At 50.9% G+C, this 71,432-nt stretch overlaps 2 protein-coding genes across 2 annotated transcripts; both read right to left on the bottom strand.

The window, feature by feature from the left end:
• Positions 1-21,071: 21,071 nt before the first annotated feature.
• On the bottom strand, positions 21,072-22,522 carry Drd5 (dopamine receptor D5). Its single transcript, XM_015481961.2, has one exon. It carries the CDS (start codon positions 22,506-22,508, stop codon positions 21,072-21,074), a length of 1,437 nt encoding a protein of 478 aa, XP_015337447.1. The 5' UTR covers positions 22,509-22,522.
• A 13,237-nt stretch (positions 22,523-35,759) lies between these two features.
• Otop1 (otopetrin 1) lies at positions 35,760-58,493 on the bottom strand. The gene is made up of 7 exons (XM_015481728.2): positions 57,956-58,493; positions 45,977-46,113; positions 44,310-44,368; positions 41,867-41,997; positions 41,612-41,694; positions 38,885-39,466; positions 35,760-36,565 (listed from the first exon to the last, which is right to left on the bottom strand). Exons 1-7 carry the CDS (start codon positions 58,356-58,358, stop codon positions 36,395-36,397), a joined length of 1,566 nt encoding a protein of 521 aa, XP_015337214.1. The 5' UTR covers positions 58,359-58,493; the 3' UTR covers positions 35,760-36,394.
• Positions 58,494-71,432: the final 12,939 nt, after the last annotated feature.

The following is a 71,432-nucleotide window of genomic DNA, read 5'->3' as shown; positions in this document are numbered from 1 at the left end:
GCAGAACAACAAACACCCAAGACGTCTAGGGCAAATCCTCAGAAGCTGCAAATATGTTACCTCACGTGGCAAAGGGAACTTTGCCCTTAAGCAAAGGATCTTGAGTTGGGACGTTAGCATGGATCATCTGGACAAACCCAATGTCATCACAAGTCCTTATAAAGAGGGGTGCAGAAGGTCTAATTCAGAGAAGGTGATGTGAGCCAGAGGGGGAGAGAGAGATCTGCAGACCCTGGACTGCTGGCCTGGAGGGTGGAGGGAGGGTCATGAGAGGAGAACGGCAAGTGGCATCTACAGAATGGAAAGGGCAAGGGGCCAGTTCTTCCCTAGGACCTCAGGAGGACTGCAGTCAGCCAGTACCTCCCCAGAACTGTAAGATAATATGTGTCGTTCTAAACCACTAAGAGAGGGTGGTTTGTTAATTTTTATTTTTTAACCTTTTGTTTTGAAGTATTTTCATACCTATGGAAAACCCTTAAAAATAAGACAAAAAATCACCAGATTTCCCAATATTTTTACATTTTATTTTTTTCAATTTTTATTATAATATAATTGACAAAAATTTAGAGTGGTCGACCTGATGCTTTGATATAAGTACACATGTGAAAGGGCGACCGCAGTCCAGCACCTCAGCGTACCCGTTCCTCACACATTGGGCTTATTCTTTTCCCTTTGCCAGCGGTGGCCACACTTAAGGTCTAGCCTCGAGCCGACTCTAAGCTGCATCACTGTTAATTGCTGTGCCCAAGCTGCTCGTTAGAGCTCCAGAACTAACTCACCTCTTGTAACCAAAACATCACAGCTTCCAGCAACCAGCCCCTGCTAAGCCACTAGGTTTGTGGTGGCATCTGACAGCGGCCATAGGAAACCAAGACAGATGCCCCCAAGCAGTCGCCTCCGTGGTGGGTGGTGAGCAGGCGCCCTCAAGAAACCTCACTGGGTGTGAGAGGAAAACAGGGGGAAGGCTTCTTCTATCTTTCTTCTGAAGTGAATATCATTTGACTCATTTTACATGAGGCAAACCCCGTCCCTGCCCAGGCCAGCATTATAGAGATGGCATGTCTCAGCTCCTTCTCCCCACAGACATTTGGGGGGAACTTCTCTTCTTCCTCTCCTCAGAGTCCCGGGAGTGCTGACTTTGAATCCTGCACCTCTAACATCATTTAGTCTCTCAACAGCACATAGTAGGCACCAGAAAAAATTTGTTTATTTGGAGGAATGAATCAAAGGATAGGGGTATAGTCCACCCCTGCACATGATGTCGAGGGCCACACCCGAGGGTGTGGGCAGTGAGCTGGACGGGCCCTGAGGACTTCATGAGCAGAACTGCCCAACAGCCTGGGCTTCCCCTCCAGCCTGGGCTTCTGACAGTCACGACTTCTGTCTTAGCTGCTCTTCTCTGGGGTTCCTCTTACTCTTGAGGAAACCTAAGCTTGATTCCTACAGGTCATGACAGGAAAGAGCCCAAGGCAAACACAAGCATAATTCTTCAGATACTTGGCAAGGGACTCCCCAGGAGCACAGATGCCTCAGAGTGAGAGGTGATTGCAGAGTCCCTCAGCAGCAGCCTTGCAGGAGGCATGGAGCTGTCCGTGGTGCTGACCCAGGCTGCTTCCTGCCTAAGAACACTGACCTCTCCGAGTCTGAGACGATGCTTTCTTACTATTGCCTATGGTGCTGGGAGTGACCTGTGAGCCTATTGGTTCATCTGATCTAGTCCAAACCCTGTTCTTCCAGCTCCAAGATCAGCCAAGGTCAGCGCCCCCATCCCGACCCTCATCCCTACTCTGTTTCCCTACATGTGGGTACCACACTTACATGTTAACCCCTTCCACAGCCTGACACCTGCTGTCCTTGTGGTGGACGACTATAACATTAGTGGCCTGGCTGAGTCATCCTCCTGGTACTACCACCCATGGAAAATCCATGACCACATTGTCTCTAGACTTGGCCACACGTTTCTTTGTACATGGATACATCAAATAAAGGTGACCCCAGCAGAAAAGTATAATCAGTGTGCTCTAGAGACTTCCCTCTCAGATGTTAATGCCGCTGTGTGAGCCAACTCAACCCAGCTCCTTGAGGATGGCAGACCACAAGTGAGAGGCCCAGGATCTCCACGGTCCCAGCTGAACCCCGATCCAAGGGACCATCCAGTTGAATACGTCTGTATAAGAGATTCCATAGAAAGTAACAGAAGAACCACCCAATGGATTCCCAGAAATACAAGAAATGATAAATCACTGTTGCTTTAAGCCACTTACTTTTGGCATAGTTGAATAGCAATAGGTAGCTAAGAAAGACCCATTACTCATGATTTCTGATTATATTTTTCTCATTATTAAGTGAGTTCCTTAGCACTGTTCAAAGCCCAGATGCCCAAACAAGAGCAGAATTAACATTCTCTGGATTAATGGCTTCTTCATTAATCTCCCAAACATTTTGAGCACCTAATGTATGCCTAATAAGATGAAAAATAAATGAAACCAAATACAATCTTCAAGCAGTTGAGAAAATGCAAGCCAAGCCATTCACAACCATCCTGCATTTAACTTTCCCTCTGTGGAGACTGACTTGCTCCTTCTTTTCACTTGGATAACTTCTACTCATCCTCCATGACTATGCTGAGGAGCCCCTGCCTCCGGAACTCTCTAAACTCCTCCGCCCCTTGATTTCCTTTGTCCTCTGCCTGACTCTCAGATCCTTCAGTACATCAGGTTTATCTCAGGACCCCAGGTGCCTAGGACCTGGTAAGGCTCATTACATATTCACCAAACAAGCGAACACCATGACACTCGTATGGGCAGATTGTGGTGGGAACCCCTAGCGGGGAGTGAGCCTGGCCTGAGTGGTTAGATCAGGTGCCTCTGAATGGAACCTGAGCCACATCGCAGATGAGGACTAGGACTGAGTCACACTGAGAAGAAGGAAGGAGGAATTCAAGCCAACAGGCTGAGGACAGGGGAATGAACAGGCAGGTGGCCTATGCAGAAAAGGGCAGCCAATGGCTTAGCCAGACATGGTGACCATGAGGGTAAAGGTGGGAGACGAAGCTGGTCACTGGCTCATGGACATTGTGAAAACCAGGACTGCCAACACCACTTGCTAAACAATTCTGGGGCGAAATCTGCCCCACGTCTTCCATCCAGGGCTGAACATGAGTCTATGCCAAGGACACCTGATTCTGGTACTGCCACTTAGTTGAATAAGTGATGAGACTCTGGAAGGTCAGATCATTATAAACAGTCTTCCTCTCACTCTGCCTCCACTGAACATTCATTAGCTGGTTGTGAACCCCAGAGAACAGAGGTCACACTGAGTGACAGAAACGCAGCAGCTGCTCACATTTTAGGCATTTGCTGTAATTTACACGAAGATGTGGATGTAATTATCCTTATCAGAATAACTTCCCCTGGCAAATTTGTACATTAAGTCAAGTAGATTTCTTCTCATTAAGTCACAGCATTTGGGGACTACAGTTTGTCTCAGCCAAGAACTAGAGCTTAGAAGTAATAAAGGAAAAAAAAAAAGAACTTGGGTTCTCAGCAGGAAGTGTGGGTGGTGACAACAGAGGCAGTATTTCAGAAGTGCGTTAGAAGCCCAAACCTCCAGCAGCTCCGTGATGATGTGCCTCTTGAATTCAGAGAGTCCTAAAACTGCGGCACTCCTCAGCTCTTCCTGCCTCGACATTTGGCAAACTAAGAATGTCGCATCCATTAAGACCCAGAAGCAGACCAGGACATATGAAAGAAGACATCCCGAGATGGGAGCAGGTACTTCAGGAAGGGGCTGATGATGTCCTCCCAAGAGTGAGAATGAAAATCAGCGTTTGTCCTGGAACTGACTCTGGCTCTTGAGGGAGCACATACTCTCTGATCACAAATGGGCACAGGGGGTGAAAGGCATCATCGTGGCCAGCTTTGTAAACGATCTACCACGCCCAATGTCCAGGTGTGGATCTCACTAAGATTCCAATTGGTCCTACCAGGTCACATTTGTTTCCCTGAGTGACAGTGGCCTGGGAGGACAAGTGGCTCTTGTTGGCCAGCCCGGAAAGTACAGCCAGCGTGGTCCAGGGCACGCTCCAGTCTTCATAAATGATGACCAGGTGTGAAAGCCTGAGATGGAGCTCAGAATGTCAAAGGGCACTGCCCATTGGCCCCGTAAGGACGAGGATGCCCTGACCTGCAGACTCCACCTGACTGATTGCTCCTTGTTTTATAAATGAAAGAAGGACTCCCTGAGCCTGGTGTCAGAAGTCACCAACATTGACACCAATTAGCTCACGTCCCTTTTTCTCATTCCATGACCTTGACCCTTTGGCAGTGTTCTGATTATAATTTAGTTTCCAGCAAACTGGTCAAACCAATTTGAACTCTGATGTTTCCTAATAATTGTATTTTATAGAAAATTATCATGGCTGATATATATATATATATATATATATATATATATATATATATATATATATATATATATCTATCAGTCCCTTGTGAGACTAGAAGCTATGAGTCATCTCCCAGTTTGACTCTTTCTCTGGTAATAAGACAGAACCACCCAATCTTGAACTTCCAACCTCCAAAACATGAGCTAAATAAACCCCTTTCCTTTATAAGTTATACAGCCTCAAGCATTTTGCTATAGCAACAGAAAACAGACAAATACAGGTGGTCAGAGAAGAATAATACAACAACATGAAAGTGTTACCCATAGGCTGAAAGTATCCACCAAGAAAATAGAATGACTGAACAATATGACCTTGTCTTCATGCATAAGCCCAGCTGGGTAGACTGCTGATTCACACATCATGTGCATAAAGGACTTGATGGGTGCGGACAGGTCAGCATTCATACATCAAGACAAGTTAAAACCATTAACAGTAATAGCAGCACCTATAATTCATTGATACTCTGATAAGTGCCCCAAATGAATCATCTCTTACCCTGTGACAGTCCAGCCAGTCGGTATTAGTCGTACTATTTAAGCACTGAGGAAACCGGGATTCCCTGAGGATTGAGATAATTCATTCCTAGATAAGATGAAAGGCCAGAGCGCCATGAGCCCTGCGGACTGAGTTGAAAGGTTGTTAGGGATTTGCTCAGCTGTGCTTCACTTCTTCCTCCTCCATCTGGCCACTCTGTCCCCTTTTGCTGCCACAAGACATTCAAGAGGCTTGAGACCGGGCTTCCACTGGTCAGCAGAGCATTTCCGTTTGGATGGATGGACAACGGGCTACCACAGCCAGCACCACTCCCTCCAGCCCTCACTAATCAGGTGCTTCCCCGGCCACATCCCAGCACTAAGGGTCCCTCCAGTGAGCCTAGCAATGGGACAGCTGGGCTGGGGACAGCAATATGGAGACCAAGGACTTAGCTACACCCACAGTGCCACCACCTTAAGGCAGGACTATTTACTGGGGATTTCCCAGCAGAGGAGTGACAAATTTTAGATTCAACACTGAATACCCCTAAGCCCTGGGCTGATGTGCATGCCTCATGATCTCCAAAATATGAACAGGTTTTCCCACAGGGAAAATCAGAGTCCTCCTCAGCATGAAGCTCACACACCCATCTTTTCAATTGCATCACAGACCTCCCAAGAAAGACCAGTCGGCCCCCACACAAAGGGCCTTCATGTCCAGCGCTTCAGTGAAAACCCTGGCATCTGGTACGAGAAGGAACTGGTGCCTCCCAGGATGGGTCCAAGCTGATGCTGCATCTTTTGTGTGACTGGACAGCAGCGCTGACCCCAGTCCAACAGGACAAGGGGAGAGATCTCCTCCCAGAGTCACACGGTTCACCTCAGAGCATGCTGCAAAAGGAAGAGACCAAACCTCTCAGAGACTGGACCCTTTAGGCTTCCTGCTGCACGTGGAAGAGCTTTATCTGTGGGTGCAGGTGCTAGCGGAAGAATCGTGGTGGCACACGCCTATAATCCCAGCACCCCGGGAGGCTGAGGCAGGAAGATTCCAAGTTTGAAGCCAGCCTTAGCAAGGCCGTGAGTAACTTAGCGAGACCTTGTCTCAAAATAAAAAATAAAAAGGGCTGGGGGTGTGGCTCTGTGGTTAAGCACCCCTGAGTTCAATCCCCAGTAATAAATAAATAAATAAATAAATAAATAAATAAATAAATAAAACAAATAAATAAGGAGCCATACTTTTAATCTCAGGCTGTAGGAGGGGGTGTAAGAGACAGCACCTCCTCATAGACTGGACAGGACTCCCAATTAGGGAACGCTGGCGGCTGATAACCGCTCTGCCAAAGAGCATGCTCCAGCAGGAACTGCAGCGCCAAGCTCTGCCTCCTCAGCCTCCCTGCGCCCTCCGTTAACTCCAAAACCATGTGGGAGAACTCCGTGGGGGGCAGCACCGGGGATACAGGGCAAATCCAAGTGCCCCCTGTTAATGAACTCTGGTGATAAAGGCAGCCAGGGGAACCCATTCAGTGGGGGAGAGTGTTGGCAGAGAGCAGGGTGTGGGGCACCAGGGAGCTATGGTAGGGCCCCAAATCAGAGACTCAAGAAGTCTTCCTGAAGAAGGGGCCTCTCGCTGGAAGGAGCCATAGATGAATGAGGGGAAGGCCAGGAGCAAAGGCTCACAGGGAGCTGTGACAGGGGCTCTATGGCAGGGACCACTGTGGCCCATGAGGACACACCTGTGTGGACCACAGGATGTTTCTGTGGTGGGAAGATGGAGTAAGATTCTAGACTCAAGCACCAGGCAGGACCTTGAGTTCCCTTTGGAGGAATAAGGGCTTTGTGCTAAAGGCAAGCTGCTCCCTAGGATCCTGGCCACCAGAAGCCCTGGGCAAGGGTGGCTTGAGGGGGCTGGGGATAGAGCTCAGTTGGCAAAGTGCTTGCCTCGGATGCACAAGGCCCTGGGTTCAATCCCCAGCACCAAAAAAAAAAAAACGAGGGTTTGAGGGGGAAATGAGTCTAGGGAAACCTTCACACTATTCAGTCTCCTGGGGAGTATCAAGGCTGATTAGCATCCAGGAAGCAGGGAGGGGCCTCTGTGAAGATCCCCCAGATCTACAGACACCCCACGGGCCTTCCTGGGCTGTCCCTCAGAAGGCTGGGGAATCCCAGGACCTTGGGAGACTTGGGATGCTTTTGAAGCACAAGAACGGTGTGGCTGTAGTCGAAAGTTGTCCATCACAAAGGGAGTGGCCCTCTCGTGCCTCCTCTGGGTTTCCCCAGGCATGTTGCCAATCGCACATGCTATACATCAGGTGACGGGAGCTTCCACAGTGTCCCCCCTTCCTTACCAGCTGCAGCCATTGCTCAAGGCACAGTTCAGATGTCACGTCCTCCAGGAAGCTCTCCTGGACCACCAGGAGGTGGGATGGCCCCACTCTGGCCCCAGTGAGTTGCGACACCCCAGCCCCTGGTCCTGCTCCCTCTCTGAGCCCTCCTGCCGAGTCCCTTGGCTGACCACAGGCCGCATCTCCAGCCTTCCGCCTTTCTCACACCAAATGCTGTCCCCGGGCCACTGGTCTCTCAGGACTGGGTTTCCGTCATTCTCGTCTCATTTCTAGGTCTCTACCTACACACCTGAGTCCAGGGGGTCATCCCACGAGCAGCCCCCTGGCGTGGCCACACAGGTTTAGTTCTGGGCTCAGCCATTCTCTTGTTATGGAATCAAAAGGAAGTGACTTAACTCTCTGAGTCTCCTGTGTGTGGACTGGGAATAGGGAGACATGAGGTACGTGGAGAATTCAAGAATTCAACTAGTTCTTGCTGATCCCCAGGAGGGGTTACCTGTCCTGGGGGATACCTCTGTCCTTGTGATGTTCACTCTGTGGTGGGGATGCCCTTAGGGCCAAATCCCTAGTGCTCTAATCACTTCCTGGGAGCTCTTACCACGGGACACCGTGGTAGACTGTGTTGTTATCACACACCCACTGAGCCGAGTACTTCTCCACCCACCCCCATGTGCTTCGTCACGTGCTTTGCCTTGGCCCTTGACTTGTGAGGGCACAGAATGAGCACCACACCCAAGCAAGGTCAATGAATGTTCTCGTGCCATTTACAGGGCCTCTTGGGATCCTGTCCTCTGATGTGAGATGATAATCCTCAGATGGGCCCTGCTGCTGCCCTGTTTCCTCTGATGAGCACCAAGTGAAGCAGACATGCACCCAATCTCAGTCTAGGGCCAGGCTCATTGGGATCGAGCCAAGCCCAGAAGAGTCCCGCAGAGCCACAGATGACCTTGAATATGAGAAGTCAGTGTGTGTTGTCAGCCCTGGGAGTGTGGGAGTTTTTAATTATGCTTTATCACACAAACACACACACACACACACACACACACACACAAACTGCCACTCATTCAGGGCACAAAATGTCTATCCAAGGCAGTGGACATATTAAAATGAGGCCATCAGAGGGGCAGCATCCATGGATGTGGCTGATTGCAATTCCTGTCTCAGTTCTCATAGATGGATACGAATAACAAACGCCTCTGCCTTTAGCACTTTCCAATTCATAACCCAGCCACATTCCATTCATTATATCTAATCACAGCAGCCAGAAGCCTTAAATAAAATGGATAGATTGACATTTGGGGGCGAGGTAAAGAAACGACGCTCTGTACATAATAATTCTCACAGTGATTTGGTTATAAATAACCCATGAAGACAATGAGCTTCGTCTGGAAGGACCTAATGGCAGGGGGTGTTGGGAAATTTATGAGTAGGTCCCTCAGTGCTCCAGAATTGGTCTATTGGTCTCAGAGTGGCCTGTTCTTTCACACAGTGCCATCGTGTCGAATAGAGTATGTTGATTGTTTTCCCTGTGGCTGGAGCTAAGAGAAACAACAGGATCAAAATGGTGGGACTTACACTCAGATTTCAAAATGGCCTTAGGTAGGCTGCAGGGTCTGGAGAGAGGATAGAACAGTGGACCTAGGGAGGACCACTGGTCCTTGATGATACCTGTCATGAGTGGATGGTGGGATGCCTACCCTGAGCCAAACCTTCCAGGGTTCCTGGAAAAAAGGAAGATAACAAAGAGATTTGCCCAAAGTAAAATACCCAATAAGTAGCTAAACCAAAACTCCACCCCAGTCTTCTTTCCTTACGTCTAGCCCCGAAACTACCCCATCGGCCTGGATTAAAGAACTCTCAGCCACGGCAGAGTCATTTGTGAAACCATTACAAGTCATTTGTGAAACCATTTCAATATTGTGAAATATTGAAAGTGAGGCACTAAATGAAGGGACTGAGTTAGCAATTTAAGTGGCCACTCCAGGACCAATGGACCAACCCTGATATATTTGAGATTCACTCACAAATTTCTCATGGACCAATAAAAAGATAAATCCAACTAACTGTTTTAATCTGATTCATTACAAATATTGCTACAAATCACCAATAAGAAATAAAACTGGTTGGGCTGGGGATATAGCTCAGTTAGTAGAGTGCTTGCCTCACATGCACAAGGCCCTGGGTTCAATCCCCAGCACACACACAAAACATGAAAGAAAACTGGCAATCATATAAAATTAAATAGAAAATTGCTATAAAGAACTCTCTTCATGCACACACAAAATACAGTGGCAAAAGATGTCAATGAAATTTTATATGGAGGGGGAAAATGATCAGTACACCAGATCTTCATTGTGGAGTTAGTTTGAAGAGGAAAAATACAATTGATTCAGTAAGAATAAGTATAGGAAGATAAAAGCAGAAAATGAAAAGTAGCCCAGAGAATGGCTTGATTACACCAAAGAGAAAAAATAATCAATAATCTCTGCATTTAATTGACTCTGTGCCTTGTACCCCAGAAGGTAGTTGTTCGGGGAAATCTACCCACGTTGATATGCTCACAGTTCAAGTGTTCTTTCCAGACTCAGAATATCTTCACTGTCCAAACACCCCTCCGCCTGCTCAGATGCCGAGTTCCTCTCAAGGCCTAGTGTACCTGTCACCATAGCTACAGGTTGTTTCTGAGGCCCCATCTAGATGGGAATGCGCCCTCCTTGAGCTTCCTACTTCGTGTCACCTCTTGTGGCACCAAGGACTTTCAGCCTTGATTACAGTTAATAGAATCAAGCAATTGCCCCTCACGCTGGAGTCTACACAACCGACCGACCTCTGCAGTCCCAGGGCCAGAGAAGAACCCCAGCACCTGAGAGCTACTCGGGGAACTACTAGGGAACACCAGGTGGAGAGAAGAGCCAGCACTGGTCACTGCACAGCGGAGTGAATTTAAGTCCACGTACCTTCCCTAAACCGTTCTGCCTCTTTGCATGGGATAAACTCCCTGAGCCCTTGTCAGATGATTCCTGGACCACGAGAACAGGTGCGGCAGATGTTGTTGGAGAGTGAGTTTCCATATCAGAAGATGAAACTCTCACCCACAGGCATCTGGTCAGCCTCGTTCATCTGTTCCCCTTCATGTCTTGCACCTGAATGAACCAGGCCCCTCGTGTTCATTAGAACCACAGAACGAGCTTCTTGGAGAAAGACATTGCTGTGAGGGATGGAAATGGTCTGAGGAAATCTTCAGAATGACAATGTTAAAGTCAGAAAGATGTTCTCAATAACCTTGAATGATTGCTGACCCTCACACGGACTTGAGAAGAAATGGGGCTTGACGTCTCTAGCTAGGATATTTGATGACCCTTTCTTGGCCCCCAGGACTCAGGCCTGAGGTGGCGGGAGCCATACGGCCACAAAAGGCAGGGTTTAGTGGGGAGGGTGAGTGCTGATCCTTCTGCTGGGTCTGAATCCCAAATCCCCGGCACATACTGGGTGACCTTGGATCACACACTCACCAAATCTATTGATCGATTGTATCTCGTGCCAGATGCTGACATTACTGGATGGTATTACCTACCTCCTGGATTTGTTGGGAATATTAGAGGAGTTAATAGTTATAAAATGTTTAGTCAGAGCCTTTGCCTGTAGCCAGCCCCCTCCCATGACCCTCTGCTCAGTGTGCTCTTCAGTTCCCCCTGAGGTCTTGGGGGAGACACGGCATAAGAATCCCCTCGGTTCATGCAGGGAAACAAGACCTGGGGCTGGGGGCTTGACCTCAGACCCTCCCCTGCCACATCTGCTGAGGCTCCTCCCTCCCTGGGGTCTGTTGGAGGTTAAGGCTGCAGACCTCTGATTGCTTTACAAACATATTTTTCCTGAGGGCCCTTCAGCGTGGCCATCACAAAATGTTTATAGCTCTCAGGGAGAAAAATTTCTGACACATGCTAAGTCCAAAAGAATTCAAATGAAGCAAAATCAAGTCACCAGAGAGCTCTTAGCAGACTGAGAGGCTCAGACAGAGGAGCCACAGGGCCTGGAACTGAGATTGACCCGTGACTGACCAGCAGGGAAGCCCAGGATAGTGTCCAAGGAGCATCTTCCTTGAGGTTTTAGCTTTCTCTTCATGTGGTTGAGGAGCGAATTCCCTCACCATGCCATGCTGCAGGGACAATGCCAGGTCTGTCACAGTGTCATTGCGAGGACTGAGTAGGCTAATACGTGGGGACCTTGGGCAGAGTGCCTGGCTCAATTTCAGCAGTCAGTGAGTGCTGGCCGTTACCTGTGTTCCCCAACCCTGACCTCCACTCTGGTCCTCACCTCAGAAGCCCACCTGGGTGACCATGTGTTCCTTAAGCCTGAGACCAAAGCCAGCAGAGCGTCAGGCCCCTCTGCCCTCCACCCTCAGGCCACTGAGGGCTCCACATACAGTGACATTGGGTCCATGGAAGTGAGGCTGATGCTGACCTGTCTTTAATTCTAGGCTCTAACGCAGAAGCACACAGGGAACCATCAGTACCTTTTTGGAGTGTACGGGTTTTGTTTTTATATGTAAAATTTCCCCTGTGGGGTACTGTCCAGCTGGCTCGGCATGGGTTTGAACCCTCTCTTTGTCACTTGTTAGCTGTGTGACCTTGAGTGGAGCTTGACCTCTGAACTTCAGCACCCTTAGTTTTCCAATGCTCATGAACAGAACCATTCAGGGGGCTGCTTCAAAGGCCCAAGGAGATCACTCTGTACAGGCCTAGTATGGTCCCTGGTGTGGAGTAAACTCTAGTGAGGTTTTTTGGTCTTTTGGGTTTTTGTTTTTTGCATTAATAATGACATTGCACTGTAAGCATGATATTTTCCAATATTAGTAATGAGTGTCCCAAACTCAGAAACATTGAATCGTTTACTTAGAGTCACAGGCATGGGATCAAACATGAGCCCTCTGTTCCCCAGTCTGATGTTCGTTCCTTGTTGCCTGAAATGTGCAAATTATTTTACAGAGAAGAGGGGGACAGAAAATTGCTTCGATTCCTGACTTCACCTTAACAGCCTCCACCCTGCAGGAGAGCTCGCTGTAATAAAGGCCTGGTGTCTTGAGTTTGGTTTTGATCCATTTTTAAAATCCTCCTTCCCCTTTAGCTCTTCTTTGAAACTGGCTTCCTGCCACTTTGCACAGAAAGGCCTGCTCTCACTCTCTCTCTCTCTTTCTCTCAGTGCAAAAAACAAACAAAGCACAGGCCTTTGAAATGCTATTTTGGCCCCTTAAGAGCTAACATTTGTCAGTTGTAATTATCACTCTCCAGGCCTTCTCCAGTCGAGAATTAATCAGGGTCCTCAAATCCCTGCACATCTGTAGCTGATCCACAAACAACTGTCCCATCCATGTTCCACCTTCACAGGGGATAACTGTAGGAAAAGCATAAATGCCATCTACTTCTGCACTTGAAAGGAGCAATTCAGAATGAACTTCCTTTGCACTCATGATCTCCTTTGGAAATGCATCCCAAGAACCAGGGGCGCTCCCCCCACCAAGGCTGCACAGAGCCACAGAAAAAGCAGGGACCTGGGAGTCCAGAGGCCCATATTCAAGAACACACACCTCTGTCGGGCATTCAGGCAAAACTTTTAACCCCTCTGGCCTCCTTTGTGCATCCTGCAATGAAAGGCATGGAAAAGTGATCTCTTAAGTCTCTTTGGGAGTACACATGACTCCTAGAATATAAGTCCTCCCAACTGTGGGCCTGTGAGACTGAGGAGACCTGCTGGCTTCATGCACCCCGCACAACCTGGCGAGGCGGGCACCGACCGGGTAGCTGCCGTGTTCTTTGCCTTTTTTCTCCCTAGATTTTTAACAAGTATTTTGATTTTTTATTTCACCAATTCATTCATTCAACAAATATTTATTAGGTATTTACTATCTATTCCTCACTTTTTTTTTTTTTGCATTCCAATTTTACCAATAAGAAATCTGAGAATTTAGGCAAACTCTTAATGTCTGGGTTCACTGGACTGTCCCGTCTGAGTGAAAGGATCCCTGGGGCTCTCCATCCATAAGACATTCGAACCGCATTAGCAGTGAGCTTTGAGTGGGTTTGGCTATTTAGCTCATCAAGTGAAAGAGTGATTATTTGAAATCTTTAATGTGGCAGAGTGTCTAAGAATAATTCAAGCCAATAAGAGGTTTAGAGTGTTGCTAGACATGGTCATTTCTAATAAGACCCTCCCACTGAAGCCAAAGCCCAGCTCCAGACAGCATGTTGGGATCAAGGCAGGTAGATCTGAAACGCACCTGATGATACTAAGGACCAGCTGTGTTTCTCTTATGTGGCTACACATTGCAGCACATTTGAATTTGTGAAACACCAAAAGGTGTTTAAAAGGTTAAAGAGGCTTAGAGCATACTCCTCAGAAATTATAACTCAGCTGATCTGGAGGGAGTCTCAGACATCAGTATCTTAGCCCTCAGGTGGCCCCACGGGCATAGGGTTGGGGGCTACTGGTGGACCCAGAATGGCGGACACCTAGAAGTCATCATGGCACGCATGCCTCCAAAGCCCCCAACAGACATGACTGCTCAGTCAGTCCCCCGGCTCCCACCTGGACGGCAGCCTGTGAGTCTTCTCATCACTGGACCCCAGGCAAGCACTACAGTGAAGCCACATGGTCACACGAGCTGGACATCCCTGTTGTTTCCAACAGCCCACTTTGGGCGTGATTTTCCTACTTTAGGGCGTGCAAGGTAGGACGCCCCCATGCTGAGAAGACCTCACCTGGCAGAGACAAGTGAGGGCCCATGACCCGCGTGTTGTTAAAGGTCCATCCGAAGAGCACAGCAGGGCCAAGGGAGAGAGAACTTGCAGCCAGGTCTGGCAGTAGATGGCTTCAGAACCACAGGGTGCTCAGCCAGGAAAGGGCCTGAGGGCCTCAGGTGTGCAAGAGTCCACCCAGGTCTCTCCAAGGAGTTTCAACTGGGAAAGCTCTCTTCAAATCCCACGGCTGTCACTAGAAGAAGCAGGACCTGGCACAGAGGAGTACTGTACCCCCTGAGCCTCTGCCCCTCAACATTTTTAGAATGAGGACAATGGTGCTTCCTTAACCTAGTGTTTGTATGAGAAGCCAGACAAACACCACACGGAGTCTGTGGCCAGCAAATGTTGGCTACCATTCACCTTGATTCTGTCACTGTTGGAGTGCTGGCTGCAGTTCCCTGACAGCTTTGAGGGTCTGGATGCTCCTAGAGGGGCGTAGTAAATAGTGTTCTCAGTGTTTCTCCCTGGGCCCAGCATTGTGTCAATATCCTGCAGATGGGACCCATGTGTCACCAGGCCCATACCAGGAATGTTAAAATTGTGTCTCATTAACAGGGTTAAAGCAGAAGTCCAATGACCCTGGCCCCCGCTTGTGAGTGGATGTACTCAGGGTCCTTTCATGTCCTTCCCCCCAAACCAGCACGGAGACCTCGCAGGGCCCACACGGGCTTGAGACGGCTCTCTTCACTGGGCCCACATGTCAGTCATTTCCTCGTTATCAAGCTCACCACCTTCTCTGGTTTCCTGGGCAGCCGTTCTACCCTCCTCCTAGATCTTGGCCCTGTGCTCTTGTCCCCCAGAGCTCCCTAAAATGAAGCACAGAACACTACACAGAACCGAGAGGTCCTGACCTGTGCTCTCGGCTCTTGAGGGCACAGTCACAGAGCTGAGGGCTTTAGAGCTACCATGAAGACGACACTGACTCCTCACTGTTGAGCGCTTCTTCTTATACATTCCACATGCACCACATCACACAGCCCTGACAGCACACTACACGGTGAGCAACTTAACATTTAACTATGGGTGGGGAAAACCCAGGCAGGTAACAATCTCTTTGATTTCTAGGGCTCATGAACAGGAAGTCAGGAAGTCAGGGTTGAGCCAGGCAGATGGTTGTAGAACACGTCCCCGTGGGACTCGAATATGTCATTAGCTGGACATAGAAATACACACAGGGGCTTCTGGGTTTGTATGCACGCACATAGGAATCTTAGGAACCCGTGTGTGTATATACACATGCATCTATTTCTCAGCTGTCTTTTGAGCAGGTCTAGCGATGTCCCGGAAGCAATGAAAACCTCAGTACCCAAATCTTGCTTTCTAAATACCTTTCTCTACTAAAAAGAAATAGGGCTCCTCAGAGAAATGGCTGGCTACAGGACTTAGGCAGAGACTATCCAAGACGTGCCTCAAATACCTTGTGTCAAAAAGTAGAAAAATGCTCAAGAATATTAACACATGTCTAAAACACACAGGACATAATTTGAAAGGGTTCCCACTGGCCAATCTAGGACCTTGTGAACATCATGATAAATATAGAGAGTAAAGGATTATCACCTATTGGGAAAAACGAGGAATCCAATAATCTACATTGATAAAAACAAACACATAAATGTTCTTCTTCACAGGGGAAAACCAAGAATAAACTTAGAAAGATAATGGAATTTCTTTTAATAAACATCCCTTGGCAGCCACGATAGTAATTTATTTAGAAAAGGATCGTTAATAGGTGCTAAAGGGGATGGGTGAAAGTCTAAGGATGAATAAATAGGGTATCTGAAGCCGTGTATTTCTCCAAAGGATACATATTCATTACTCAGGGCATTGATCAGGGACACCACAGTCACGCCCTGAACAATGCTACTAATGGGCTAATTGACAGCACGGTTTCCTGTGATGACACTGGAGAGGGACTTTCTAGATTCCCAAGGGAGTTCCGCTCCACACGCATGTCAGAATCCAACCAGGACCAAACACCAGACACCGGAGCTTGAGGACACCCTACCGAGTGACTGGTGAGGTACTATTCACAGGTCAACGTCATGAAAGACAAAGAGGCAGCAACTGTTTCAGACTGAGGGGGGAAGGAAGCACGGTGACTTAACGTGCCCCTCAGGCTTGGCTTGTCCTGCTGTGGGGGGATTAGCAGGAGAGCTGCTGGAGGCCTGCAGGTTAGATAGGGAGTGCCCTGGTTCCAGACAACGTGCACCCAATGTCGCGGGGAAATAGGTGTCACATCCTAGATGATGAGGAAGAGAGAAGTAAGTGAGATATTCATGTTGGAGGACGCTGGGTCAACGAGTTCCTTATACTATTTTGCAACCTTTCTCCAAGTCTGAGGTTATATCCAAATAAATGTTTTGAATGAGGCAGCATGAAGCATCTCCCTGGCCAATTCTTTGATGCTTTTCCCATAGAGAGGTGAAGTCCAATCCGCTCCCCCTTGAACATGGTCTGGATGTGGTGACTCCCTTCTAAAGAGGGAGTGTGGCTGGGGAAGTCAGGTCATGAAAGGAGACCCAGGGTCCACCTGCTTCTCCTCAGCCACACGCACTCTGGAGCCCTGGGATATTGTGCAGGAAGTCCAGCCACCACGAAGCCACCAGGCTGGGAGACCTCCTCAAGGTGGAGATGACTGGGGAGCCTCTGCCATTCCTGGGAGAAAATGGTCCCCCCCCCCAAAAGCGGCCACATTTTGTCTCACCAGTTGGCCTCAGAACTTTTTCAAAATGACAGTTTGTTCCTGTCATCACATACACCAGGACTAGAGTCAGGCAAATAAGATGGAAAGGTGGTATATGTGACTGCATGGCCAATATGATTCTGCAACCTGTATACTCAGAAAAATGAGAAATTATATCCCGTCTGATTCAAATGTATGATATGTCAAGGTCATTGTACTGTCATGTGTAACTAATTAAAACAAAAAATAAAAATAAATAAATAAATAAAATAAAAATCTAAAAAAAAAAAAAGAAGAAGAAGGAAAAGTGGTGAGAAGGTGCAGGAATGACAGGCAGGCACACTCAGATTCAGTCTGGTATCTCTGGAGGGTGACCTTGGGGCATCCCTGGGGCCCTCCCTACCTCAACTGACTCAACCAACCAGCAGGCAGGCTGCATGGCCTCGCCCAGCATTTGAGCATCTGGGGATCCTGTAGAGGCCCCTCCCTGCTGGACCCCGGGCTCCACTCTGCTGCAGCTCATGGCACTTCCTTCCTGGGGAACCCTTAGCCCTGTACATCCTCCTGGTCCCAGATCAGCGCTGACCTAGACTGAGACTTGCTGAGCAAATCACTGAGTTACTGCCTCATTACAGCACCCAGCACTGGGGGACATAGGGGCCACACATGTAGAGAGAGAGAGAATTAGCACTCAGTGGGCACTGCCCTGTGTAGACACGGTTCCAAGCTGAGAAGGCGATGCTGGGCAGGATAGATAGCTTAGCTAGGAGGCAGCTCTAACTGGACCAGGGGCCTCGAAGTCCCCAAGGCACAGAGCTCTCTACAAGAAGAGGATGGGATGACACCAACATAACCTCTGCATTACCTGCGCCTCTGGTATCCATGTGCCCATTGCTCAGATATAGAAGCAGAAGCTCAGAGAGGTGCCCAAATCCAGACAACCAATAAATGGCAGAGCTCAAATTCCAACTTAGGGTGGGGAGCTGCAAAGCCAAGGTAGGGTGAGCTTGGGTGGGCACTGGGACCTGGAGTCCCTCAGCCTGGGCTGAAGCCCCTGCACCGTGACACTCTGTGCCTTTGGGTCTAGATGACTTGCTGTTGTAGGGGCTGTCTGTGCACCATGGGATGCTTACAGCATCTCTAGACTCTGCCCATGAGAAGGCAGGAGTACCCTCACCCAATTGGGACAACCAAAATGTCTCCAGGTATAACCAGATGTCACCATGGGAGAGGGGGCAAATTCCCAATTGCCCCCAATTGAGAAACACTGGCCTAGATGTAAACACTGGCTCCACCACTTCCCTATGACCTTGAACAAGCAACATAACCTTTCTGTGCCTCAGAGTCCCTGTCCGTAAAATGGAAAGATAATAAGAACATGTGAGGTTAATGTGAAGAGCAGATAAGAATCCAAGAAAGCACATGGCCCCTCCATGTCAGGCTTGCTCCACGGCTATTCTGCCCACTACCCTCAGCTGCCTTCCCTTCAAGCCTGGATCCGGTACACATGAAGGTCCGCTAGCACCCACGTAGGAATGAACCCATCAGCCAGTTAATGCAAGTGTGCAAACAGCCAGATGTTACAAAATGAGCACTAGAGCATCTGCTGATTAGGGAGGTCCTGGCAGCGTCTCTCACCATCCAAGGGCAGTTAGGATTTAAGAACCTAGGGCCCGGCTCCCTGGGCTCAGTCTAGCTCTGCCACTCATGAGCAGGGTGACCACAGGCCCATGATTAAGCATCCTCATCTGTAAAATGGGTAACAAAACTGCTGCATGGGGTCATGAGGGTCAAATAAATCAATGAATGTGTGGGGCCTGTGCAGAGTGAGTGTCCCTATTGCTGTCATTTGTGTTAACCCAGCACACTCCCCTCTTCACTGCCACTCTGGTCACCCTCCTCTTCTCGGGCTGTGCAAAACACAAGCCAGTTCCAGCCTTGGCACCGCATTCCTCTCCTGCCTTGCTCTGCCTCCCAGACACCGCCACTGCCCAACCCCGACTTTACCCCAACTTCCTTTACCATTCCCTCCGAGAGGCCTCCCTGGCCACCCTTCACACAAAAGCAGCTGACCACCCTGCTGGCTCCATCTCCTGGTGCCTGATGCTGCTCATGGTGGTCAGTAGAGCGCAGTACAACACGCCCAGGATCCAGCAGCTTGGATTCATTGGTGTGGCTTCCCACAAGTTCCCAGATGCAGAGAGATTGATGAGAGGCCTGTCCAGCATTCAAGGCAGTGCACGCATCCAGGAGATGTAAATAATTACAGGACGTGAGGATGATATTACAGAGGGAATTCCAACGTCCTCACGTGGTGCATTTTCCCCAACACAGAACTTACTTAAACAGGGGCCTAGAATGGCATTTGCCCTGAAAGATTCTGTTCATGACAATCTTTCCTTTAGAATAGAATGGCTGCATGTTAGACAATTCCAGATAGGTGTTTTTAAACTGTGTTCCCTGGAACTGCAGACTCCAGAGAAAGAGTGACAGAATTCTACCAAATGAGGATTCACAAAGTCAAAGATGCTGGGAAACAAGGCAGAATCCTCCCCCACTTGGGGACTCGTAATGCTTAGGAAATGCTCTAAGGCCCCCTGTAAAAAGGCACTGAATATGAGTTTACTGGGTTTATTTCACTACAGACCCTGCCCATGAACATTAGCATCATAAAGCGTGGTGATCTCATAGAGGCCTCCCTGGTACACAGAAAGTGAGGCCCAGAGAGCTTAGCAGACTCACTCAAGGTCACACAGTCATCTCCTAATCCTAAAGCAGCGTTCTATTCACTGGCCCTGATGTTTTGCTTAGCTATTTGTTCATAAAATGTCAAAAAAACAAACAGATTTCAGATTCCAGTATCAGTTTTATGAAATCAAATATGAAATGAATGTGCCAAATGGGATTTTGCTTTCCATCACACTGTTCCAGAAATAGTTATTCATTCAACAAATATTTATTAAGCATTATGCGCCAGGCACTGCACATTCTGCAGTGAACAAGACACGGTGACACAGAAGACCAACAACAAAATTATCCTTGAGGGGACCAGAACAGATCGAACTGCCCTTGACAAGGCTGCTTCAAAGCCAGGACTTGTGAGAAGCTACCCATTCCCATTCCATTTGCTCCCATCAGCAGTTTTTACATTTAGTCTAATGGCAATAACACGCCCTCCACTGCAGCGGGGCTGGAGTAAGAAGCCTTGGCTCTGCACATTGCAAGGGGAAGTGCAGAGATTGGTGTGAGTTGAGCTCTTTTACTGAGCAATTCAACCTGCAGATTTTCCAATTTCAAATTCATTCCAATGTCATCTCAGTTAAAATGCATCCTCTTATTTACTATCGTCTGCAAGTAAACGTGTCTGTTTAACAGTGGGATTTCTTTTTCAAAGTGTATTGACTCACACCACTCAAAGCCCTTCAGAAAACAGTGTACCAAAAGCCGCGTCTTTTTAAAACACACCCTAGATTACAGATGGAGGAAAATAGTGCTGTTATCCCGGATGACCCCTTCAGTGAACTGACAGCCACCATCTAGGAATCAGGAGAATTGTCTTATGTTCTTTTAAATAGAAAATGCCAAGTGAGAAAAAAAAATCAGAGCCCCAGGCTTAAGAAGTCCACATATCTAATGCCGTAGCTATGAAACCAGCCTTCAATACATACTTGGAACGTGTTCATCTAACAAAAAGAAATCGGAAGCTCTTCAAGGTCCCTTGTCCTGTGTGTTCATTTAAGGTCAAAATAAATACACGCTTCTACACCCAGCAAACATTTTTGGTGCTTTTTAAGGGTGTACTCAAATCCCAATTCTAGGGGGGGCATGCCATGGCATCTCCAGGGGCAGTCCTGAAAACCAGCCTTGCCAAGCAGCAGGATTCACCCCACCGTACACATGCCTTGTGTTTATCAGACACCAGAAGCACTGAGACCTCAGTAAAGACCCTGCAGGAGCATAGGATCAGAGAAGCAAGACGCAGACACCCCACTGCACCCCAGCATCACCACTCACACCCTGAACATGTGTTTAAAACTCAGCCAACCAAATAATCACTGAACAAGTTCTTTGTTTGAAAGGGGAAGGGAGAGTGTATCTTTAAAGGACCAGCTCCCCATTTTCTTCTAGGACCTCTGGTCCATCTGTGCTAGGCTGGATCTATTTGACCCAGATTATTCCCACTGCTTCTGCCAATGCTTTCAGATAAGAATCAATAGGGCAGAGCTTCTAAGCATGTGCACACAGAGACAGAACAGTGAAGAACCCAGCAGCGCTGAGAATGTGTACATGATGAGCAAGAGTGTATGCTCACAGAGGTCTGTGGGGCACTTCTTATGCAGTTTCAGGCAATCCATTTGGGGTGAAAGGTGTTATTTTGCCTAATGAAATCTCCCCCTCGCAGTCCAGATCACAGACAGATTCGGCAGCAGGATCACCATCCAGGGGCGTCTGAAAGGTCCCAGATAAGTGATCTAAAGGGCCCTCCTCCTCCTTCTCCTCGTTGTCCACCTGCCTGTCTCCCGGCGCCACCGCATTGGGAATCATATGGATATAGGGCCCTACAGTCTCCTTGTGGAAGACCGTGTCTTGGTTGTAGGAGATGAGCTCATTGCTGATGTTCACCGTCTCCACACGCGTGCGGGAGCAGAGGTGACTGCACCCCAGCAGCTGTGCAAACACCTTCCGGAAGTCAGCGTTGAAGGCATAGATAATAGGGTTGAGTGAGGAGTTGGCCCAGCCGAACCAGACAAAGACATCGAAGGTGGTCTCGCTGACACAGGGGAAGCCGGCCTGCTGGTCCCCGTTGCAAAAGGGAACCATGCAGTTGAGGATGAAGAAGGGCAGCCAGCAGCACACGAACACCCCCATGATCACAGACAGGGTCTTGAGGACCTTGGTCTCCTTCTTGATGGAAGCCCGCAGGTTGGTGTCGGGTTCTCCTGGGGCTCTGCTCCTGCAGCTCTGCGCATGCTCCGCGGCCCTCTCCAAGGAGGAGATCCTGCGGATCTGCACCTGCGCGATACGGTAGATGCGCGTGTAGGTCACAATCATGATGGCCACAGGGATGTAGAAGCTGATGAGTGAGGAGGAGATGGCGTAGGTTCGGTTCAGGCTGGAGTCACAGTTCTCTGCCCTCGCATTGGGCTCCCCGGCTTCCTCCCAGGGCGTCCCATTGGCCAGGTTGGATGGAAGGTCCTCCTGGCCCCGGGAGCCCGACTTGTCTCTGTGCCAGTTGAACTGGACTGGAATGAAGGAGATGAGGATGGACAAGGTCCAAGCCAGACCCACCATGACTAAGGCCACGGTCTGGGTCATCTTGCGCTCATAGCGGAAGGGCCTAGAGATGGCCCAGTAGCGGTCCACACTGATGATGCACAAGTTCAGGATGGAGGCCGTAGAGCACATGATGTCAAAGGCCACCCAGACGTCGCAGAATGCCCCAAAAGGCCAGTAACCAGCCACCTCGGCGACTGCCTTCCAGGGCATGACCAGCAGTGCCACGAAGAGGTCGGACACTGCCAGAGACACGATGAAAATGTTGGTCATCTTCGCACGCAGATGGCGACTGCGCACGATGGCGGCGCAGACCAGCACGTTGCCAAACAGGGTCCAGACAATGAGGAGTGTCAGGAGGCCGGCGGTGACCACCTGCAATGGTCCCAGGGGCGCGGCCCCAGCTGAGCCGCCCAAGGCGTCCCCCGGAACCAGTTGCTGCTGCAGCCTGAACCGAGCCCAGTACGCGGTGCCATTGCGCCCAGGAGGCAGCATGTCTGGCTTGGGGGCAGCGGCAAGCTAAGCGTGGTTACAACTTCAGCCCTGTGTCCCCCAGGAGGCCCCATCGGGCACCCCAAGGGGTGCCCCAGGACCCGCAGCCCAGAGACCCCTGAGCCCCGAGGAGCGCTCACCGTGCACTGCGCCGGGACCCGGAGCGGTGGACGCCTTGAGCCCTCCAGTCCCGGAGCTGGGGCAGCAAGCGTCTGGTGCCCGCGGGCGGCAAGGGCTGTTTCCAAGAGCCTACAGCGCGCCGGGTGGCGGTGGCAACAGCGGCCGTGTCTGGTTCGGAGCCGGGGAAGGGATGAGCGAGCCGCCACCGAGGGGCGGGGGCCGGGAGCCGCGGGCGCAGGGAGAGCGCAGGAGCTCTGCCGCCCGCCGTCCCGCGCCGCTCCGGGTCCCGCGCTCCCGCCCTTCGCCGCGCGCTCCTTTCCCGCTCCCGCCCCACCTGGGCCCTAGCTTTCTAATTCTCTTCGCTCCGTCTGCCCGAGCCCAGGGGCAGCCCACACTCTGAGAGGTGCGCCAGTGCCAGACCCTCGCCGGAGCCAGGGAAGGTGCCTGGCCTGGCCCAGCCTGCGGTCCCAGCCCTGGCCAAGTTTGGGAAGCTGGGTGGGGGGATGGGGAAGCTTTGTAGGGTGAAGAAGGCCGCGTTGGATTTCTCACTGACCTGAGCCCCAAATCCAGACTTATTCCTGGCTGCACGACCTTGAGCGCCCCATCTAACTTCACCTGGCCTTGGTTTCTTCATCAGCAAACGTGAGAGAATTATTCCTACATCTCTGCACGTGTCAGGACCCAGGGACACCATCCAGGAAAAGGCACCAGTTCCTACAGCATCTCCTGGACCACCCTGCTCCCCCGAAATTGCTTCCCTGACCCCTTGAAGGGAGGCCCTTTCCCCACCACTTCCAACCTGTGAGTGATTTTTCCTTTAAAAAATAATTTTAACTGAACTCAGAAGAAAAGGGAGGGGAGGACCCTCCCCAAAGGCTGGAGCTGCCTCCTGAGGGCACTTTCACATTCTCTTCTTGTTTTAATCTTGGGAGGGATAGATTTAAAAAAAAAAAATCTCAGCGTTTTTCAGGAAAGGAAACTGAGTCCTGGAAAGGTGTTTCAAAGTCTAAGCAGTTGGGGAAAGCAGGTGTAGGAAGAGTGAAGAGAGACAGCAGACTTCGGAGCCCTCAGAGCACCTCCCAGAGGACAAGTCCCACTGGGAACCACTCCAGTCTGGCTGCTGGTGTGAGCTCAGCTGAGCTGCAGGGAGGGAGGTGGATGGGAGCAGCCTGCTCCTGGGACACACACCTGCAGCATGTGAGGTCTGCAAGCAGGACAGGAGCTTCTCATCCCCTCCCTCCCACCACACCTGCCGCTGCCCCCTCTGCCGCTGGACCAGCACCTGCAGGTGCCCCAGATTCTCAGCCTTGAACACCGCAGCCCCCCTCCCTCTCAGTGCTTTCTGCAGCTGGACACGGCAAGACAGCTGTCAGGGTGACTGAACTGAAACTGGAGAGCCATGCTTCCTCCGGTCTCTCCTCTCTAGCATTGCCGCCTGTGCAGGACTGGGACTTCTGTGCCCTGTATTACAGTGACACCATCTTAGCCTCCAGCCCTGATTCTCTGACCACCCACCACTGAACCACAGGTAGGGTGCTGTTTCTAAAACCTGGCTGTGACCGTGTCCCTGAGAGTCCCAGCCCCAGCCAGGCATGCAAGATCTTTCCAACATCTTGCCCATGCCTTTCCCACCACCCTTGCTTCTCTCCTGCCACTGCTCCACATGCAGCCTGCAGTGGAGACAGCACCAGCAGTAGAAGCAAAACTGATCACTCACTTGCACTTCCCCAAATGGGCTGGGTGGTTATTCCAGAACCTGAAATGACCTGCTTCCCCTCTGTCTTCCTGAACAACACTAACTTGTGGTGCAGGAGATGAACTGGGACTTTTGAGACAGGGGTTTGAAGTTTGGCTATTCATTCTTGCATTCAGCACATATTTATTGAGCACTTACTATATTTCAGATGCCATTTACACACTGGGTATATACAGAGAGAGGTATAGATATGACTTTCCTTTCCTCTAGAAGTTTGCAATCTGATGCTAAAGATAGATGTTAACCTAAGGATCATCCAAGGAAACATACAATTTCAACTGTGATGCCTGCTATGGAGCAAGTTTAAAGTGTTAAATAACGGCACACTAGGAGGGGGCCAGCCAAGACAAGATGTTTGGTGAAAACCTCCCTGGAGTAGTTTCTCTTTGCATTTGCGTCACAGGTGAAGTAGGCAAAGAAGAAGACAGAGAAGGAAAGATATGGCAGGCAGGAAGAACAGGTACTTCCCAGCTTTGGGGTCCTGGGAACATGATGTGGTCTCTCCTGGCCTCAGTTTTCTCATCTGGAAATGGGGAATGGTGGTAGTTGAAGTGGTGAATGTGATGAGACTAACAGACCCTATCACAGGTGTTCTGAGCTTCCCTCCTTCCCTGCTCGACACCTGTGCCACACCTTGCCCCCGGCTGCTCTCCAGGGAGGATTCTCCCCTGGCTTTTGTGTGGACAAGTCCCAGAGTTGATGCTTTATTGGAGGCTAGAGGAGGAAAGAAGGGTCCCAGAAGGAAGAGACCCTGTGTATCTTCACAGTAGAGACAGTGAGGTGAGGAAAGGGTCAAAAAGTGGGACAGTGTTTTTCCAGGGAAGACTGTGAAAGAGGTGAGGCTATGGGAGCATGGGAGAGGTAGATAGGAGAGCAGGAGGGACCAGGAGCAGGAAGCCCCACTGCACCCACAGAAGCAAGCAAAGAGCTTGGGTTTGGAAATTACCTCTCAGTGCTGGACACGACACTGCTTGGAGACTGCCACAGGGATCGGGCTCTGCGTCCTCTGGGATTTATGGCAATCACCTCTTCTGGACCAAGCAGGAGTGCTGAGCAGGGGGCGGGGGCTGGCTCACGTGGCAGCTACGCTGACACTGTATCTGCATCTCACCACTCACTGCAGGGCTGCTGGCCCTCCAGGCACTTGCTCCTTGAATCAAGAAACTGTCTCCATGTCTTGGTTCTTTGCTCCAATACAAAGATTGGGTGCCTGACAAATCTTCACTGGTAGATGAGCGGAGAAGGGGAATCTGCCCAGTGCTGTGAAATCAATGGACAGAGGATTTAATCAGCCAAGAAAGGTACACACATGCTCCATACACAGTTCTACATTTGCCTTCAGATGCTTCTGACCCCGGAAATCCATCCCCTCGTTCATGCAACAAGCCCCATTGATAGGGGGAGGGTACAGGATGACAAGTCGTGGCCAGGATAGGTTTGCATAATGGTTACAGGAAAGTTCCAGCAGGAGATGATAACGTACACCGAGCAAGGGCTTTCTCTTCCAATTAGCACAACATTACTGTTGGAGCTAGGAACTGAGCTGTGACTCACAAGCCCTGTCTAGACCTTGGAGATCCAGGAGAATCCTGTAATGGAGGGAATGGTGCAAGCAGAGGCTCAGAGGCATGAAGCTGCCTGGGTGGTAATACAAATTTCCAGAGCTGTGATCCAAAAGACCATGCTTCTCATCACTCTTGGAGACAGCATTTTCCCTCTGCTGCTGAGACTGTGCTAAAGTGAGCTCCAGAGTCATGGGGCCATGGTTTCCCATCAGGACTGGCTGCACCGTCTCACCGGGGCTCTTTCCCACGTTGTCTAAAGAGCCTGGCAGAGGTAACGCAGCTGGAAGCCGGGGCATCTCTCCAGCCAGCCTCAGGAGCCAGCCTCAGGAGCCAGCCTCCTGGGCAGAATTCTAACCACCTAGAGGGTTAATAAGCCCCTCTTTATTTATCCCAGGCAGAGCCCGGATCTCAGGGGACACGGGTGGGAAATGGTCCTTCCACACATTGGTTTCTGCAAAATTGGACTAAGAGGATTTTTGTAGAACATTTTAGCACAAAGGCGGTTTTCCTACTCTGGTCAGCAAATAGTCTTCTGTCTGAACTCATTGATCTCCCTTTGTCTGAAGACATATTTTAAGTGGGATTTGCTTCCCTGAGACAAATGATAAAATCAGTAGGAAAATGCCCAGGATTTCGCTGCTGCTGCTGCTGCTGCTGCTGCTGCTGCTGCTGAGATCAAAAGACTCAACTCTGCTTTACAGCAGGAAAAGCTCCACTCCTTGGCTACAAGATGCCTCTGAGCCCCCAGACCCAGTCCTACCGATGCACCAGCTTCAAAGGATGGAAGCTGGGCAGAAATCTGCATTGCCTTGAGCCCAGACCCACTGTGGTGGTTCTAACACCCCCTCTTCAAATAACAAGGTCAGCCCCTGATCCTTCCTCTCCCCAACTCAGGAGCAACAAGGCTTCTGACAGTCAATATGTCTCTTCCAGAAGTTGGTTTATTCATGAGGTAGCACTGTGTAGACAGACGGGAGGGTAGGGTTCCAAGACAGTCCTGGATTCAAATCCTTCTCTGACATTTTAGCTGCGGAAACTTGACAGAGTTACTGAACTCTTAGAGCTTCAGTTGCCTGATCTGTAAAGCAGTATTGATACTGTTATTACACCATGCAGAGATAGAATGGAGAAATGAGAAGCTGCTCTTAAGAAATCCAAGTGTGGCCAGGCACAGTAGTGCACACCTGTAATCCCAGCAGCTCGGGAGCTGAGGCAGGAAGATCACAAGTTCAAAGTGATCAGCAACTTAGCAAGGCCCTAAACAACTCAGCAAGATTCTGTCTCTAAAATATAAAAAGGACTAGGGATGTGGCATAGTAGTTGAGTGCCCCTGAATTCAATCCCTGGTAACAAAAAAAGAAAAAAGAAAAAAGAAAGAAAGAAAAGAAAAAGAAAGGGAAAGAAAGAGGGGGGGGAGGGAGGGGGGAGGGAAAAGAAAAGAAATCCAAGTGGGTGTATTTGTTAGGTTTTGCTACCATGATGCTACCTAACAAACAGCCCCAGGATTTCAGCAGCCTAAAACAGCAAACAGCTATTTCTTGCTGACTACCACAGTGAGCTGGGAAGCTTTGCCTCAGCTGCAGATCAGGTTCTGTTGGCTCCAAGTCTCTCTCATTCCCAGGCCAGCGCCCCCTGGAGTTGCTCTTCTCCTGGCACAGAAGGGAGCCAATAGGACCACCCAACCGCAATTCACTCAGAGCCTCTGGTCAGGCAGGGAGTGCGGGAACTCTGTTCCAGCCCTCAGACTTGTGGGTCACGTGAGTAAACAAGAGCTCTCCTCTGTCCACAGGGAAGCCAGGCAATGGAGCAGGGGAGCCGGGAAGAACTGTGAGCTGATGATAGGGCCACGTAGTCCCCAACCAACAGAAGCCTTGATGTTCCATTACCCCGAGGTGGGTCCACAGCCACCCCTTCTGTCTGTCACCTCTGCCCCTCTCTAACTCAGATCCTCCCTGCTTTCTGCCTGCATGGCTGCCAGAGCTTCCAGCAGCTTCTGGGCAGTGCTGTCTTCCCGGGGCCCATCCAGCCAATGCTCTGCCCTTCGTGTTCCCAGGATTCATCCTGATCCACATTAATAATTATTAACCCAACCAACAGAACTAGACTCATTAACTCCAGATGCCTTATGTGGTCTTCACCACCTGGCCTCCACCTATGTGCCCCACCCACCTCTGGCCACCAGCCTTCCCGCCTCAGTGGAGCCCATCTCCACCACCCGGGGTCCTGTCTTCCCCCAGCCCAGCTCTTCCCGGCCCTGCGCCTGCGCATGCTCTCTTCCCGGCCCTGCACCTGCCCATGCTCTCTTTCCTGTCTAAATGTCCTTCCCTCTCTTTTCTGGAGTCCCACTCACCTGTCAACTTGTACCAACGCACGGCCCTTCCCAGGACTCCAAGGAGGGGCCACTCCCTTTGTGCTCCCACCACCCACTCGCCCCAGGCCCACACTGTGGTGTGAATGTGCCCACGTGTGTCAGTGTCATACCCACGGTGACATGGTGAGCAAAGGGAGAAACTGGAAGCTTATTCCTCAGGTCAGCACGAGGCAAGGACATGCTCTCACCACTTCTGTTCAACAGAGTACAAGAGTCGTCATCAGGAGCAGTTAGACAGGGAAAGAGAGCCACTTGGAAAGCAAGAAATAAATCCCTTTTACCTGCAGGTGACGTGGTCATACGAAGAAGACCCCAAGGAGTACACACACACACACACACACACACATACACATACACACAGAGAAAGTTAAATCTAATAACTGAATTCATAAAATTTCAGGATATAAAATCAACATATAAAGATCTTTGACATTTCTATATACAAATAACTACCTAGACAAAAAAGAGAAAACAAACCCATGTATGATAGCATAAAAAGCTGATTAATTAGGAATAAATTAACAAAGAGGTGAAAGGCCTACACATTGAAAACCATAAAACATTGATGAAAAAATTAACATACTAATGGATCAAAAGAATTAATATTGTTCAAGTGTCCATATGACCCAAAGCAACAGACTCCACATAATCCCTATTGAATTCCCAATGACATTCTTCATAGAAACAAAAAACAAAATTCTAAAGCTTCTATACAATATCCCCACCACCTCCCACTCACACAACACACACACACACACACACAGCCAAAGCAGTTCAGTTCTGAGGGGAAATCCAAGGAGGAAGCGTCCTGCCTCCTGGGTGTGAGCTGGGGCGCAGCGCAGTGGTAGAGCATGCGCTTAGCAGGTGCAAGGCCCTGGGTTCAATTCCCGCCAACAAATGTGTGTATGAGACAGTGAGTGTGTAAACAGCCCTTCCACAATGTCAAACCCATTCTGCCTCCAGGAGCTGGCTGGCCAACCCTAGCCTGGCACCTTCGCATGCCTCCTCTGCACCCTCTCCAGCCGAGGAGGTCCAGCACACGTGGCTGAGACCATCAGGCAGACCTGGCACACAGGGGCAGCTGCTGCTGTCAGAAAGGCAGCGAGAGTCCCCTTCCTCCACCGGGGAGGAGGCCATTGACTGCTGGCCCACCCCTGGGGAGAACAGATCCCCCTGCTGAGCTCCTGTGGGACCTGTCCCCCTGTCCCCTCCCTTCCAGGTCTGAGAGCAAGAGGAGGGGAGAAATTCAAGGTTCTGCTGGCCCCTCTTCACGGCCAGGCTTAAAGCGCCCTCTTGTGCCTTGAAGGCGATCAGAGGGTACACGCCTGCCAAGGCCTCCCGAGCTGAAGGAACGTGGCAGTCCTGAGTGCCACAGTGTCCCCAGCATCTTCTCCTGCCGTGAAGGCAGCCCACATGGTCATGCAACTGTTCAAGGCAGGCCCTGGGAGAGGAAGGCAAAGCTCCTCCCGCCCCTCCCCTCCTGGGGGCTAACCCTAACCCTAACCCCCCAGGTAAAGACAGAGGCAGAGGCCAGAACAGGACTGGGAAAGGGCCAAGGGGAAGTGCAGCAACAGGGGTTCTGTTGGGTACGTGGTTAGGACTTCACTGCAGAGGGAGAAAGAGCTGATCCTAGCAGGAGGCTGCCCATCCCAGAGGGGCACGTGCAAAGGTCCTGAGGAGCTGGGGAAACTTGCCTTCCATATGGAAGGCAGAGAAGGGAGCTGCCTGTGGCTGCAGCAGGGCACAGGGAGGGTGCAGGGGAAGGGGCTGCAGGGGATGGGGGGCCACATGATATGAAGGAGCAAAGGCCAGGTGCAGAAACGACTCACTGAGCCTGAGCAGGAGTTTGTACTGTCCTCTAAACGCAGTGGAGGACCGTTGAAGGAGTCTCACTAGGTGGTTTGATTTGATTTACATTTTTTGAACAATTAGCATTACTGTCCTGGCGGTCCCTGTGTTATTAATGTCACTAAAACAGCAAGCCACTTTTCAGATTAAAACACTGCACGGCCCCTTCTCCTTTCCCATCCCCATCCTTCCCTTAAGATGTGCTCTTAGGGGGAGCTGATAGCCCTTTCATTCCCCAGGGGACCCGGCAGAAGGGCGCCCCCCATCCGCAGCTGCCCCAGCCTCCTCCCTGACTCACTTCCACCCGTGCAGCCGATCACACCCCCTGGAACCTCCTGCAATCCCTGGAGCCTTCCAACGCCTCTTGACAGGGACAAGGAGCCCACAGGGAGTGACAAGCCTGTCCCCTAGAGGGAACATCCATGGGGACCATCCAAGCTGCCCTTGGCTTCATAAGAGACCTCGGAATCCCCACCCCCATCCTTCATCTGGCAGTGGTGACAGGCATCTGTGATACATGCCACGGGGGTCCTAGAGAGCGCGTGCAAGGGGGCCTCTTGCGCCCGCCCCTCATCTGTGACTCCCAAGGCTAGGGCCTACCCAGGCCCACCCAGGCCCACCCACCGGCTCCTGGTCTCTGGTTTGCGCTCCAAGGTCGTGAGGCAGCGCGGAGGGAAGAGCACCGGCGCCCCCTGCTGCCCACGCCCTCCACAGCAAGGCTCCGGTCCCTGCGGGAGAACGCGCTTGGCAACTTTAAGCCAAGTGTAGTATTTTCTAACTGGCGACAGTGGTATCTTGGGTCAGCTGATTTTCCTGAACACCTGCACCCAAGAAACAGTTCCGAGGGGAGAGGGGGTGGTTAACTGTGCGGACTTTGTTCTAAGATGATAAGGTTGATTGAAAGGTAAAGGGCCGGGTGCCTGACCATACCTGTGACCTCAGTGACTCAGAAGGAGGATCCCAAGTTCAAGGCCAGCCTGGGCAAATTAGCAGGAACCTCAAAAATTTAGTGAGACCCTGTCTCAAAAATAAAGTAAAATAAATTTTTAAAGGACTGGGAATGTAGTTTGGTGGTAAATGACCCAAGTTCAATCCCCAGTGCCACAGAGGAGGTTGGGGAGGGACAGAGTGAAGAAAAGGCAGCGGAGTTTTAAAATCTGGCAGAAGCGTCCATTGCTGCAACTTACTAGCTATGTGGGCGTGGCCCAAAGTTCCCCTGTGTCCTGCCTGGGTGGCCATGTCTACCTGACCAGGTCACTCAGCCAACTCAGCTGGGACTCATAGACATAGACAGCCATAGCTGTGGACATCAGAAGAGCTTTGAAGTGGGGAAGGTTGTGTAACCGAAGACAGCAGCTAGCGCTGCTCCAACTGGATCCTCTACCGTCTGGGTGGCCAGACACAGGAGTCCCAATGCCCACGTGAGCGGCTGGGAGCTTTGGCTCAGCAATTTGGAGCCATCTTGTGGCAGGGATGCCTTTCCTCGTGCACACCAGCTACCACAAGAGCCAGCTGACCCCTGGATGCCCATCTGCACAGTCCCGCCCCTCCACTCTGTGGCTCCAAGAGCCCCACACCAGGAACACGAGTCCAAATCCTGGTTTTGGAGCTCAGGCACACGTTGAAGCTGCCAGATGTGCCAGCTCCCTCTGCCTCTGCATAAGGCCACAACAGAAGGTGTCCGTCAGCTCGGGCTGCTATGACAAAATGCCAGGAACTCAGCAGCCTGTCAACAGTGGACATTATTTCTGGCAGTTGTGGGGGCTGGAATCTGAGATCAGGGTGTGAGCACACGTGGGTTCTGTTGTGGGCCCTTCCCGTCGCAGATGGCAGAAGACAGCTACTGACTCTGGCTCTTCTCACCAGGGCACTAATCCCGTTCAAGAGGACCCCACCATGGTGACCTCCTACCTCCCAGGTCCAAACAACGTCACACTGGGATTAGGAGGGGTTCAACCTACAGATCTGAGGGAGGCTCAAGCAGTAAGAGAGGATAATTTGTGTGCCCCTAGTGAGAACTATGGGGACAGAACCAATGTCAAGTTCCCTGTGAGAATCGTTCCTGTGGAGCCAGGCAGCTGCCTGGCTGGGCACAATCAGGAGCCACTTGTCAAAAGAAATGAACTTTATTTTTAGAACCACACACGCCAAACAAAACAGCTCCTCAGGAAAAACCTTCAGAGCCCAACTGCCACCACCGGCTTCCCACAAGCCTCTCCACCTCCCCCACTCCTCCTGCTCTTGAGGCCGATTGGCTGGGTCGAGTGGGTGGAGCCAGAAAAAGTCCCCCAATGAGCAGCTCCTTAGTCTGAAAGGGCGGGGAAACAGCCCAATGAGCATCACCGCAGAGGAGCCAATCAGCTAGAAGTTGCTGGGGGCTGTGAGCCAATCATCAGCTGGCAGTCTGAAAGTTTGCTGGGGCCCCTTTGGCTGTGGCTCTCAACAGGCAGCTGCTCTTAACAGCTAAGCACTGAGCTACTCAGGAATCTGCCCGCCTAGGAGCCCAGACGATGCTGGCTTGGACGCCCACTGTTCAGCCATGATGGGTGGACACTGGAAGTGACCTTCTCTGATGGCTCTAAGTTCATCTCCCTTACAGTGACTCTTTTTTCTTTCTTTCAAATTTTTTTTTTTTTTTTACAAAATGTCTCCTGAATATGAAAATGTACCAGGGAAAACCCAACGGACGCCTCCTTCATGTAGTCTCGGTGCTTAAGACAGAAGGCGCTGCAGACGCAGCCCGGGCTCCGCCCTTGGTCTCCATCCAGCCCGCCCTCCCGCTCTGCTGAGCCTGGAGCCCACTCCTTCCTCACGTGGGGCTAAATTTGACTCCCTGTGGATGTCACTCCAACACCGGGGAGTGTTTTGCTGTAGACCTTGTCAGTTGACATTGTTTGGGGGATTGTCCACGAGGACACATGGAGTTCTGGCCTGTTTGTTTTCACTCCTGTGAAATAAATATTCCCCCTAGGAGCAGCCCCTACTCGGTCCAGACGTCGGGCTGTTCCCCAGGCAGGAGCAGCGCAGCCGTGAACTGCCCACACACCTGCGGGGGAGCTCGCGCTGGGGAACAGGGTTCCAGCCTTCAGGATAGCGCTCTCCAGCCTGCCCAGGGCCGCCCACTGCTCTCCCGTCTTCTACCAGCTTTCTCTCTGGCCGTCCCTCACATTGCTACAGTTTGGTTGTAGTTGTCCCCAAGGGTACATTGTCTCAGAAGCCTGGTCCCCAGTATGCCAGTGTCAAGAGGTGGTGGAACCTCCAAGAGGTGAAGCCCAGTGGGAGCAAGTAGGTCACTGGTCATGTTGACATTTGCCGTTAGCATGGTTCCTGGGGGACCCTAAGTTAGTTCTCATGAGGGGGTTGTTATGAGAGGGAGACCCTGGCCGCTCCTTCCCTATAGCTTCCTATCTAGCCACGTGATCTCACCTGCACATGTTTCTGCCATGGTACCATCTGCCACGGGACTTTCAGCAGATCTAAACAAAGACAGCCTCCAAACTGTCAAAGACTGGTTTTTCAGCCTCCCAAACTGTGAGCTAAGCAAACCTTTTTTCTTCATAAACACTCTGACTCCGGTATTTTGTCATAGTAACAGAAAAGACTAACACATGCATCCTGCCACCTTTGCTAATCTGATGTGTAGGAAGTAGTATTAGTTATTGTGGTCATTTGTCTCCCCTTATTATAACCCTGAGATCCTAACACTTGTGTCCTACACACTCTGGCTCCTCTCCTGCACGTTGCCTTGGTGTGAAACAATCCATTTTCCCTGTTGCCTAAGCCAAAGTCAGGAACTTGTTGACTTGTGGGTGAAGCTGATGACTGAGGCCTCACCCCTCTGTCTGCTTGGACTAAGAGGCTCCAGTTTAGGTCCACCCTCAGAAGCTCAGAGCCCAACCAGGCTGTGCAGACTTGCCAAGCTCCAACAGGGCCGTGCGACCAGCCTGACACTGCCACAGACCGATTCAGTTGTTCCCGGCACCTCTCCCTTCATCACCGTGGCAAAGCCCCCAAACTAGAGGCTGAGGCCCCAGGGTGCTTAGAGCCCCGAGAACATTCATGCCAGCAAAGACAGAGACCAGAGTTCTCCTGCACTGCCTGAGTCAGGGTCAGTCCCAGCGTTTTGTCCCTGTGGCCAAAGACTGCTAAGAGCTCGCCATGGGGCCACTCGTAATAGCAACCCAAAGAAAAGAGGGAAGCCACCTGAGTGTCCTCCCGCACAATCAGCTGAATGAAGAAACATTCGCTCCTGCAAGAACGCACTTGAGAGCCACCCAAAACCATGGGGCAGAAGAGCACCCAGGTCAAGGGAGCCTCTCAGGAGCCTTCCTGTGGGTCCTCAGACCCCCTGCAGCTCACGGGCCACTGCTGACCACTGCCTCTGAATGTCAGCGGGTGGACAAGGGTTCTGAGGGCTCCCAGAGGTTCCTGTGCACACTAAGAGGGTGAGCTCAGCACCGCGGGGCCCGGGAAACATTCAACAAGCTCACTGTGAGCTAAGAGGAAGAAAGCAGGTTACATGGCAATTCAGTGCATGAAAAAGTGATCCCGTGTGTGTGTGTGTGTGTGTGTGTGTGTCCTGACAGGTGCCTAGGAACCCCGCTGACAGCAGTTACCTATGCAGTTACCTCCAGATCATGATTTCTGAACCTCGGCTCCATCCCATCTGGGGCCTGGTGATTCTGGGGGAGGGGCTGTCCTGGTCACTGCAGGATGCTCAACACGTCCCTGGTCTCCTCCACTAGAGGCCAGTAGCACCTCGCAGTGATGGCAATCGACAGACACCTCCTGAGGGCCCCAGGCCCCGGTTGGGAACCAGCGCTCCAGATGGAAAGCATCACAGGGGGCCTTTCCCTGCTTTTAGAATGTGGGCCTGTTTTTTATATTGTTTGTTGCTGTTTTCACTAAGATGAATATAAAGTATTTACTCACATTAAAAATTAAAAAAAAAAAAAAACTTGGTGTTTCTTAATGGTCCATGGCCTGTGCTGTCAAAAAAATAAAAACACTCAGATAAGACATTCGTGTTGGTACGTACAGTAAGTAATCCAATTCTATTAGCATTTTAAAATAGTTACGGAAAAACATAAAAGTCCTACCCAAATGTCAATGTCCCTTAGGAGACATTAAAATATTTCTAACCTTTGGACAAGGCCTCTGGATTTGAGGCATCTCACTGTCCTTTGGTATCCTCAGGGCTTGGTTCCAGGGCCCATGTGGGTACCAAAGCCTAAGGATGCTTAGGCTCCAGTCCTGTGTACAAGTGGCCTGGTGTTACTACGTCCCGTGCACATCCTCCATACACTTTACGGTCTCTGGATTACTTACAATGCCTTATAAAGTGTGTGTGCTGTGTAAACAGTGGTAACACAGTGGTGTACAGGCTAAGCACAGAGACACCTTTCCCTCAAATGTGGGTTACAAAATTGAAACACTGGGTTACAAAATTTAAAATGTTGGATCATCACTGAGCCATATAACAATCAAAGGAATCCCCGCATCCTCCTGATGAGAAGAAATACATCCGGAGGTTAAAACATAACTGTTTAATTGAACAAAAGCATCACAGGTGATTTTTTTCCCTAATATTCTGAAGTGTCCAACTTTGCTATAATAAACATATACACATTTATAGTGAAATAAAAAAGAGTGAACTTTATTTTTTAAAATACGTCAAAATGATCACAAAATTTCAGGTAAGGAATGTGTCTTTACATTAACCTATACACAAATTTCCATCCAGGTGATCAAAGTAATTTTGTTCAAAAATTAGACCTACTCAGAAACTAAAATATTAACCAAACGTGTCTGTAGCTACATTCAATCAGCTCTGAGGACAAAATTGAAGTGGTTGCTCTGTGGATAGATGGTCAGTAATAAGGCTGTAAGTGGTCACTGATAAATCACAAACAGGAAGTGCTTTTTATGAAAAACAAACTGTGCATTTTGTTTTGACATTTTTTTCCCAACCTAAGATCACATTTTTCTAAAATAGAGGGTTTCACTCAGAAGGAAATAAAATGATTTGGGTTTGACTAGAATCAACTAACCGAGGATGGATCTGGGCCTCCTCGCAGGCTTTGATCTGATTGTTTGCCCACAAGACACACAATCACGCAGACAAAGGCGCCTCCTCGCGTTAGTCAGGCGATGTTTGCCCAGCCCGGCCATTCCCAGGTGGCCCCGGGCACTGCCCCGCCAGCTGGACCCCAATCCTGTGTGGACCAGACTAGATCTTACAATAGACTTCAAAGAGAGAGGCAGCCGCGTGCATTCGATAGAAAATAGAAAACGGCATGGCCAGGTTGACCACAATTATCCAGGGTTCGAAGCCGAAGACGACTTCCTCCAGTCCGTTGTCGTACTCGGGGCGACAGCCAAAGGCGGGAGGTACCCAAAGCTGCAAAAGAAGAAGGAGTCTGTCAAGGTGAGCGGCTTCCCATCCTGGAGGAAGCCGCACTACCGCCAGGCAACACAGGGGGGCGCTGCCCAGATCCAGGAGCCTGCATTACTCCTGGCAGGATGCTGAGCCCCGCAGGCTCCTGTCTCCATGGAAACGTCGCACCCACCAGCCTCCCGAGAGCCTGCTCCATCCTCACCCACAAGTCCCCGCAGTCAGTACCGTGGGCACCTGTCCCCTCCTCTCCTTCCCCACCAGCCCCACCCAGCCTCAGTTTCCTCATCTGTAACACAGGAAGACTAGCACCTCTGAGAGGGCCTAGGTGAGAATTCAGTTGGTAAAATGTACAGAAATGACCCGCACGCCGGCCCCACCCCCCTCAGTCTGGCCAGGCCCCTTCCCCACCGCACTGTCAGTGCACCCTGCTCGGTCCGGGACTCTTGCTCCTACTGTATGCTTCTGGAGCACCCTCCACTCCCACTCCTGGCAGCCCCTAGCATGACCCCAGTGTCCCCAGCTCCTGGAGTCACGGCCTGTGCAGTTCCATCCCCTGGAATGCAGGAGAGCCCACTGAGCACTCCTAACAGAACAGGACAAAAGTCACATCCAAAGTCAGATCTGCCATCTGCAAGAGAGAAGGCCAGGGTCCTAGACCGTCCCAGGCTGAGCCGCCCTCTGGAGAGGCCCGGGGTTGGGTACAGAGAAGGTCTCAGGCCAGTAGCCAGCAAGGAACACGGGCCCTCAAACAGCCCAGAAGGAGCAGAACCCTGCCAGTAGCCATGGATTGGGTCTGGAATGAGATCCCCAAATGAGGCCTTGGCAGGGACGCAGCCTGCCCACAGCCTGCAGCCTGGAAGGGCCCTGAGCAGACCCAGCTGAGCTGCACTTGGATTTGCAGAACCCAGACGCCATGAAGTGGTTAATGTTTGTGGTGCTGAGCTGCCAAGCTTGGGGTGGCTTCTTACCCGCAGAGGTCACTGACACGTGTGGCCTCATAACATCCCCGAGGGACTCCCCCAGCCTGCTCCCGAGCCTCTGGGGACCCTCCTGCCACTTCCGCTGGTCCTCTCCAGTCCCCTCTGCCGGCTTCTCCTTTGCTCAGCCTCTTATGGCCGTCAGGTCCCAGGCTCTTCCTGGGCCCCTCCCTTCTCTGCGCACGTGAGCCCCAGAGCTTTCCCCTGTCCCTGGTTGTGACTGCCACAGGCCTCCAGGAAACCCCGGCTCTAGAGAAACCCCAGGAGCAGGCCGGCTTTTGTCCCTTCCAGTTCTCTCCATGCCACCACTTCCGCCCTGGCTCCCGCCCGTCCTGTCCTGCCTGGGCTGCTGCGGGCCTCCCTCCCAGGCTGCAGCCCACTGGTCTCCCAGCCGCAGGCCTGACCTCTGCCCCCTTCCTGCACATGGCTGCCTGGGCATCGTTCCAAGACGATGCCAGAGCGCCCTGTCCTGCCCTCAGCACCAAGGCTGAACCCCAGCCAAGGCAAGAAGGCCACTCACGCCAGAGGCCACCCAAGGGGACCCTCCCTCCTGTGTCTCACTCTGCCTCTCTGCTAGACATGGATGTGGTCCATGCTCCGTGCTCCCAAAATATGCCACAGTGTCCGCTGCCTCTGAGTCTTTGCACATTATATGCCTCTGCCCAAAATGCTTTTCCCTGTCTTGACCACTTGGTCCCAACCAGTCCCTGAGGCTGAGTCAAGCAACTTTATGTGAGTGACCACAGCTTCTCCATGATTGGCTTCAGTCACGGGGCTGGAAAGCAAACCCCCCACGCTTCCAGCATCTGGTGCAGCAAGGGGTGGCTATGGGAGAGACATTGCACAGCATCAACCTGTCCCTCTGTTTCCCATCTTGAGCCCAAACCCGATGCCTGGTACTGCTGCAGCCATCTTAACACCATGTAGCAGCAAGCACCATGCAGAGTATGGCTGAGAGGAAAGATAGAGTTCCATGGCATGATTCAGCTGCAGACCCAACCCAAGCAGAAGATCCTCAGCGTCCTGTGAGAGCGGTAAATGTCACTGAGATGTAAGCCCATCATCTGCAACCAAAGTAATGCTGACTGATACTGGCAGGGAAGTCCCCCCTGGATCCACACTCCTATTGCACATGGCAACCGAGCTCGACCTTCCCAAGGGAAGAGCGGGCGTCCTCTCACCTGCCCTCTGTGTGCCCTGTGCTCCACCAGGATTCCCAGGACTCGAGTCCCCTTTTAACCTCACATTCACTCTCGGTACCACCCACCCCCACCCCTGATTTGGAAAAGGTGAGGAAAACAGATTAGCTGATTGGCAGATCATCCCAGGAGCTTGGGGAGATTACCGAGATGTTGCAGAGGAACAGGAAGACGGCCACATTCCTCAAGACGCTCCTCCGGGTGCTGCCCTGCAGGACACGAGGTTCGCGAGGCGGGCGGCCCCGCTCCTCTTCCTCTTTGCCGCAACCGGGCTGCAGACTCCCGTTGACCGCCCGGGCCGCCGCTCCCCTCCGGGGGCCCGAAGAGGCCAGGGAGGAGGTGCCGCCGCTGCAGACGGCGACCACGCGGAGCGTGCGGATGTTCTCGCGGAGCGGCTGGGGCTCGCGGTGGACCGACTCGATGATGAAGAGGTTCTGGATGTACTTCTCGGCGATCACCAGGGCCGAGTAGGGCAGGTTGAACCAGGTGTAGCGCGGGCGGGTGGTGGCGCAGAGCATGGCCAGGATGGAGCCCCAGGAGATGAGCCAGGAGCCCGAGGCCGTGCCCACCAGGAGGTCCGCGTCCAGNCCAGGCGGCCTCCCGCCCAGCAAGCCGCGGACCCCAGCTGGGAGTGCGGTGGCCCGTCCCTCCGCGCTGCGCTTAGAGCACGGGCAGCTGCAGGACCGGCCACCCCCAGTGCCCCCAGTGCGCTCACCGGCTGCTCTGAACTGAAACAGGGGCCCAAGAGGAGACCCTGCCTCCACCTTCGAGAGATAGAGACTCGTGGCTGACACCTCCGCAGTCAGAGGACACGAGCCAGAGGGGAGCCGTGGGCACAAAACTCCCGCAAAAGGGACGGGATTTCTGTTTCCTTCTGCATTGGCTTTTCTGTATTACTGAATTTTCTCGTGAATTTGATCTCTGTGTGTGGTTTTAAAAATTATTTTTAAATGCTCTGTAGGGAAGATGCCCCTCCAGTTAGCAAAGGCTTTCCCTGAAGACACAGCCCTGGCCAGAGTGGCATGGGATGGGCACACGCAGACACGGGTGCCGGCGGGAGAAACTGGCATCACCCCTAGAAGACAACGGAGCCACAGAAGAAAGGACCATTTGACCCAGCTATCCCACTCCTCAGCATGTACCCCAAGGACTTCAAATCAGCATGCTACAGTGACCTGGCCACATCGATGTTTATAGCAGCTCAATTCACAATAGCAGAACTACAGAACCAACTGAGGTGCCCTTCCACAGATGAATGGAAAGAGAAAATGGGCATATATACATAATGGAATATTACTCAGCCTTAAAGTAGAATGAAATTATGAATTTTGCCAGTAAATGGATGGATCTGGAGACTATCATGCTAAGTGAAATAGGCCAGCCCCAAATAAAACAAAGGCCAAATGTTCTATCTGATATGTGGATGCCAACACACACAGGGGAGAGAAGAATAGAAGTTCAGTGGGTCACACAAAGGGGAAGGGAGGGGAGGTGGGAAAGTCAGTAGAATTAATCGACATCACCTTCCTATGTTCATATGTGAATACATGATCAGTGAAACCCCACATCTTGTGCACCCACAGGAATGGGATCCTAATTACAATGAGTTATTCTCCAATATGTATAATATGTCAAAGCACACGCTACTGTCATGTGTATCTAAAAAGAGCAAAAAAGAGAAACCTGCTGAAAAATAAATTTAAAAAATCCATGCCAAAAGAAAACTTTACAATATTCATCTTAAAACATCTTAGAAGATGTTTTAAGACTTGGAGTTATTTAAAATAATGGCCATAATCATAAAAAAAAAAAAAAAAAAAAAAAAAACCAAAGTCAGGCACAGAGGTGCAGGCCTGTAATCCCAGCAACCTGGGAGGCTGAGGCGGGAGGACCACCGTTCAAAACCAGCTCCAGCAACCTAGCTAGGCCTTAAAGATAAAAAATAAAAAAGACCTGGGGAGGTGGCTCAGTGGTTACCACCTCTGGGTTCAATCCTTGATATCAAAAATAAAATAAATAAAAATTAAAGCAAAGATTCTTCACAAGAATGTTTTAATGAGATTGGAAAATAATCATCTTACAAGGAAGAAAAATTGTATAGACAGTATTTTCTAAGTGCTGGGTAAACCAATATCAGATTGTGAAGTGTACTGAGAGGGTAGCAGCCAATATTTTTGTGGACCAAATGAATTATAATGGAATAGAATAGAGATGGAGAGAACAGAGTAGAGTCAAATGCACTGGAAACTTGAGTGTTTGCAGCAGAATGAGAGGAAGCCTTACTGCTGCTGTGATCCCAAGGGGGAGTGAGCCCCGAGACACAGGAGGGCTACCGGGGGTGGCCACCAGAGGAGGAGTTACAATGTGTGCCTGAATTTGTCACCCTCACTCCCAGTGGGGAGCAGGCTCCAAGGGGCTCTCAGGACTGGCCTGGGGTTGCAAAGCTAGACCTGTAGCTCACTAGAGCAGGAAGGAGACTTTGAAAATACACGGTCCTCCAATTTACAAAGAGAAAAGGTGGGCTCAGAGAGGTCACATGGCTTCCCAGGACATTGCAGTCTCAGGTGTCCCAGGATGTCCCAGGACAGAGGTGATGGGTCACAAAACCTTAGGAACTCTGGAAGGAAACAAGAGGACTAATACAAGTAGGAATGGGAGGGTATCCATGGGCCCGGAGCACAAGGCAAGCCCAGCTCGATGAACACTTCCTGCCCACTAACGCCACCAAGCCCAGCCTGCCATTAGACTCCCAGGGTCCCTAAGCCATGACTTTAGTAGAAAGACCTCACACCAGAGGTTTAACCAAGAACACCAACGGCAGCAGCCGCCCATCTTCCCCAGTGGAAAACAGAGCCTCCATCCCCAGGCCGCACCACGCCAGGAGCAAAGGCAGCCGCTGACAGCCCTGGGCTCCAGCCCTGGGTCACAAAGCCTTCCTTAGGCTCAGCAACCCCGCCTAGAGAGGCAGGGACGGCGGGGCTTCCTGCCAGTGAGGAGCTGGTGGAGCCCACTCGTCCACCCCGGCCACCTGGGTCACCCCGGCCACCTGGGTCACCTCTGCCACCTGGGCCACCCCGGCCACCTGGGTCACCCTGGCCACTCTGGCCCTGTGCAAGGGCCCCACTCACCTAAGGTTATGTTCCCAAAGCCCAGAGTGAGGAGCCGCTCCTTGTGCTCGTTCAGCTGGTGCTTGGACTCGTTCAGGACACTGTTGGCCCAGAGGAGCAGGTTGGTGACCACAGAGTGGATCACCCCGAACCTGGGGAAGGACACAAGGGCTCGGCTCTTGAGTGGCCCTGGGACAGATCCAGGCCCCCTGGGGTGAGAGGGGCACACATGCACACACGTGCACACACGTGAGCTCACACGTGCGCACACCTCCTTCTCCACTCTCACCCCCCCCACCAGGGTTCTGGGTGGCTCTGTCTGGCTGGGCGAGGCAGCTCCCGGGACCTTCCAAAACCACAGAGTTTTTGCATTCTGCCTTCATCTTGAACTCCCTGGACTCAACTCATTGTCTAGGGGACATCAAAGGAACTGTCTTGGAAGCTGGCCTCTGGGGAAGAGACTTCATGATGAGAGGACACCCCACCCATAGCCCAGACCTGTCCTCCAGAGGGAAGAGGAGGGGGAGAACAATGAGAGGAAGAGATGGAAGGGCTACCCTGGACACCTGGAGTGTGGGTACAGCTGCCCTGCTGACTGACCACCCAGCTATCATCACCCAGCCTCCTGTCTTCCCATCTACCTTCCCACACACAACACAAGCCAGAGCCTTGCTGTCTGGCTCCCCTTGCAACCAGACTTAGCCATTCTGGTCACTGGAGTGTGAGGCTCAGTCTATGGGGCACTACTTAAAAGCTTTTGCATTTTTTGATGAAAGAGGTAAGAATGAGAGAGGTCTAGCTCCCTCTTATGACATTTTTAAGTGTAGACATGAAGGCTGGAGTTGTGGCAGCCATATTATGACCATGAAGCAACCAGCATGGGATGAAGTACTAACTTGCTGAGCATAGAAGAGCAGAAACCTAGAGAGATCCTCTCAGTGATAATATCGTTGAGCTTCTGGAGTCCCACTGAGGCTCAGGACCTAGCCTATGGTCACACATAGAGTAAATAGCCACTCTGGCTGGACTTGTCTCCAACCCTCCACCAGCAAGGCTGAGGCAGTGTGAGGTCCCGGTCCCACTCAGGTGGCAGACCCCAGAGACAAATGCCTGGAGCATGGCCCAGAGTAGTGCTGCCTGGTGAAAAGACAATGCAGGACAACATGAGAGCCACGCAGGACGCTCCAGAGCACCTGTGGTCATACTTCAGAAATGGTAAAAAGGGGCAAGTCAAATAGTTGTAGTAAAACTTCATTAAACCCAGCACACCTGAGGCCACATCATGGTGACATACAATCAAACCCCGAAATCCTACCGAGGCGCTTTCCGCCCTGTTTCGTTCTAGACTCTGACATCTGCAATATATTCCACACACACAGCACGTGTCCATCTGGAGGGGCCACCGTCCACGGGCTGGTCGCTGCACTGCCCAGCCCAGACCTGATGGCAGGGCTGAGTTGGCCTCTGCTGGAGGGACAGGGTCAGGGCCGCAGTGTCCTGGGGCCACAGTCAACAGTGGCTGGAGCGAGGAAAAGCACTGCCCCCGCAGCCCCCAGGGCTGCCACCCACCTGCGACAGAGTCAGCTGGGCTCAGCCAATGCCCAGATCCAGGGGGGTGGAGGTGGGGCTTCCGGGGCTAATAAAACCGGGGCCAAAATTCACTGCCAAGGCCACCACAGGGACCACTGCTGCCCAGGGCCACTGAAGAGTGCCATTCACAACAGCCAAGGATATCCTGTGCCTCCTGGCTTATCCCCATGGCACACAGGAAGCCCCAAGGTGCCCACACACCTGATGTCCACCCTGTTCTGCACAGTGAGGTGGGCGAAACCTATTTCTATTCAATGGCCTATCGAAGCAGCTTATCCAGTGGTCACGCGCAAATCAGTGTTTTAATATCAGCCGTCACCTGATGCCACCAAACGGTAGTGAGGGAGCTTTCCTTCCTCGGGGAGAGTTTGTAGGCAAGAGATCATTCAACAAAGCAAATACTGATCCCCTGAAGCACCCGCGTGGGGCCCGGGGCCTCTGCCACATGCGACTAGGGTGGCTCTCCCACTCGTCCTGGAGATGGAGTCCTCTGCCCTCCCAGTCAGCAGAGCCAGGCGGGCCGTTCAGAACAGACCCTGCACTTGCCAAGCCACTAGTCCGTGTCCACTGCCTCACTCAGTCTCCAGGGAGGGCCACCGTGTCGTCCCCATTGCAGAGATGAGGAAACGGAGGCCATGAAAGGGAACTGGCGCCGATGGCCGAGTCAAAACTGAACCCTGCTCTGCCTCCAGGGCCGTCCCAGGAAGGGGCTGAAGCCGGGGTCCCCTCCTGGCCACGAGGAGAGCTCCGCTGTCCAGCCCTGAGCAGAGAGGGGGGTCCCTGTGTTCACCACCCAGCAAGAGGCAGCTGTGAGGCTGGTTCCTTCTAGAAGAACCCCAAATTCAACACGCGAGGCGATCCCCCCAAGTTTTACCTTTCCAGAGTTTTGAAAGACTGGATGATATCCTTGGCATGTCCCCAGAGAAAATACACCTAGGTGGAAAGGAAGAGGAAGTGACATGAGTGGGACAAGTGTCCTTGGATTTGCGCACTTGAGGAGTTATAAAACCTGAAGAAAAGGTCCAAGAAAACGCTGGGGACATGAATGACCTCCCACCCCAAGAAAGGCAAGTGGCTTTCCTCTCTCAGGTGCCGCATCATGGCCCCGTGGGGACAGTGAGCTGGGAGCACCTGGGGAGAGCAGGTGGGGCCTCCCGGGTCTGGAGGGAGGGGTGCTGCGGTTGACTTGTGATGTCTTCTTTGGATGGAGTGCTGCAGTCGACTGGGGATGTCTGCCGTGGGGCGGGGGTGGGAATGGAAGCCTGCCTGGCAGGAGCCCTGAAGTCTGACCACAGCACCTTTGCCAGGCTTTAGCCAAGAAATATCCATTGAACAGAGCCAGCGCCCAGAAATTAAATGTTGAGCACTTTGAATGAAGAACAGGGTCCTTTCCCCTGTGCTATCCAGCCCTGGGCCACAGCCCCCAGCAGCAGCACAGGGCGGGGCGTGACAGCTGTGTCTCTGGCCCAGGTTGGTCTCTCTTATCTGAAATGCTCCCGGGGCCGGCAGTGTTTCAGATTCCAGGTGCCATATTATTTCCAATTCTTTCAGACTTTGCAGTACTTGCATATATGCCATGAGAAATCTTGGGGATGGGACCCAAGTCTAAACCCAGAATTCATTCTCTATGTTAGGCCTCATATGCACGCCATATATTACATAATTTTGTGCACAAAATTCAGGGTTGAATTTTCTGCTTGCAGCAGCCTGTCACCACTCAAAGTTTCAGATTAGGGATGTTCAATCTGTATCAGACTCTGTATCAGGCAAAGAGTCCCTCTTTGCCTGGCCGCAAAACCTTGGGCTAGCCTGGGGACCTTTCTAACTGCTTGCCACCTGCAAAATGAAGATAAGGAACTTGCCCTGGAGGCACTGTGAGCCATTAACTGAGAGAATCCATTCTGATCACTTAAAACCGTCTCCTGGAATGTGAACGTGTTCAGCAAATATCCTCCTGTGCCTGCTCACTCACTCGTTGACATTGATTGAGTGCCTCCTGTATACCAGCATTATTAGCACTTTTAAAACATCTAAGTCTTGATTTTAGAAACAAACACGTATTGAGCACCTACTCCATGCCAAACACTGCTGAGCCCTTTATATACCTCCCTCATTTTCTCTTCAGCTTCCACACGTGAAGGAGCACACAGGAGTCTTCTGTGCCTGGCTCACCCACTTAACATAAAGTCCTCCAGGCCCATCCACATTGCCGCCTGCCCAGGATTTCATTCTCTTTAAGGCTGGATGATTTCCGCTGCACACATGTGCCACATTTTCTTCATCCATCCATCCACCAACGGACGCTGAGGTGGTTCCATACCTTGGCTGCTGTGCAGAGCCCACACCTGCTGTTGAAGGTAGCTGGAGGGATCGCACACAGAGATGGGGAAAGCACTTGGCATATTCTAAATCTCGGGTCTGCAGCAGCTCTGGCTGCTCCCACTTGCCACATTTCTCTATAGCCAGGGACTTCACACACCTAGGGACGTGCTTGATGACACTTGACAACAATAGATGACGTCGTTAGTATCGGTGGATTACCTGCAGCAGAGTGTGCACCGCGTGTGTGACAGGGAAAACGCCTTCCATGGCCGAAAGACACTCGGAAAATCCAATGAAGTAGCCAACTTTGAAGCACCCCAGGATGACGGTGATGATGGCAAACAGTGAGATGCTTCCTACGCGGGCAGGGTAGAAACATGCGTGCGTATGTGTTAATGTGCACTGCGTCATTTCAAAACCAACCACAGTACGCCCTCAGATGTGGGTCAAGGATTTCTGCCAAGGGTGCCAAGACCATTCCACTTGCAGGGACAGTACTGTCAACACCTGGTGCTGGGAGAACTGGATAGCCACATGCAAGGAAATGAAGGACCCCCAACCTATACTGCACGCCCAAGTTAGCTCACAGTGACTCAAAGACCTAAATCAAGGCTGGAAGTGCAAAACTATCAGAAGACAGCGCAGGGGAACTCTTCGCAACATTATGGACTATACGGTGGTTTCTTGGTCCTGACAGCAAAAAAACAGACAATGAACAGATGGATAAACTGAACTACCTGAAAGTGAAGAGGGTTTGTGCATCACAGAAAATACAGTGAAGAGGCGACCCAAAGAACAGGTGGAAATACTTGCACATTATGTATAGATGATGCCATTAATATCCACAATATATAAAGACACCTAAAGTTCAACAACACCCACAACTTCCATAGGCAAAGGATTTGCATGAACATTTCTCCTAAAAGGATATGAAAACAGCCGACAAGTTCATAAAAGGATGATCAACATCACCAATTATCTGGAAATGCAAACGTAAACCAGGAGATGCCACTTCACCTCTGTTAGGATAGCTATTAAATAACAACCACAAGGCATGGTGGTAGGAGACGGAGAAGCTGGAATCTCTGTGCACATGGATGGGAGTGCAAAATGGTGCAGCCACCGTGGGCACCAGTGTGGCCCTTCCTCAAAAATTAAAACTGCATCCTGTGTGACCCAGCAATGCCACTTCGGAGCATATACCCAAGAGAACCAGAAGCAACAATACAGTGGACAGCGGACACCTACACTCGTACCTTAGCAGCACCGTGTGCAACAGCCAACAGGTGGGAACTGACCGGGTCCCCACTGTGGGTGACTAAGTAAAGAAAGAAAGGTCTGTACATATAACACAGAGCCACCCACCATCGGAAAGGAAGGGAATCCTACACACATGACACACGGGCAAGCCTCGAGGACATCATGGGAACACCCAAGTCACAAGGGACAAGTGCCGCAGGACTGCACTCACCTCAGCCACCTAGAGCAGGCGAATCCATAGCGAGCATGTGGATAGGGGCGCCAGGGGCTGGGGAGGGAAATGGGCAGTGAGTCCAGAGGGCCCCGACAGGCAGGGTAGGAAGGAAACGGGCAAAGCCAACGTACTTGACCTACTGAACCGCACTCTTGGAAAGGATTCAGTCGGTCAATGTCAGTTGGTTATTTTATATATATAAATCACAAATAAAAGACGTATATTAGTAAAATAAATTCTACTCTTGGACAGATGAACCTAGAATGTAGGGATTGTCCCGCTCATCACTGTGCCCACCCTATGAGTTTCCCAGAGCCTGACAAATGATAGGTACAGGGGACCCCCCACACAGCCTGGTTCCCAGACCCCAACAGACCCAACGCTGAGGACCCTGAGTGCCTCGTGCACAGTGGCAGAGCACTTTCCAACAACCTACGCCCATCTCCCAGGCACGCGCCATCTCTAGGTCACTCTGACACGTGAGACGACGTGAATCTGTGCAGATCATCCATGAGCTGCATGATTAGCAGCAATGGCTGGGGGTCTGTGATTGTCCAGGGCAGATGCAGGGTGTTTTCCAACATCTTCAGTGCATGGCTGGCTGAACCCATGGACATGGAGTCCACAGATAAGGATTCAACGAGTGAAGGTGGACTGAGCCAACAGAAGGCCTCGGGAAGCTTCTCTAAAGAGATCTGTCTAAGAGCGCCGCTGCCCGGCTCTAGCATCTGCATGCTCCGGTCCTAAGGTCCTGAAGAAGGGTGCAGGGCGGTGGGCACGCGGGAACTGCAGGGCCTGTGCAGCCCTCTGTGTGTCGATAGCTTTCCTAAGGTAGAAAGTCTACTCCAGAAGCTCCAGGTAAGGGGCCTGCAGCAGCCACCTGGAAGGGGCCCACAGGTTAAGACCAAGAGATGAAAACACAGGAGTCTGCCTGTGAGAACAGACGGAAAGGAACCCAGGACATCAGGGAGAAGAGCAGGACAGAGGCACCTGCGCCGTGTGGAAGCTCCTCGTCCTCCTGGGCCAGCGCTGACCCCATCACAACTCTGTCCCAGGCACAGGGGAACCTTGGTCGTGGGCTGTGCGCAAGGGCACAACGGAGCAGCCAGCGGGAAGGAGCAGGCAGTGAGCGATAAGTTACATCCCCGCCCCCGCCCGTGACAAGTCCTGCAAGCGCCTGGCTCCTTTCCACTGCCCAAAGCCACCAAAACAACTCCAGCTCACCTTTTCTTAAATCATAGAAAAGCCAGAAACTCAGTTGGAGTGGAGATTGGATCCCAGGGCTTTGAAATGTCTTGACAAATGCCAGGCTCGTTTACATTACAAAAAAGAAACAAGAACACAGCTGGGGCCCGGGCTGGTGCTGGGGCGGAGGCTGGGGCGGGGGCTGGGGCCCGGCTCAGCGGCAGAGCGCTTGCCTCGCGCATGTGAGGCCCTGGGTTCCATCCTCAGCACCACATAAAAATAACAAAATAAAGATATTGCGTCCATGTATGACTAAAATATATTTAAAAAGAAAAGAAACAAGAACAGAGCAAGCCGAGGCAGGCAGCTGGCCGGGCGCAGGGCCCAGTCCTGCAGCTCTGGCCCGGCGCTAGTCCCGGAGGACATGGAGTTCCACAGCCACATCCCTGCCCCCAACTTCAGTTTCTCCCGCTATGACATGAGTCACATCGCTGAGCTGCACCCCAGTCCCTGGTTCCGGAGGCCTGGAGGGAGACCCTCAATCTGCACACGTAACTAGCTCCAGGCAGGGCTAATGGGGTTGGCCTGGGACCTGCTTTGAGAAGCAGAGGTCTAGAACACCCCTGTAGCTGCCGGGCCAAGCATTCTGTGAGATGCCTCGTATTCCTTCAGCAGTCTCCAGGCCCTCTCTCCCTTAGATCCACTCACTACAAGTATTTGGGGGGCTCCTCCATATGGTCTGGACATGTTTGAGTGTGTCACACAAAGGTTCATGTGTGAGAAGCTTGGTGCTCAGTGGGGTGATGTTGAGAGGGGTGGGACCTTTAAGGGGTGGGGCCTAAGGGGAGGTGGTTAGGTTAGGTCCTGGGAAGCACCTGGTGAGGCTGGTGCAGTTCTCTCAGTCCTGCTTAGCTGGTTCTCAAGGGAGCAGGTTGTTATAAAGCAAAGCCGCCCTGTGTGCTTAGCCTCTCCTCCACATGGCTGGTTCCCATTCCACTTCTCTGCCATGACTTACCAAGATGCCAGCACCAAGCTCCTTGGACCCTCCAGCCAATAGAATCATGAGCCAAATCAACCTCTTTATTTATAAAGTTCCCAGCCTTAGGTGTTTGGTTATAGCTGCACAGGATGAACTGAGACACCTAGTGTGCATGAGGCATCGTGCCGGGGGCTGAATGACAGAAACACAATGCTGGAGAACCAAAAATACACAAGTTCAGCACCGCTTAAATCACAAAATATAGATGGATGAGCTGGCACCAGACATATCATGTGCAGCCCTGGAGAGCAGAAGATAGTGGAAGGTTGCAATGGTCCCCTGCAAGGAAAGGGTGCCAGCCCAGGGCTCTGTTCACAGTGAAGATGTCACACCCCCGCCCTTATCAGGGCAGAAGAAGAAAGATATTTGAAGATATGCAAAGTGTACTTACCAGCAATTATTTTCTGAGCATCAACTCTTGAGCCAGTTGCTGTCCCAGGCACCAGGATACAAAAGACAATAAAATAAGGGATCTTCCTTTAGGAGTTTAAAATTCCAGTGGGAAAGACAGGAAATAAACAGGTGAACAATAGACATAAAAAGAATGTCAGGAGGTGCTACGTGCATGAAGGAACATGATCAGGAAAGGGCACTGAGGCTGGGGGTATTTGGTCAGGAGAGGAGTCTCTGAGGCGGACAGCTGAACAGAGAATAGAGAGGGAGAGAAAAATGTCATCTGCATAACTCATCTGGCAACACCGAGCCAGTGAGCTAGGAGAGTCCTCCAAATAGGGGAAGATGAAGAGGAGAGGAAGCCACTTTGCAAAAGAATGGAGGAGTGCACGGAGTGGGTGGATGGATGGATGGATGGATGGTTGGACTGGATGGATTGGATGGATAGGTGGATGAATAGATGAATAAGTGGATGGATGGATGGATGGATTGGATGGATAGGTGGATGAATAGATGAATAAGTGGATGGATGGGTGGATGGACGAACAGTTGGATAGGGATGGATGGAGGGACGAATGAATGGATGGATGGCTAGATGGATAAGTGAGTAGATGGATAGAAAGATGGATGGATGGATGGGAAAATGGATAAATAAATTGAAAGGCAAGAAAAGAAGATAAGTTAAATCCAAATGGATGAAGACAAAATGCCTGGGAGTGTACAATTTGCATGCTACATAAAGACAATACAGAATAAACATTCTAAGGGCAAATTGAACTATATCTTCACAACCTACAGGTTGGAGATGGACTGGGTGGGGAACCGAGAGAGAAAGCCTTTTAAGGTCTCAGGCTAAGAAGAGAGGAAATAGGGAAGAAGGTCTCCTAAAGGTCTTTCTCAAGGGTGGAGAGGAAGCGGGAGGAGCAGAGCATCTCAGGTGGGAAGCAAGGTGACGGGCGGGGGCAAATGTTGTTTTTTTTTTTTTTTAAATAAGAATGGAGTGATAGGCACCTGATCATAAGAGCATGGGAAGGGAAGATGGTCATTAACAGAACAGAGAGGCATAATAAAATCTTCAAAGGCCAACATGCAGAAAGGGAAAATGTGAGAAATGGTAAAATATATCATGATGATCTCCATAAAGGAAAAATGGAAACGACACAGTCAGGATACAAATCATTATAACTGGAAGGATCTAAATCTTCCCATCCATTAGTAAGCAAGGGCAGGAGGATCCAGTTCAAAGTAAAATGCAAATACATTCCCTGTATGTGACCACACTATTAACTAAGGATGAAGATTAAGAATTATGGGTGGATAAAGAGGAACCAGCAATGCGCATGGAATGAGAGTGTGAGCGGCAGAGTGAACACAGGCCAGGAGGGATCTAAAGCTATCAATCAACAGGATAAAGAGCTCTTTTCTTTTTATCAATTCATATCATAAAAAAATAAGGAAATAGAGCAGTCACACACATACCAAAGTAAAATCGTTTCTGCTTTATCTATTTAACTGCTCTTAATAAAAAAAAAAAGTGGAAACTTTCAGAACTAGGAAGATCAAATAGACAAAGTTTAAGAATTGAATTCCACGATCCGTGAATTTGATTTTCTCTCTGCAGAACGCCTTAAGGACAGAGTACACCCTGTGGATGTCCATGGAGCACGGATGAGCATCAGAGATACTAAAACACAGCAGGAAGCAGAGTGGTGAAGGTGGCCGGCCAGCTCCACGTCCTGCTTTCTGCCACTTGCTGACTGATGACCAGGGGCATTACTTAGCTTCCCTGTGCCTCAGTTTCCTCATCTGTAAAGTGTCGGTAATGACAATGACACCTATCTCCTGGGGAGTCCTGGCACAGTGGTCACATGGCATGTGCACTATCTGGAAAGTTCTGTAAAAGGGAATGTTTCTACCAACACCGCAGCATCATTGGGCCACAGAGAAAAGCTTAGTGAATTAGGACCCACTAGGAAGTTAGCCGGCGCATTGTTGGAGACTGGTCCGAAAGCTGCTGCGTGCCCAGCCAGTGTTGGGAGAGGGAAGCCCCTCCCTCCATGTGGGCTCCAAGTCCCTCCCAGGGATCCAGAATATTGTCCCGCAGGATCTTAGAGGCGGAGGTCTCCACAAAGCTGGACCATATCTCCATCCCATGCAGGGATGCTTCCCAAGGCTTCGCCTGGCCTCCACGGGGACACGTGGGCCGGGCGGCTCAAAGTGCACCTTCCATCACTGGCTGGTGCTTACATCCAAAAGTTCTGCCTCATATTGAAGAGCTGTCGGCCTCCCAGAGCAGTCACCCTCTCCCCTGGAGCTTCTGGTGTTTTCCATTCACACATTCATCCGTCCGTCCAACCCATCCGTGGTTCAATGACTCAGCAGATACCACTGGGCACCTACGTCACATTAGGCACTATGCCAGGCGCTCAGGATGGCACAGGGAGCACACGCAGTCAGTGGCGTCTCTGCCTTCAGGAGCTCACAGTCCTGTTAGACCAGGAAACAGCTGGTCTATCCACACTGTGGATAGTACATCCCCTGCCGCCCAGGGCTGGGGACACCAAGAGCAGCTTCTGGGAGAACCTGCAGCTGGGGAGCTGCACCTGGCCTGGTGTCAGGAGAGGCTCCTGGGGAGAGGGGGCTCTCGTTTTCTAAAAGCCCAAGGATGACCTGGAACTGGTGGGCACCAGCTTGCAGCATGGTCCACCCTGCAGCCTCATCCTTCTGTCCTCTGGACCACTGTCCTACAGGTGCCCACGAGACACTGGGGAGACAGGACCCTCCACATGCGCGCTGGCTCCCCTTCCAGGGAATGGAGGACCTGCATCCGCATTTTCCCAGCCACGTTCTCTTGTTGCTGTTGAAATCCTAACCTTACACTGATATTTTCTGATACACCAGAAACCCCATCAAAATATATATATATATATATATGAAAATGCATGCGACGCCAGGACGGGTGCTGGGGACAAGGCCACCTTCCTGAGGACCTGCCCTCTGCAGCCTGATCTGCTCCTGAATGTCCCACTGTCGCTTCAGCTCAGTTCTCTGTATCCAGTGTGTTCATCAGTTTAAAATACAGAGCAGCTTCCCCAGACCTTAGGTGTTGTAGTTCCTCTTGGCTCCTAACTGACCTCCAGCCTTTTTTCTTACCCCTCTCAAACCCAGGTGCCACCTGCAGGCAGAGTGATTGCTCTGAAGTACAAATACAGTCACATGGTTCCCTTTCTAAAGCCTTCGATGCCTCCCCATGACCCACTGGGTGAAGTCCAAGTCCAGCGCCTGCCACATAGAGTTCTTCACAACGCGGATCTTGCTGGCCTCTCTGAACTACCTCCAAACACCAGCAGAGATGGAAAGTTCTTCTCTGGGGGCCTTTCCCTAAGCCCCCAAATCCCCATCTCCAGGCTCCTCATCTGTCTCCCATCCCGTGTGTCACAAAACTCATTTATTCATGATAATAACGTGTTCCTCTTACTGTGTGCCAGAAGCTGTCCTCAGCACTGCACATGAGGTCATGCCCCAGTTTCCACGGTCACCCGATGTGATAGGTGGCAGCAGCATTCCCATTTTACAAATGAGGGAACTGAGGCAGACAAGGGGCACTCTGAGCCCTGTCAAGGCCACACGCTCAGCCACATGCTCTGACCCCCTTGGTGTCCCACCCTCCCCTTCCTGTCTGTGCTGGGCCATGCCAGAGCATCCTTCCACCCCAGAGCCCAGCAGCACCCAGCAGGCAGAGTGGGCACCCAGTCCAGGCTGCTGAACAGAAGCGAACCTAAGGGCGCCCAGCAACAGTGCCCTCTGTGCAGGGCTTGGCTCTCTGCTGCCCTCTGCAGGTGTCAAAGGCCCTCCCGCTCAAGGGAGAAGATGGAGACAAAGTGGAACTGCGCCCCTTCGCCCTCTCTGTCACCAGCCGATGGCACACACCTGCTCCCAAGCAAGGAGCTTATCCGTCCTCTGTTTCTCACCCCACCGCCACCTGAATATTTCCAGTAAGGGGGAGCCGGCCCTCCTCCTGAAGCCGCTTCTGCTGCCTCACCAAGTAGATGGAATGAGCGCGCCCCCTCCAGCCCTGCCAACCTCGAAAACACGGTGTTTAAGGGAAAGAAGCCACCATGAAGGCCGCACATTGTGCCACTGCGTTCATAGGAAGAGACCAGAACAGGCCCATCTGTGGGCCAGGAAGTGGACCAGCAGTTGCTGAAAGCGAGTGGAGAGCAGGGGTCAAAGGGCTACGGTACAGGGAGGTCCTCTGGCAGTGGGAGGGTGTTCTGATCACGGCTCTGGGTGCACACATCCACGCGTGTCCTAAAAACCCTGGCTTTAGGGCTGGACTGGAGCTCAGTGGCAGAGTGCTTGCCTAACACGTATGAGGCACTAGGTTTGATCCTCAGCAGCACCACAGAAAAATAAAACTAGTATTCTGTCCACCTACAACAAAAATTAAAAACAAACAAAAAACGAACAAAACAACACCGGCTTTGAATGGGTGAATTGCAAAGTGTGCAAACTCTGTCTCCATCAAGCTGTGATCAGGGATGGGCATAGCAGCCCAAAGAAGTGAGGCACACGTCTGGGAGGCTGTGCCCACAGAAGCAGGGAGCTGCATAGTTGGGGAGAGGTAGGTTCCCAGGAGGAAAAGCCAGGCAAAGCCTGGCCGTTGTGCACAAGCACCCATGGGAAGCCCCCCACCCCGCCTCCTCAAGTCTTCACGCCCCACCACAAGACCCACACGGGCTCTGCAACCCCCACACCAGCCCTGGCTGAGAGCTCACTGAACGGAGGGCTGCAGGAACCTTCCCTCTCCTCTGCTCTGGTGTCCTCTCCCCCTCCTCCTCTGCTCTTGACCACCATCCCTGAAGGTGCCCAGCCCTCCACACACGCACACGCACACACACACATACACACACACACACATGTGCTTGGACCCAGCCCTTTCATCAACCTTCACTTTCTTACCAGGTGATAACCTCCTCCCCCCAAAATGACCACTGCATCCCCACTTGGACTTGATCTCCACAGCTCACCTGCCACAGCTCATAGCTGCCCCCTGTCTGCTAAGCCAAGGGGACCAGGACCACAGTGCTCTGAGCAACCACTGCCAGGTGGCCTGTGGCTGGCACACTGGACAAAGGTGAGATGAGTCACAGACATGGGCCGGCCTCACTCTGAGGCTAAATGAGGATCTGAGCTCATGAAAGGAACAAATCTGAGGGTGATGATTCACACGCACAGCAGAAGCACTTACTAGTAACCAGACGGTGCTTGTAATGAGCCCAGCATTCCAAACCTCTCAGCAACTGTGGCTCGGGCTCCTCCCACTACTGTTCCACCACTTGCCTTAAAACACTTCTCTGGTCTTTGGACAAGGGGAACATGGCCTCACCGTGCCAACCTTACATAGAAACCAAGAGAAACAGGACCCTGGCCATTACTGGGGCAAAGTGGTCTTTCGTTAGGTGGCACCAGGTGTCATGGCAGGCACCAGGTGTCAGCTGCCATGGCTCTGGATGAAACCAGTCCGCTCGTTAAGCAAGCGGAGAAGCTGGGCTAATAAGCCACTCTGCTGCCATTCTTCAGGTTGGTCAATACTCTCTGTTCCAAAGAAAGTCTTCCCTTTCTCACACCCACCTGCTGGACCAGAGTCCTCCCTGCCCTGAGGGATGCCTGGCAGCCACCCGAGTCCAGAACCTCTCTAGAGAACCTCAGGGCCTGGACTTTCACAGGTGGCTCCTTCTCAGAGGTTCACACACACATAGAGGATTCTGGCACCAGGACAGGAGAGAGCTGGGTTCCCAGCCGACCCTCTCTTTCCAGCTATGAATCCAGCAAAACCTCAACTCCTACCGGATGGAGAGTGCCTCCTCTTGGCACCCAGTCCCCTGGGGTTCGTAAATGCTTCGTGTTTTCTTGATGAACACTCAGCTCATCCATGGGAATGGCGAACTGCTTTCCCTCGGCACCCCCAGCTCCTCCCTAGAGGCAGCAGCTGCAATTCTTCTTCTTTTTTAACTGTATTTGTTCATTTTTTTAATGTGGTGCTGAGAATTGAACCCCGTGCCTCACACATGCCAGGCCAGTGCTCCACAACTGGGCCCCAGCCCAGCCCAACAGCTGCGGCTCTTTTCTTACTTACTGGTGGGAACTCAGAGGTGCTGGGGATGGGACAGAGGCCCCAAGTCAAGACTTCCAAGGCCAACCCTTTTCCAGGGTCCTCGTGCCTCGCCTGGCTGGATGTCCTGAGGGGCGACCTGCTGAGTGGACAAGCAGCCACCCCTTACTGGACGCCCACTCTGTGCTCTCCCAATCTTGCCTCATTTATTCCATCTCTACTTGAGGTCACAAAGACGTGCCCCATAGAGCAGGGCCACCAGGAAATGCCGTTCTCTCCCATCATTCCCTCTGGCTGCCCAAGCCTGGAACAGCACAGCCACTTCTGCCTGGACCCATGCCCTAAGCAAGCCCAGAGGAGAGGGAGGGGGTGGGGCAGAGGTGGGGAGAGAGGAGGAACAGGGAGAGAGGAAGGAAGGATGAGGTCCGGGAGGGAGAAAAGAAGGAAGAGAGGAGGAATGGAGGGAGGACAGGGAAGAGAGGATGTGGGGAAGAAATGGGCGTGGAGGGATGTGGAGGGAAGGAGGGATGGTGGAAGAAAGGAGGGGAGAAAGAAAGCAAGAGAAGGACAAAGACAGCTGCTTCCCTGCCAGAGAGGACAGGCAAACCCTGGGGCTTTATTGTTTAAGCTGTGTGGATGGATATCCTAAAACACCGTCCCATGTCCTGCTGGGTGTGTCTGTCATGTGTGGCAATGGACTCCCTGTCACTCAGAGTCCTCAAACCACAAACTATCCTAAAACAGCCATTTTCAGAGAGGAGTTTGGGCCACCTGGAATGGAATCCAGTTTCCCCAAAGACTAGACATGGTCCCTGTTAGTCACAACATCAGGCAGAAACTGATGAGGGACAAAAGAGCCCCACAAAGAGCACCTTGTGGCCACGGGAGGGAGGAGCCCCTCCTGCCAGGCACAGTGGGGGATGGGGGAAGGACCGTGGGAAGGAGAGCTGACAGAGCCGGTGCCCACTCTGTGCCAGCAACCTCAGCCCATCCAGGGTGAGAGCTCCGCTGTGCAGGGGCGGAGTCTGGGGCCCCCAGTGGGCGAGGCCACCAAGTCACTTACACACTATAATGGAGATTTAAATTCCCATCCAGCCTGAGAATCTGAGTAGAGGTGTGTGGTGTGTCCAGACCTCTTGGTGTACAGGGCACTGACCGCTCCTGGAGGCGGCTCATCACAGTCACTCCCACCGCCCCCTGTGGCCCTTGGCAGGTCTGTCTCCTTCACCTGGCACCAGGGCTGAGGAGCAACAGCTCCAGGAGGCAGGGGTCCCACTTTACGTGTCAGCGAGTGTGTCCTGAGCAGTAGCCAGTGCTTCTCTCCAGGCAGAGTGGCTCCTGGGTACTGGGCCGCTTCCACAGCCTCACTTCCTTAGCACCTGTTCCACCCCAGGCCCCGAGGGGGCTCTAGTGCTAAGGAAAGAGTGTCACCGGGCTTCCCGGGAGTGGTGGAGGAACAGAGGCTTCAAGAACAGTGACCCTCCCCCAGGCCAGAGCCAGGAGTGGAGGGCATGGTCAGAACCACAAAGTGGGGTGTTGGAAAAACTCCCCTGGGAAGAATAGGGGAGGCCTGAGCCCTGGCTGGGAAAGCAGCAGGGGACAGGGCAAGGGGAAGGCATTCCCGCAGGAGGGAGCAGCTGGCGTGGAGGCAAGTGACACTGAGCCTGGAACCGAGTCCGGACAGTGCTCCGGAGGGCAGGAGAGGAAAGGCGCCATCCGTGCCAGATCTGAGAGTCCTCCGGTGCCAGGAAGGGGGTGCCAGGAAGGGGAGCGTGGCAGGTACCCTGGGGTCAGTGACACCACTGCAGGGCTGTACTCAGGGAAAACTGTGAGCACTGTGTGAAACTGTGACTTTCATGATGTAAGGCAAGAGCTGAGGGCAGAGGGGACCCACGTTTGAAGCAGAGACGGACCTCGGGAAGGGAGAGCCAGAAAAGAGGCCCAGAAAGAGGGAAGGAGCGCTGGAGGGGAGGGCGCGCCCGCTGCACTCACCGCGGAGCCACCGCGCCCCGGCGTGCGCGTCCTTGGGGCGGATGAGGCGGCGCTGCGCGTAGCTGCGGCCCACGTACCACAGCATCCAGAGCAGCTGCAGCAGCATGAGCGCCGTGAGGAAGCAGAGCAGGTCCCGCTTGCCCACGCCCGCGGCGTGCACCGCCCAGGCCAGCAGGAACAGCAGCCCCGCCACGAACACGTTCAGCCCGTACTGGCTGCTCAGCGTCTCCGCCAGCTTTTGCGGAACGCTGGCGCGGACCGCGGCCTGTCTAGGGGCCGGGGATTCCGGGGACCCCCGAGTCAGGAGCGGGGAGGGCGGGCAGTCTGGGGGCCCCGATGAGTCCGGGTCCGAGGCGCTCGCTGGTGCTCCCGGCGAGGCGGGTGTCCCGGGACCCGCGGGCATCTTCAAGCGATCTAGCCTGGTCTCGCCTGGAGGCGTGTGAGGCCGTCCCCGCCTGTTGCTCCTGGCTTCTGTCCTTGCCTGGAGCCCTCTGTCAATCAGCCCCCTCACCTGCTGCCACTCTGATCCCTGCCCTACCCTCTTCCGCCCCTGTGCCTGGTGCCCTCTGCCAAGGCACTCCCGTCCCCTCACCTCCCGCCCCCTGCCCCAGGTGTCCACGCGCTCCGGATGCCAACTGCCCGCGTCCCTTCTCAGCAGCCGCGACCCCTGGGGTCCTCCCAGGACTCTCCAGGCTTCTGATCCCGCGCTCCCAGGCCAGCCCTGCCCGACACCCGCCCACAGCCACCCCCGCGCGCCGGGGAAACGCAGAGCAGCGAGAGTTGCCTCTCGCCCACTGGCAGAGTTGGTAGTGTAGGGACAGGGGACACAGAGGGTCGCCCAGTTGTAACCCTAGGGAGTGAACTGGGGGTATGGCTGCGGTGGAGCAGAAGTCACAGCTGCACGGCCGCCAGTGCAGCCGGCAGCTGGACTCCCAGAGCTGGGGCGAGCCTGCGGGTGTGCGTGCGTCCGTGCGTCTGTCTCTTCTGTTCCCTACGGATTTCTGCTATCTGTGGTCTCTGTGTGGGTCGCTCTTGTATCTGACCCGGGTGGGGAAGAGGAGGAGGGGCGTCCTTTTGTGGGTCTCTTATTTTTCGGGCTGGTATGCCCGTATATTGGGGGCAATATGCTCAGACGCGGAACAGGACCGGAGCCACTTCCTAGGAAGAGATCATCCCTCGCCCTCCAAGGAAGTGGGGACTGTCTCAGCCTCAGGACGGAGCTGGGACAAGGAACGCTGCCCAAATCCCCCGACCCTCAGTCCCTCAGTCCCGGAGCTCCCATTCCAAAGCCGTCAGTGCGCACCTGGAACAGACCCCTCCCAGAGCGGGCTGTGTTCCTTAAGGACTCCACCCTGGTGCCACTAAGAGGAAATCCAGGCAGGTTTCTGAAAAAAACATAAAATAAACCACGTCCTAAGGTTGAAGGTGACTAAGATGAGGGGCAGGGACCTCAAGGGCACAGGAAAGAAGAATGTAGAACCTGGGTATCTGAACCTCGGAAAAGGCAGGAGGAGGAGCCTGGCTTGTGAGCACCTTGTGCAGTACCCAGGGTGGACTCTCATATGACCCCTGCCCTGTAGTCTTGTTTTAGGGACAGAGGAGGCAAGGCACTGAAGATAGCAGGAAACAGTTTTATTTGGCTGAAGCCAGGTTCAGCGGGCACAGCTTTTGCTGTAATCAATTAATCCCCTGAACCCCGAGTTCAGGGAGTTTCAGAGTTTTATACCCAGCGTGGAAGGGGAGGGACTCAGAAGTTCACAGTCTGCAGAAGTTCACATAAAAACAGCTTTTTCTTTCACTGTTCTGGGCAAGTTAATTCTTCAAGGACAACCCCTGAGAAGGGGAGAGCTTCTTCCCTCCCTCCCTCCCCTGCCAGCTGTTACCATGCAGCCCATTTGTAACTTATCTTAAAAATGTAGACATCTCTGTGAAGCCCCAGCTCAAGGCCAGAGGCCTTGTTTGCACATTTCTACAAAGTACTATACTGGATATGTTTGTGAAAAACTAGTGAGGGGGTGTCCAGCACCTGGAGTGCTGGTATCTTCCCGGCCAGTGGCCAAGTAAACAGGGAGACTCGAAAATAGGAAGTTTATCTACATTGAACTCTTTCGCAGAGACTCTTTTGCTGACAGTCCTAAAATCAGCCATGATGAGGAGGGCTTTTCTGTGGAGAAAAGGGGTGCCACTTCAGTCTAACACTTCTCTTACTGTCTTGAAATTCTTTATTTTTAAACCAGGGGGCCTTTTCCAGTTCGTATTGGGTCCAGCAAGTCACAATAACCTGTCCTGACTGCTACAGGGGGACCGGAAGCCCTGGGCCCCCGAAGAAAATCAGCCTGGAGACCTGCCTTACCTGCCCCCCCCCACACACCTGCCTTTGATCTACACACTTCTCCACAGTGAGGTTCCGTTCCAGGCACTCGGGATTCAGCAATGAGGGCTGCTGGTGTGGAGCTGCTGTGCAGATGGAGATGGGCTCCGGGGACACCTTAGCACTGGCTGGTGAGCTGAGGCTTAGCTCTCCCCTTCAAGGAACTCAGGTCTCAGAGGGGGAGACAGAGGAGACTGCTAGGAGGGGAGGTTGGAAGGAGGGTTGAGGTTCCCTGTCTGCCAGGAAGGCCCAGAGGTCAGGGAGGAGAATACACCTGCACAGGCTTTATATCCAGGAATAATGGGCCAGGTGGAGCCAGGAAGGCACCTGGAAAGATGCCCCAGCATGTGTTGCGCCCCCTTGCCCGCAAGGAAGACGCAACACTCAGGAATCTTCTTTCAGTAGTTTATTTCAGGCCCTTGATAGTTCTTCTTCTCCCTCTCGGATGCCCCTCCCAGCCTTAATAAAGCATCTCAAGCCCCAATGCAAAGCAGCCACGTGGAGCTTTCTCATAGGGTGATGAAAAGTCATGCGCCAACTCTCCCAAATAAGGAGTTGTTTGTCACAGACCACAGCGGAGCCAGCGCCATCTTGTAATGGCGACCATAATTTGCATAAACGGCAGAAGCGGCTCACCACAAGCATGTGCAGAGACAGGAGTGTGACACACAGCCCGGACTCAGGCCGTTTCCACCGGGAGCCCTGTGTCCTCAGCTGTGTCCAGAGCCCAGCCAGCATACACACTCAGAAGTAAACCAGTGGCTTCAAGAGTGAACCACTGCAGGGGCGCAGGAGCAAGCATAGAAGGCCTGGGTCTCCTCGCTGGCCACAGAGGGTGTGGGACTGACCCCAGGAGAGGCAGCTTGCCCACCACACCATGCCGTGCCCACATACCTGGCCCGCCTTCTCACCAAGCGCTCCTGCCACGCAGACACCTGTGGCCTCTCTCCCACTAGAACAAAGGCTCTGTGGGAAAGACTTGGGCTTGCCCACTTCCGTGTCTCCAGCACATAAGACAGTGGTGCCTAGCACATAGTAGGTACTCAGTGAAGATGTGTGGGATGGGTGGGCGGATGGTAGCTGAAATAAAAGGTTCTTTACTTGGCCTGCTCTCCTGTGTTCCCTGGGGACTTGTCCCCCTCTCCATCACATTTATTCCTCACCAATCACAGTAACTGTATTTTAACCCTTTCTGACTCTGAGCTTCCTAAAGACAGAAAATGTCTGGTTCTTCTCTTGGACACCTAGCATGTGCTTTTTGTGATCCATGGAGAAAGGTGCTGAGCACCTGCTGTGTGCGAGGTCTTGTGCCAGGCCTGGGGACAGCAATGAGAAAGTCACAGTTTGTGCCATGTGCCATGAGAACCTAGGAGAGGGAGAACCTGGTGCCTGCAGGGGCACTGGGACCCCAAACCTAAGCCAAACTGCTTTTATTTTACCTCATAGTTTTACAAAGCACTTTCCCATCCATTATGTCTCTTGTAAATTGGCTTGGTTTAACATGGCTTTGTAGGGAAGGAAATATTAAGAGGTGATTATATAGGGGAGTTCTTAAGTCAGGCTTCGGGATGTGGATTGGACTCCAACACTTACTCCTGTGTGACCCTGAACAAATAACTAAGCCTCTCTGAGTCTCAGTCTCTACATCTATAAAATGAGGTTCTTAAAAATGACTATGCCTAATGTTTCTATGAGAATAAAATGAGTTGCTACATCAAAAGCACTTGGGAAGTTACCTGAGATTTTCAGTGTACCAAGACAGTTTGGACTGAGCATTCCAAGTGTCAGACACTGAGCTGAGGCTGTGGCAGAGGTAGCCAGTGTCCATCAAGTGCTGCTTTCTATCTTGTAGTTTCTGGGAAACGACAACCCAGTGGGGGACTCTGCTTCCCAGACCCCTGGCATCTAGAATGGCCAACTGGCAAGTTCTGAACAGTGGCATATGATCAGAAGTGATGTGCACACTCCTGGCCCAAACCAGGAAAACCTCCTTCAGGATCCTCCATGTTCTGTCCTCCCCTCCCACCAGCTGGATGTCGACACCAACACCTAGAGCCACCTTGCAGCCACACTGAAGATGGCAGAGCCTGTCAGCAGAGTCCCTGCTGAAGCTGGAGCTTCCACAAGTGAGAAATAACATCCCCTCCGGCAACGCCACTGCAGAGTCAAGACATATTTGTTACAGCAGCTAGCCTTACCTTGTCTCACTGAATATGAAGATAATTACACTCAATGCCTGTCTGAAAATTATGTGAGACTCCGCCTCTGAACTACCTTCTTTTTAAAAATGTTTTTATAGGGCATGAATAATTGCATAATATGGGGTTCACTTTAACATGTTCACACATACATGGATTATGATCTGCTCCATTTTGGCCCCTAGTACCTTGATTCCTTTTTTATTTTTTTAAAATTATTTTTATTTGTTCTAATTAGTTATCCATGACAGTAGAATGCATTTTGACATATCACACATAAATGGAGTATAATTTCTCATTCTTCTGATTGTACATGATGTAGAACCATACTGGTCATGTAGTTATATATGTGCGTAGGGTAATAATGTCAGATTCATTCTTTTATCCTTCCTACCCCTATATCCCTCCCTTCCTTTCACTCCCCTCTATCTAATCCAAAGTACCTCTATTCTTCCCTAGCCCCACCCCCTTATTATGAATTAGCATCTGTATATCAGAGAAAACATTTGGACTTTGGTTTTGGGGGATTGGCTTATTTTACTTAACATGATATTCTCCAGCTCCATTTATTTACTGGCAAATACCATAATTTAATTCTTCTTTAAGGCTGAGTAATATTTCATTATATATATATACACACCACATTTTCTCTATCCATTCATCTTTTGAAGGTCACCTAGGTTGGTTCTACAATTTAACTATCATGAGTTGAGCTGTTATAAACATTGATATGGCTGTGTCACTGGAGTAAAGCATAAGAAGTAAAATCAAGAATCAATAAATGGGATGGGTTCAAACTAAGAAGCTTCTTCTCAGCAAAGGAAGCAATCAATAGCATGAAGGGGGAGCCTACAGAATGGGAGAAAATCTTTACTACATACACTTCAGATAGAGCATTAATCTCCAGGATATATAAAGAATCAAAAACCTCAACACCAAAAAATAACAACAACAAATAACCCAGTCAATAAATGGGCTAAGGAACTGAACAGACACTTCACAGAAAAAGAAATACAATCCACCAACAAACATATGAAAAAATATTCAACATCTCCAGCAATTAGAGCAATGCAAATCAAAACTACTCTAAGATTTCATCTCACTCTAGTCAGAATGGCAATTATCAAGAATAAAAGCAACAATAAATTTTGGCAAGGATGTGGGGAAAAAAGATACACTCATACATTTCTGGTAGGACTGCAAATTGGTTCTTTTTAATAAGCAGTGAAATATAACTTCCTGAACACTGAAAGAATGTTGGTTAAATGATAGTTTCAGTTAGACAGGTTGGTAAATTCAAGAGATCTACTATACAACACAGTGACCTAATTAATAGCAAAGTATACAATTCTTGAAAATTGCTGAAAGTAGGTTTTAATGTTCCCACCACAAAACAAGGGTAAATATGTGGAGTAGTGTGTTAATTGGCTCAATTTAGCCATTCCGTAATGTGTACATATTTCAAAACATGATATGAGGTGGGGGGAATAGAGGTATTTTGGACTAGATAGGGGGAATGAAGGGAGGGGAGGTGGTTTGGGGGTAGGAAGGATAGTAGAATGAATCTGAAATTATTACCCTGTGTGCATATATGATTATATGACCTGTGTAATTCTATATCATGTACAACCAGACAAATGAGAAGTCATACTTCATTTATGTGTGATGTGTCAAAATGCATTCTACTGTCATGTATAACTAATTAGAACCAAAAAACATGACATACATGACATACATGATGAGCAGATACAATGTTTTGTGTATATATAAAAAGTGCACAAATTAGGGCCAGGATCGTGGCTCAGCGGTAGAGCGCTTGACTAGCATGCGTGAAGCACTGGGTTTGATCCCCAGCATCACGTTAAAAAAAAAATAAAAACAAATAAAACAAAGATATTGTGTTCATCTACAACTAAAAATATTTTTTAAAAGTGCACAAGTTATACAATTAAAGAAATAAAATGTTAGCTAAAATATTATTTGTCTATATAATGGGAACTCTGAAGGTATGGTAAACAGAAACTTGACTGGAGCCATTCAAGCGATAGCCAAAGCTCTCACAGTTGGTGGGCTTACCCAAGTCCCCCTGTGGTGGGGGGCTGGTCTGTTAAAACTCTGGGACGCGCTACATTTGCATCATGTGGACCTTCCTCCAGGCCTTCCCAAATGCATCTACAGCATCCTCCTGCAGTGCCCACTGCCTGGCGAAGGTCAGCACTAGGTCTTCTTTCTTTTGAAATCATGCTATTCCTGTAGAAGAGTTGCAGAGCTATTGCTTCTGACCCTGTGCCCAGCTTCCCTAACCTCTCACACCAAGGTGTACATGTCCAAACCAGGAAGTCAACCTTGAAACACTACTATTAATTAAACCCATACTTGACTACATTTAGCTACTTTTTCTACCCATGTCATTTTTTTTCTACCCAAGCCTTCTGGAAGACGCTAGACATGGGCTCTGATGCTACCTACAGTCCTCTCTCCTGCCAGGAAATAGACTTTTTCATCAGAAGCAAGGTTGTGTGGAATCTCATGATGTTGATAAGACACCCCATAATTATGCAGATGGAGAAGTCACAGAAGCATGACTGGAAGAAAAGCAAATGCAATTTCAGAACATGCATCCAACCCAGGGAGGACAAATCCCCACCTCTCCATGGTGGAAGGGGTCAAGTATGAGCAAACTGGCAGCAGGCAGGTCTCCCAGGGTAAGAAGCCCTGTCAGCGGCTCTGCACCGCTTTCTGCTGCTGCCTCCTGCTCTGTGGCCAGGCACTTCCCAACTTAGTGACCCCTGACAGTCACCATTTCATCATACTCAGGGCTCTCATGGTCGGGACTCCAACATTGCTTTTCCTTTGCTCCACGATGCCTAGCACTTTGTAGGAAGGCTTTCTAGGAAGGCTCCCTACTGTGGACAGACTATCCCTCCAAATTCACCTGTTGGAACCTAACCCCAGGGTGATGGTATTGGGAGGCGGGGCCTTGAGGAGTGATTAGGTCATAAGGGTAGAACCCTCATGAAAGCAATTAGTGCCCTTATAAAAGAGACACCAGAGAACTCCCTCGACTCTTCTGCCACGTGAATTTACAGAGAAAAGATGGCCAACCTTGGAGAACAGACCCTCACCAGACATCAGATCTGCTGACATCTTATCTTGGGCTTCCCAGTCACCAGAACTGTGAAAAATAAATATCTGTTGTCTAGATGCCACCCAGCCCATGGTATTTTGTTATAACATCCCAGACATACTTAAACACTTGAATAGCCCAGGGTGACCCAAATGGCTAGGCCAGAGCCATCAGAAAGCCCCTTGACCCACATTCCTGCCTGGAATAAGATACCAAAGGTTAAGCCCAGCTGGAACAATGGACCAGAGCACCTCACAAGGCCCCTTGTGTGGCTTGATACTCTCACAGCCTTGCGCCTGGGCTTTGAGAGCAGCCCAGGGGAGACTGTATGCCAGGAGAACTGGGCAGCAGCCACAGGGCCTTCACAACCTGGTCTTAGAAGCCGAGCTTCACCTTTAACATGCCATCTTGGTGAGACACAGCCACAAGTCCACTCAGATCCAAAGAACGAAGAAAGCACCCTCACTCAAAGGGAGGAGTCTCCAAACATTCAGGGCTTCTTTTGAAGTCATTCTAGCAAGATTCTGCCCTCAGTGCTAGTGGTGACCAGGGGACCTCTGTTCCTGAGCCCATGCATAGCCTCCGTTCCTGCCACCCTGTACCTGGGGAAGGAGGCTGGACTGGCAGATGTCCACAAGACCTGCCGTTATGACTGAGAATGGCCTCAGCAACAGCCAGCTAGGAAATAGCAATGTCCTGCTATTGGAAAGGTCTGGATTCTGCCAACCTGATGGCAAGGAAATGACTCTCCTAGAGCCCCAGAAAGGGACATAGCCTGGCTGGGCACAGTGGTGGCCACGCCTGTAATCCCAGTGGCTCGGGAGGATGAGACAGGGGGATGGTGGGTTCAAAGTCAGCCTCAGCAATGGCTAGATGCTAAGCAACTCAGTGAGACACTGTCTCTAAATAAAATACAAAATAGGGCTGGGGATGTGGTTCAGTGGTCAAGTGCCCTGAGTTCAATCCCTGGTGCCCACCCCCTAAAAGAACACAGCCTTCCAACATGTTGACTTCAGCCCAGTAAGGCCCATGCCAGACTCGTAACATATAACGCCCTAAAATAATCCAGTTCTTTTGCCTTAAGCTGTTGTTTGTGGTACTTCTTTCAACAACAAGCAGCTAATGTGAATCCTCACTCCTGGATCCCAGCTACTCTGCCATGAACCCAAGCTGCCCCATTGAGAGGTCCATGCAGAGGGACGGGGACAGCTGGTCCTGACTCACCAACCTCAGGAGAACCATCTGGGAATGGATCGGCCAGCCTCAGGTTGAGTCAAATCCCTCTGGAGAGGAAATAAGCAACTCCCACCAACCACTGCTCAAATCTCACATTCTTGAGCAGGAAAAAAAAAAAAAAAACGGTGACCATTTCTTAAGCCATTTATGTTTGGGTGTGGTTTGCTGCCGCAGTCCGGCTGGCTGGGCAAAATAACCGGGGAGTGACGAACAACTTGTGTAGATTGATACAGCAGGAGTAGGAGCCGTTTATTGTAGGACAGGAGCGGTATTTATACATTCCACACAGCTTATCTAATTAACATAAACTAGATACAGCAGTCAACCAATAAGAAATCTCCACACTTAATGGCTCGCTGGCGTTACTTCACAAACCACTCCCTCTGGCAAAATGCCAGGCGCCATCCAGACTTGTTTACAGACTCTAACATTTGCCAGGCGTCATCCTGACTTGTTTACAGACTCTACTGTTTGCCATGCAGCAACTGCCATCTGGAACATGCAGGTGCAAGTGGGCATCGGAGGTGATCTGGGAGGCTTTCTGTACTGTCCACTGTCGGCAGGTTCACAGGTCCTGACAGGCCCGAAGATATCATGGGAACCAGGTTGTGCTTATAAGAGAAAGGGAAGCTGTGGGTGTATGGCTCATGCTGGACCTTGGAGCCCACCCTTCACTCCTGCCACTGGGCAGGGACAAAGCCCCAAGGGGCCCTGTGGACTCCTCTCCACCATCCATGTCCATGACAGAACACTAAGTCTGCTCTCCGTCTCTATATGTTATAATGAAAGGGTTTAATGAGAAGCAGATTTGGAGATAGTGAGCACAGAGAGCTCTGTGGTGAAGTTTTGCCACAAAGGGGAACAAAGAAATGGGTGACAGCTGGAGAAGCATCAGGGAAACTGATTTCGTTTTGATTTGTTTGGAGAAGGGAAATATTCGAACGTATCTATATGGTGATAGGAATGACCCACCTTGAGAGATAAGGAGTATGCACCAAGTGAGAAGGGAAAAGATTCATCAAAGCTGCAGCTGCACTAAAATGCGTTGCCCAGGTGGCCTTGGCAATGGGTCATCAGCTGCGTAACCCATGAGGCAAGAATGGGAGAGGCCACTCTTTGGCCTCAGAACCGAATCCAGGAGATGTAGGTGAGACCTCGAGTCCATTTCAGGAATGATTTACTCTTCTGTTCAACTCTTCCCTTCAATCCTCAATCTTCTTCAATCAAAAACCTTCATTCTGCTTCTCTAAAATTATTTGTTAGCATATACAAAACACTCTGGCTTGCTATTTCCATAGTATTTCTAAAAATTCTGTGTAGACAGCTACCAGAGTCCATAAATGAACAAGTCAGCGTCCTCAAAAATAACTTTTTAAATTGAAGAGCATTTATCCTAATGGTGAGCACTGAAGAGGCTCTCTGATAACTTCTAGGAACCAGACCTTGAGCCCCTCCTACTACTGCCCCCTCCACCTTGTCCTTCAGTGCTCCCCTGGATTCCTTTCCAATGTATTTCTCTTTTGCTCAATTATAACCAGAGAATGGTTTTTGTTGCATAAAACAAAGACAGGAACTTTAAGTCCAATTTCAATCTCTCTATAAAGACCACTGCCTCCCAAGCTAGGTCCCAGACGCCAACTTGGGGGAACTCCAATTGGGTTTCTACCCTAATGAACTAAGTTAGATTCCATTGTCCTTAGGTTCCTGGCTTCTACAGAGATGTCTCCATCCAAACTGAGTGGAGAGGAGGGTAGTTTTCCAACCAGGCTGCACACTGGAATTTTCTAAGGGGTTCTTTAAACAAGATGACAGTCTCACCCACAAGAAGAATCAGAACCTGTGCACTGGGCAGCTTGTCACCAACTGTCAAGTCAGAGCACATGCAAACTTCCTCCATACTGCTGACGTGGATGACAGGTTTACAGCTGCTGATTAGTCATCCATCACTCTTCCAAGGGGTACTCCCCCCAACCAGCTTATTCAGGGGCAGGGGGATGACTTGACACAATTTTTAATAGTTATAAGAAAAAGTAAAAGCGGCTCATAAATAATATTCATAAGCTATTTAATGGGAGCAAGGGCCAGGCAGAAGTGTATTAAATATCTTTTTAAGTTGAGAGAGGCATCTCCATACCACCCTAATTGACTACAGTATCAGCCCTTAGCTAACTGGGTTTTAACAAATTGTATTAAACTTAAAATCCCAGTCTTAGATTTCTATCCAAATAGTAAAACTACCTTTAAGGGGAGAGGAAAAAAAAAAAAACACGATAGCACTTGGATCTGGAATGCCCTCCAAAGGCCCATGTGTCGAAGACTTAGTCCCAGCTGGCGGCACCACTGGGAGGTGGTGGGAAATTCAGGAGGCACAGCCTTATTGGAGGAAGTAGCTCAAGGGACGGGGTGGTGTTGAAGGGTTTATTTCTCTTTCCCTGCTTCCTGGCTGCCATGAACAGCTCTGCTCCACCCCTCCCCACCATAATGTTCTGCCTCACCACAGCCTAGAAACAAGAGAGCCAAGTGATCATGGGCTGCATGAACCAAAATAAGCCTTTTCTCCTTTGTTTTCCTTGAGTATTTTGTCACAGCAATGGAAAGGTCACTAACACAGGAAACTCATACCAGGAGCTAGGCTGTTGCTGTGACTGTACCTGACAATATGGTTCAGAAGCCTTTGGAACTAATACCTGGGAGGAGTTTGGAAAGGTTTGGAGATAAGGATGAAGAAGGCCTAGAATGTCTAAGCAGCACTTAATGCATGATTTTGATGTGAACTGGAAAGGTCAGAACACCAATAGGAGTGTGAAAACCATCCTCACGAGGTTTCAGATGGGAATGACGACTCCACTGGGAATTGGATAGAAGCCATTGGGGTTACATTCTAGTAAAGAACTTGTTTTCACTTTGCCAATGTCTTGAGACTTTCAGTGAGGCTGAGTTTAAGGATAATGAACTAATCAGTGTGATGGAAGAAATTTAAGGCAGCACAGCATTTAGGAGATAGAATGGGTATTGCTGCTGGTTTATTTTTTTAAATATTGTTTTTATGTTTTTAGTTATAGGTGGACACAATACCTTTATTTTTTATGTGGTATTGAGGATCGAACCCATTGCCTCCCGCATGCAAGGCAAGCACTTTACCACTAAGCAACAACCCCAGCCCTTGCCGGTGTTTTTTTTTTTGTTTTAAATATTTATTTTTTAGTTATAGGTGGACACAATATCTTTTTTTTTTTTTATTTTTATGTGGTGCTGAGGATCGAACCCAGTGCCTCATGCATGCTAAGCATGCCCTCTACCACTGAGCCACAACCCCAGCCGCCTTGCTGGTGGTTTTTAACCAGATTTATTGTAAGAATCAGGAAGAAAAAGGAGAGTAGGAAAATTTGAAAACTTTGCAGTGTGGCCAGAAAAGTGTCCCGTGTGAAATTGGGGCCGAGGAAGGCACGGTTGCTGGAGAGATTAGAATCATTATAAAGAAACCAAGTGCTTTATTCTGGGATAGTAGGAAAGATGCCTTGGAGGAGTTTCAGGAATTGCGCAGACTCCACCCAGTGCAGGCTCTTGGGCATAAAAGTGTAAACTTCTTTGAAAGACTTTGCTTTGAGAAGAAAGTCCGTGGGCAACCTGCATACACAGGGCCATATAGGAAGTTGTTCCCAGGAATCATTTCAACATGTTCAAATGTCTAGGCACTCAGAGGCCTCTGCAGCCATGGTGTAAGTGGGTCCAATTACTGTTCCTCCTGGAAGCAGGCCTTGGCATTGTCCAGGTGGTGCTGTTTTGCAGGTATGCAGAATACAAGAGCAACTGGGTAATGGAGGCTTCCACTGAGGTTTAAAAGGAAGGCCTGGGAGGTCAGACATTGTGTGACAGGGCTGGAATTCCTCCAGGCAGCCCTGAGAGGGCAAGCTGTGAAGCTGTGAAAGTGAAATTGAAGCTGCAATGGAAACCCTGAAATGCCAGGAGTGTAACATCTGCTAAGGGAAGCTGCAGGCAGCAAACAGAGCCAACCCAAGACTGGCCATGTGGGCTGCAACCAGCCAGGCCACAGGGGCAAGGCTGCTCAGCCCCTTAGAGCTCAAATCATGCAGTAGGTGCCTAGGTGCCTGATGGGGAGCTATAGAATTTGATGTTTGTCCTGCTGAGCTTTGGTCTTGCTTTCTTGATATTCTTTTGTTCTACCCTTTTGGAACCAGAATGTTTACCCTGTGCCATTGTATGCTGGAGGCATACAGCTTGTTTTTGTTCTGGAATTTTTTTTTTTTAAATATAGGTTCATGGCTAACAGTTTGCTTTCAGACTCAAGAGACTTTGGGATTTTGCACAATGCCAGAACCATTACAACTATGGGAACTCCCAGAGGTGGACTGAATCAATTTTGAATTGTGAGATGGATGAGCCTCTGGGGGCCAGGGGCAGGATGTTATAGTTGGAATCTGGAATGTCCCCCAAAGGTTCATGTGTTGAAGGTTTGGTCCCCAGCTGGTGGTGCTGCTTTGGGAGGTGAGATCTAGTTAAAGAAGTAGCTCCTGAGGGAGTAGA

This window comes from Marmota marmota, unplaced genomic scaffold (assembly GCF_001458135.2).
Source record: "Marmota marmota marmota unplaced genomic scaffold, marMar, whole genome shotgun sequence".
NCBI classification, from domain to species: domain Eukaryota; kingdom Metazoa; phylum Chordata; class Mammalia; order Rodentia; family Sciuridae; genus Marmota; species Marmota marmota.
Note: the sequence above shows the minus strand (reverse complement) of the source record. Positions and strands in the feature narration are given on the sequence as shown.

What these genes read in the sequence shown, in the direction of transcription:
- Drd5 (XM_015481961.2), bottom strand. Translation starts at nt 22,508, where the DNA reads ATGCTGCCTCCTGGGCGCAATGGCACCGCGTACTGGGCTCGGTTCAGG.